This window comes from Chiroxiphia lanceolata, chromosome 12 (genome assembly GCF_009829145.1).
Source record: "Chiroxiphia lanceolata isolate bChiLan1 chromosome 12, bChiLan1.pri, whole genome shotgun sequence".
Taxonomy (NCBI): domain Eukaryota; kingdom Metazoa; phylum Chordata; class Aves; order Passeriformes; family Pipridae; genus Chiroxiphia; species Chiroxiphia lanceolata.
The window spans coordinates 4,868,008-4,940,096 of record NC_045648.1 but is presented as its reverse complement, the minus strand read 5'-3'; the positions used below and the strand labels follow the sequence as shown (position 1 = coordinate 4,940,096).

Genomic DNA, 72,089 nt, shown 5'->3' with positions numbered 1-72,089 from the left:
ATTTTAAGCACTTTCTGTTTCGAAAGCTTAAATGTCAGTGTAATTCCCCCAATGGTAATTTCTGTTGTGCTGTTCCAGGCTGGTACTTCAACAGAGCCTCTCCCAGTTTTCACACGATTCTCCCCATCTCTGCCTTTGATAGGTTTGAGTCCAATTCACTCTGCATTTGAAGTGGTTCCTGTTCCTTGACAATCGCTTTGAATGCTGTCAGGAGAGGTATGGTACTGCCTTTTGTGGGGCATTTCTGATGTCCTGCTTTCCCTGGTTCCCCCATCCTCTCCTCTCTCAAGTGCAGGATCACCTGGTTGCATCCAGACTTGCTGTTCAGAGCAATCTATAATGTAACCACCTAGAACAGAACATGACTTCTAACTTTTTCTTTTTCCCATGTTTTTTTCTTTAGAATGAACTTTGCAGCTGAGGATTATTGACAAATCTGTTTGAAAAAGATGCATGAAGAACATCCTTTCTGGTCCATCTTGTGGTAAAAAGCGGGTATTTCTTTGCTCATTTGAATGTCAGTGGATTATTTATGCTGGTGCAATGTTTTGAAGAGATAAAATACTCCCCACTGTGCTACATGCAAATCTCTGCAATGTAAACATAAATAGTTGTTGCACATGCATAATCAAAGACATTTTTTGTAATTATTGTTGGATAGTTCAGTCCTCTAATGGCATCGTCTGGTGTAAATCAGTGTAGCTCTACTGAAGCCTGCAAAGCCCCTACAGATCTGTACCAGATGGGGCTCAAACCCTTCACTCTAACTTTAGAAAAAAAAAAAAAAGAAAAAAATAGCCTAGTAGTCCTTGAAAATGAAGTTCTTTGTGCATTCATGGGAGGCTGGTAGAGCAAGAGTGGCAGGGACTTCTCTTGATCCGTATGTATGCCTCAGCCCTTATCTAGGGAGAACATTTCTGCGATGAGGGAAGGCACGAGGTTCTGTGCCAAGTTAGTTCTTGGCCCCTCTGCTCAGACTAGAGCAAAGATTTGCCAGATAATGTCATTTATAATGTGAACTCCTTTCTGCCGAGATTTGGACCAAGACCACCAGCTCTTTAGCACAGGCCAGCAGACGCTGCCAGATGCTAAGAATTTTCAGTCGTTCACAACCTGTGCTGCATTTTTAGATACCTAAAGGTGAAGGGCTTGAAATCTGATTTTCTGTCCCCAGAGCGATCTTGTTTCACTGTCATTCAGCATTATCTTTTCTCCAACATTGTACACAACACAAAGAACTTTCTAAAGCTACTTTGACACCTGATTCGACTCCAGCTGAAGACAACAACCTCAATCTCATCCTTCTGGTGTTCTGTAGAAAAACTGTGCCCTGAGTTAATATAAAATACAATATTCAGTAGCATCTATTTTCACAAATCTATTTAGACTGCATCATCCAAATAGTTGCTAGTTGAGACTGCCCATGCAGATTTTAATGCTATAAATGTACATTTATTTCCAAGTCATCAACAATATATTAACTGGCATACACAGTGTTTTATCCAACAGACACAAAGTTAAGTTTTCTTGCATAAAAAGAGGTGGAAAATTAGGAGTTTGCTCCCCCTCTGTTGAATGCTGATAGCAAAAATATCCACTAAATACTGAATATCACTTATTAATAATAAATTGGAGGAGAGAGTTTTGACGGAAGTGAAGAGTACACACATACACACACTATAAATGTATCCACCTTTCAAGCAACTAAGTTTGCATTACTATGATCAGCTCTTCAGGTTTACCTGTCAGATTTTTTTTCCCTGTTTTCTGCATTTTTGACAAGATCCTCCGAAAGAGTTGCTGTTATCCTTATATAGGCCTGATGTGGACATCAACTTTTTTGCAAGAAGCCTGAGCTACTGTTAGCAGCTCCCAAAGAGCTCAAAGTCCAATGTGGGTTTAATTTGTGGTGCCATGGCAGAACTGTCTAACAATATAAGTCTGTTGGACATGTCGTCTGGGCTGTCACGTTCAATTTGCACATGACCTCCTGGCCAAAAAATGGGAAAGAAGTGGTAGAATGTGGGACTGAAAGCTTATATTATTGCTTTGACAGCTTCACTCATCTAGAAGTAATGCAAAATGCAATTTATATTTATACTCTCTGACCTTCTGTACAGAGAGTGAAACTATCTAATGATGGGCCACGGTAGCGGAGAAAGAAACAGATCTCAATACAGCTGGAATTTGTCTACATTTTTTGCTTTTCAACCATTCAATTACAGTCAAAAGATAAATGAAACATGAAGAGTGCCTTGGTTAGGTACTGACACAATTATTTTATAGTGAGTAGGTTCTGGCTTTGAGCCTTGGCAAAGGTTGCCATGCACGCCTTGTTTCACTAGATACAGATAATCTGCCTGCTCCCACCGGACAAATCCCCTCTGCTTGGAGGTGTGTCATTATGCCCATCACAGGAGGGGAAGAAAGACACCAGCAACTCAGTACCACTCTCCCCGTGCATTTCAATATCCTTGAGAAAGGCTGATGCTCTAATCCTATTAACCACGATAAATCAAGTCAGGCCCAATTGTAAACGGGACACGACGCATTTTCGTGGAAAACGGGCAGACAGGAAGGATGCGCCACGTTCTTCTCGTCTGAGGAGCAGCACATGGGTTTGTATCTTCTCAGGGAAAGGAAATAAGTACATCAGCCTTTGATTCTGACAGGACTGCTGAAGTAACCACCAGGTAACACCTGAAGATCCTTAACAACACGGCTCAGAGCAGATATCACACTGCCACAGCTCAGCGTCCTTCAGAGGGCTTCGCTGCAGCCACGGCTGCTCAGAGCAGCATGATTTGGCTCAAAAATCCAGCCTCCAGCTGCATCTGTTTCTCCCTTCTCATTCAAAAGAGGCACACGAAGGAAAAGTTATTTGCAGGAATGAGCATTAAGAGAAGATAACAAGCACAGAAAACAAAGTATGGGTTTTGCACACCCCAGTGTATTTTAGAAAACTGTATCAGCTTGAATTCATCTCTTCACTCCATTGATCCATCCTGCCTTAAATAGGAGGTGATCCAAAGTCCATTACCTTAGTAGTGAGAGTTTCATAAACGGTTGTAAGCTGTGAAACAGGTTTAGAATTTAGATGTTCATATAAACCAGTCACTTGTTTTCTTTTCTATCATAATTGTTTAGTTCTTGTTTGCAGTGTTTCAGTGGATGTTTTTTGCTCTTGTACATTGAATTAATAAAAAAATGTTATTGGACAAAAATGTCAACTGATACCCAACTTTCTTCATGGAATTCCTTTTTTATAAGATACGTGATGACAATAATAAACAATGAAACTGGTGGTCACTATACAGTTAATATGTCAGAAAATAATAAAAATGCAGAACCAAGGCTATAAGAATGTCACGTTTCATAAATAAATACAATAAGATGACATAACTAAGACAAAACAGTTCAATGATGAGAGGCTGAGTGAAGACTAATTTACAGTTTATCTTTCTTTAGGGTTTGTTTCCCAGTGAGAAAGAGCAGTTTGTCCAAACTATTAACTATCATATTAAAAAATTCTTACTTCTGCACTTTTTGGAGCAGAATATAACTACATCTATTAACTTATAAGGAAATTTGGTATCTAGTTGATTTGTGTTGTTTCTTCCCCTGGTCCCTGCAGGCTGGTGAACACTCCAGGCTTCCCAGTGTGTAATGTTTCAGCCCATGGGTTTAAGTGATGGGCCACACATGAGGACTGAGATCTCTGGGGTGACTCTCCAGAGGCGAGGGGCAGGTCTGAGTGTGACCATGGCTGTGTGAGGGGCACTTTGCAGCGTGAACCTCACAGTTGGTGCACATGGTTAAATCAATACCCACCTCCCCCAGGGCTCCTCCAGCCAAAGAGCACTGCAGCCTGACCAGGAGGTCTGCTTCCTTTTTTTTCTTCTTTTTTTTTTTTTTTCCCCCAAGTGGACAGTTAGAATAAAAACATAAGTTAAAGCAACCAAAAAAACCTCCCTCAACACACCTATCAAAGTCCAAAAACTTGTCCAGGTCTGACTCCTGCTGGTGTCACCACAGGCAGGAGGAAGGGGATGAGGCCTTTGATTTGGGTGGGAGGGAGAGGAACGCCCCTGGGTAATTGCAAGGTTGCTTTTGCAACCTCTTGTCCAGCAGCTGGTGCAGGAAGCAGCATCTCCTCTCACATGCTTTGCAGATCTTTTCCAGCTGAGTCACTAAATCAGGAAAAAAATGGAGCAGTTGAGCTGGCACTTTAGAGGACTGATTCGGAGGGGGGGAGAAGGAAGAAATCCCCCTCCTTTGTCTGTACCTCTTTTTTTTCCCACCAAGCTGCTGGAGTGAAGCAGTTAATAGTGAATTTTTTTTTTCCATCATTTTTAATCCACAACCCTGCCCTGTACCTGCCCTTATAATCCCCTAGCATGTGCTGGTGACATCACATGGCCATCAGCTCCCAGCTCCATCCCTGTGACTGTCATTAACTGTTGCAAGCAAATGAAAAATGACTGGGAGACTCGGTGGCTCCCACCAGTGACCTTGGGTATTATTAGAATGACCTCGCTTTGGCTGGACCATAAAAAAAAAAAGAAAAACCTTTCTTGATATCATCACAGGGGCTGGGGCTGACTGAAGCTGTTTGCAGCGAGGAGAGGGGAAAAGAGCGGAGAAAACCATTAAGGAAAGCAAAGCAAATGTTATGCAAAGATGCAGTGGCCATAAATACTCGATCAGAGGTGTAGCCCCACCACCAGCCCTGCAGCCTGACCCCTTGCCAGGACACGCTGGGCAATGCCAGGGTGACAGTGCACCTTGATGGGAGTATTTTTAACCCACCTCTTGTTTGTTATTTGTTTGCTCGGACTTTAAAAGGAAATAAATCACATGTAACCACTTAAGGGCTCACTGACCTCTCACACCTTATATTCTGACATACTTTTGTGGTCCTATACACACCTCTGTAAACAGAGGAGGCAACAGACTGGGCAGGATGAACCCTTTTTTGTGTAGTATAACACATGGAGAACCTCTCTTGATGTATCTATGTACATATAACTGCAAACACACACACATATCCAGTATATGTTTATTAATGTGCATGTATTTATAAGCACAGATACATATGCATATGAAGGTGGACATAAAAAGAATAAATATTCATCTGATGTTGCCTTCTATATAATAAATAATTCTGTATCTATCTATCTATCTATATATAAAATCATATAGCAGTCATGTTTCTTCCAGAATGTTTTCTTCCAGTCATGTTTCTACTCTAAGGATATTGGCAATAGCAATAAAGAGCAAGAATAAAGAATAAAAACAAGAGAAAAATCAATAAGAATGAGAATGAGACTAAGAATAAGAATCATTCACATATCTGGGCTGGCCCACGGGGACATGAGGATGCTCTGCTGTTTAATGCCCTCCCTGGCAGGGACTTGCAGGCTCCGCCGGGGCAGAAGCCGCCCAGGACCCCCAGCCCTGGTCCCCTTGTGGTGCTGGGTGACCACGACAGGCTGCATTGCACTAGCCGGGGGTCTGGATGGGGACCGGCTGCCCCCGGGGTGCCTCGCTGTGAAATAGTTAAAGCCCTGGAGGCAGACAAAAGCGATCCTCCCGCCGCTGTCCTGCCTGGCTTCTCTGCTGTCAGCTGGAAATGGATCTGACGCCCTCTGGACTTTAACACCCGACGAAAAGGGCATTTTATTACAGGTTATGACAAGCTGCAGAGAGACTTGGAGAACTCAATAAGAAACAACAAGTGCAATTAAGAGGGAGGAGGGCGGATGCTCCAGATGTTTGGCAGATAGAGGGACGATGAGTTCAGACGAGACGTGTGAGCAGGGACAGAGACGCAGCGGCGGGAGCGCAGCGCATCCTCCGCCGGGGCCGGGGCTGCGCGGACCGGGGCGAGGGCTGCCCTGCAAAGCCCTCTACCAGCGCCATCTCCTCATCGGAAAACACGGAGCAGAGAGCACCAGACCTCCTGGGTTTTTTCCCTATTAAATCGGTGCTGTCTGAATGTCTAAAGAGCTTCTTCCCCCTTTGCGCCGCGCAGGACATGCTGTGCGACTGAGGCAGGAGGGACCAGCTGCAGGTGGCTTCCCCACCAAGTCCTCCACCTCTCTCCTATTTTGGGGCCAGGAGGGCATCTCTGCCTGTCTGCAGGGAGGTGGTATCGCCCCGTCGTGCCAGGTGGAGCGCGCAGGGAGCGGCGCTCCGCCGGGCCGCGCTCACCCCCCGGCTTTCGCATCCCAGTCCTTGGACCTGTCACGTATCTAGAAGGATGCCAAGGACTTTATGGAGTCTGTCAAGCACTCAGTACTTCTGTCTTTAGTGGCATCCTCATAGACAAACTTCGCAGGTGTTAAAAAAATATGCCGGAAAATAGTAATAATAATACTAATAAAAAAACCCCAGTAAGCTTAACAGCTGCTCAGGGACACTGTAAACCATCTGATTTTGCAGGATAGGGCTACCATCCTAATTCTCCCTGGCAGCTTTTCAAGTGCATTTCATCGCTGGTTGCCAATGGAGGATGGCTCTGTCTCTCCCTTCGAGCCCCGCTCGGCGCCTGCCGGGTGTCTCTGGGAGCGGTTTGGCACCGGGAAAATCAACTCCCAGCTCGGGAGCCGGGGTGGAAAAAAAAAAAAAAAAAAAAAAAAAAAAAAAAAAAAGAGGACTGGTGTCTGGGAAAAATAATAATAATAGTAAAACCAAGTTTTGAAGTGTCAGACTGTAAAATTCAGAGTTTCAGCCGGGATAATGTTATGCCTTCTGGCAGGTGAGCACTGCGCGGGGAGCCCCTCACCCTCCGCAGGGCAGGGAGACAAACGAAAATCGCAGACAGTTTGGGGACATGCGCGTGCTTTATGAGCCCAAGGGTGACCTCTGTGCCAGCCTGTCACCTCTGTGCAAACCATGAGGCGCACAGGGTTTCATAGGAAGGACCGAGGGCAGAAATCACAGCGCGAAGCACCTCTGCACCCCTTCGCCCCCAAAGGATGCACCCCCAGCCCTCTCCAGCCTGCCCCGCCGGGTGACTGTCAGCTTGTTATTTCTCTTTGGTTCATGGGTCTTGTTCCGGGTGTATATTTATTTTTGAAGTGTTGAAGCCCCAGTAACACGAGGGGTTTTTCTCGGAAGGAAAAACAAACCCTAACGAAATCCCAGAGCAATCTTCACCGCAAACCGGAGCTGCCTGTTTCTGGAAATGATGCTTGCAGAAAGGGTGAAAGTCATGAGCCTCTAACCAAAAATGTAACAAACCCTGGCCAGTATCACAAGGGCAAACTTCCCATGGGCCTCAGGGTTTGCTGTTATCCTTGCTTACACTGATAAGTCCTTTTGCTAAATCCCCCAAAGTTGCTTGGTCTTCCCTTTCATGTATAAAGTTACCGAAATCTGACAGATAAGACAGATTTACTGTTTCTGGATAAGACTTATAGCCACACATAAGAGACCACACTGCAAAAGATCAGTTAAAATGTGTTGCCGCTTCAGTGAAAGACTGTTGAAAAAAAAAGTGGTTTTACTTTAAACGATAGCATGAGGAAAATCATAATATAGTAAGAGGAGAAAAGAGGCAGCTCCCAGAAGAATAAAGACATTTTCTGCTCTGCTGTCACTTGTGTTTTCACCTGTATCTCTGCTTTCAAGAGCAGGCAGTGTGGCTCAGGGAGCCGCTTCTCTTCTCCTTTTCTTCTATTTTATTTCAAAATGCAGCTGACACCTTCACAGGTACACGACATTATCTGCACTCACACTAGAAGATAGGTCTGGAGAATGTGCTGGAAGAATGTGTCAAGGATGAGGCAAGAAAGTGAAAAATTAGAAAATCTTGGAAGTTTTTCTAAAAGCTACCTGAAAAGACAAATTAGCGGGGAGTCCTGGGATTTTAACATTTTTGTACTCTTTTTGGAGACCTTTAGCATTTCAGGAAGGATGACCAATTTCCTCAGAGTCAACTGTTTGTTTCTTCCACTTCAGCGACAAGGTTTTGCCTACATTTGCAGCCGCAGGTGTTTCGCTGCACTGTTGCCTTGGGGGAAGAAAGCCCAAAACCAACCTCCTCATCTCATCAATAAATTCCAGTTTTCCTTTGGTTATCCAAAACTATTTGAATTTGAGCTAGCAAGCCCCGAAACTTTTACAAAGCTGAATAGAGAAATATCCTGTGTGAAAGTGTGTTAGAACACAGGGAGACAAATCACAATGCAGTGGCTAAAATAAAAATTTAATAAAATAAAGTATGGGCTCTCGCTCAGGTTTATTTTTATTTTTATTTTTTTTTATTCTTTTAATGGTAGTAAAAGAATCGAAGGGACGAATAACAGCTTTAAAGTTAAATAGGAGAGGAGAATGGGGGATCATAGGAAGAGGAAAGCCAGGCAGGAATGCGGGTGCTGGAAACCAAGCGTTCCATGGCTAAATCTCTGGGAGATGGGCGAGCAGACACAACCCTGGAGCCAGGCAGCAGGATTTGCCCCTCTGCTAGAGGCAGAGAGGGCATCGCTCTTCTCTGGGTCCCCCCAGCCCTCGGATAATAAACTCAAGTGTCTGCATGTCTCAGCCCTGCCCATCTTCTTTAGCCAACTTGACAAAGTGGAAGAAATATGACATGTGAATTATTAAAGAGGAGGCAGTTGACTCCTAACCTCTGTTGCTTTTTCTCAGAACCCATTACCTGAGAATTTATCTTGCAGGAATTACAGTGTCTGAAAGCTTCGGGAGGAGCAGTGAGGAGGGAGGGGGGCGTTTGAATAAGAGTTTTGAAGAAATACCGCTGAAAAGCACCAGGTTTCACCTTAGCATTTGCACCACTCAAGAGGTGGATAACGTGTTAGAGAAAACAAGCCATTCCTCCTTAGAAGTGGATCAGTTCGCCACAGGGAGCCAGGGAATAAAATCCGAACTGAATTTAAAACGGCTATCACCACTTAAATACCTTTAAAAAGTAGAAAGGGGGAAATAGAGAGCTTTTCCGTGGTTAAAGTTTGTCCTTTAGCCCCGTTCTTAAAGTTAACGAGGGCTCTTGATAAATAATCTCCTCACCCGTCCTGGGTGAAGAGGGGCTCTGCAGTGTGTCTGCTCAGCCCTCGGCACCCAGAGACGGGATTTAGTTCCCTGTCAGGGATGCAGAGCCCGGAATCCCGGGGAAAAGGCACAACTCTCGGTACAGGCTCTAAAGTCTGGAAGATCCGACATAATCTTCCTTACAAAAGTTTCACAGTGCGATGGAACTGCCAGGTAACTCTCAGGCCGAGCAAAGTGGTGGCTATTTTTTTTTTCCCCCAGGAATTCGTATCAGAGGGACAGACTGAATGGCATGGACACGGATTTTTTTTTTTTTTTAATATTTATTTTATTTAAGAAAGGGAGGAAACCCACTTTGGGAGACAAGAAGAAGGGGGTGATTTTCCCGGTCCTTTGGGCATAGATTTGTATCTACCGCTGCCAAGCCTAAGGTAATAATTGAATCTCCCCCAAATCTTGGTGATAGAGCAGTCAGAAATGACTCCATCTGACAGCAGAGCCATGAGGCAAGTGATGGATACTATTGTCCAAGCCTGACCCTCCATTAACACCACCTATCAGCATCTGTATTCTGTCACCAATTCCCATGCCGGAGCCAAGAGGGGTGACTCTAATATTCTGAGCACATTGAAGGCTTCCATGCTGAGTTCAACCCTGCATCAACTAAATGGGTGGAGAGGATGACCTAAACCTTGCTCTCTCTATCTCCACTCGCCTTATTACCCCTCTCCAATCCCATTGTTTTGCAGGTGCCTGCAATTTGCTCCTTATCTCCTCACTGTTTATGAGGGCTCCTTTTTATTAATACAAAGGGAGAAATGTTATTAATATTAATTAACAAAATAAAAAATGAAGCAGTTTTGGGAATCCACCAAATGAATAATCTCATCCCCTAATTGGAGATGAAGTGGGGGGGGGGGGAGGAGGTGTAAGAGAAACAGATGACCTACTGGGTGACAGGCACAGGTTGGAAGGGTGACATTTTATTGTAAGCCTCCCTATGAAAGGAAGAAAAGGAAAGGACCAGTCAATTTAATGCAGGGACCAAGAGTGCAAGAGTGTTGCTAAGAGACAGAGATGCTGCTAAAGTTCTGTGAGAAGCTGTACCCTGACCTTATGCAAATGGAGGCTTCCAACTCTTTGTGGAAAGGCTGCAAATTCCACCCACTGTGTCACCAATACCTGGCATCGAGCCTTTTATTCAAATGTTCTCTAAAAACACACACGCAGAGGATGTGACAAAGCATGACACATTTAGGGCTGGAAGGGGGAGATGCGGAGAAGGGGGAGCAGAGAGGGGGAAGGACAGATCTCATGGTGGAAATGTCACCCATCCATACCTCCCAGAGCCTGTCATCTTCCCGAGCTGAGAGACGAACCTAAGGATTCCTAAATTACCTTAATCCAGATGTATTAAGAGTCATAAATAGCATCTATTTCTTGTGCGTGGGGGAAGCTTTGGGGAAACAGAGGAGCCACCACGATCTGCTAGCTAACAGATATCTAACCTACACCTGCAGCACCTATAGCTGGGCACGGACTTCCTTCTGGATTTGATTACTCCTCATGGTCAAAATTAGCCCAAGAAAAACTCTTGGTACAGCTTAGACAGGGCCCAGCCCTATGGGAAAGTGCTAAATCTGGGGGAGCAGGGAGGTGAAACGCTCCCAGTGAAGTTCAAACACAACCTTCACCAAAGATTCAAGGTGAAGAGTGACTCCACAGGGGTTTTTTCTCAATGCAATCAGCAGAGAGTAAATACCGGGGTAGATCAATACAGCCCACCTCCTGACGGAAAACAAGTCGGGTTTTTTTTAATGGAATGTGAGTTCCAGGCGGGCATCAGTGTAATTGAAGAGTTGTCTCGGGGAAAAAAATTCTATCAAACAGGTTATGCCAACTATCTTCCTAGTATATTAAACACCTGTAGATGCTGGATGCGGGCTCCCCAAAGCCCCCGGACGTTTCTCTCCCTGCACCCTCCTCACACACAAATGGCAAATTTGTATTTTCCCAGGAATGTGCAGGTTTGCGATGCAGAGAAAGGAAGGGCTGTTTGTGCTCGGAATGTTAAATAATAATAAATAAAAAAGAGCAGAATGACCTGGGCATCTCTCTCGAATGGGAGTGTGATAAAGTGCTCCAGGAGAGGCTCGTCCTGCCGGGCTGAGCTTTAACCGGTGGTTAAATTCGATACCTCTCTGTTTTCCACGCGATCTGGAAATTATCGGTTTACTTTCATTTCAGTTGATCCTCGGGGCACTTTTGGGACTCCGGCGGCCAATTTGCCTCTCACAGGAGATAGGATTTCTCTGTCCGCCCTGAGCAGCAACTGAAAAGTGACTCAGCTGCGGTCTGCGAAGTAAGCTGATGCCCGATTACTCATCTCTGAGACGCTCAGGGTTTTGCTTGGGCTTCAAACCGGCTCGAAAAGTCGAGCTGGGGAAAGCAGTCAAAAAACTTACAGCTCCTCTCTCACCACCGGACCCACCTGATTCCCCTCGGCCCCATCGCTCGCCGGGGAAAAGCTGCTCTGGGCATCTCCTGTCCTCAGGATGCCACAGACCAGATGGAAAACGTGACCCTTCACAAGTAGATGACTCAGCTCCGTGGGTGGAGGTGGCACTGAGAGGAACACGCTGCTTCCTGCGGTGCCACCCCTGCTCCGGGGCTGCTCCCAGCGCAGCCCCGCTCCACCCCGCGGCCCCCCGCGCAACCCTCCCCGCGGGGCCGGGGCTGCGGGTCCCCTGCGCCAGGTGGACACAGTAAATGAATTTTCCCGTGCCAATCGCCCGGTATATGTTTTTTAATAATAAGAATTTTCATAATGTGCACAATACTATTAATATTTCATATTAGCGGCGCGTGTATGGTGAACTTTGTAATGGGAAATTCAATCGCCGCTGTAAATATTAATAGAATATGAAATGAAGCCACAGCTTCCATGTAGCACTGACAGTAAAACGGAGTGAACATGTGGTGGCCCTGGGGCAAGATAGGCCTTTCCTCTTGTCTCTCTCGCTTTATTACATTAGCCCGAGCCTCTCCTTACAGTCCTGGGCTCAGAAGCTGAAGTTCACAGGTCAGCCATGACAAATGTCCTCACGTCTAGCCAAACAAGACCCCCTGGCCTTGCCATTACATCTGCCCAACAAGCCCCTGGAGAGTGCTTAAGGGTGGCTGGTGCAGGTAAAAGGGCTCTTTAGCGCAACTTTCCAAACAGATCAGAGGAGCGGAGGCGCCCTTAGCTACTCCAGGGCCGGCTGCAGGGACCCTGCCAGCCCCCCACCGCCCCCGGGGGGCACCGGCCCGAGCCTTCCTCCCGTGCTCCGCGCCCACGCGTGGTGCCCTGCCACGAGCTGTCCTTTCCTGGAGAATTCCTTCCACCCGAGGTGTCCCGACCGCACCCGCGAGGTTCGGGACATCCCCGCGACGCCCGTTCGCGACGGGTGAAGCGTTCCCCAGGGCGGACGGAGAGGACCGGGAGCCAAACGCCTTTTTGGCTTCTCAGCCCCATATATTTTGGCTGACATCAGCCCTGGATCTGCAGCTTCCTGGGCTTTGGGGCGTTTTCCCTCTCTTTCCCCTGTTTCCAGGATTTCTCCTGTATAAACATCACTTCCAGCCGCTTTTTTTTTTTTTTTCTTTCCAGCGGGCATTAATCTCCATTTGTTAGGGGAAACCTCGTCAGAATTCCCTTCTGCCTTTCCCCGTGGAGGTTTGGGCCGCCCAGTGATTTATGTTGTACCTCCCTGATGCTCGGTGCGGACTTTTCCCGTGCCTTGAGGGGCTTAAGGTGGGCTCGGAGGGGCTCGGGGAGCGGGGGAAGGGGTCTAACGCCGCACTGCTGCCGCCAGCCCCGCAAACGCGCCGAGGGCTTTGCAGCCCGCCGGGAGACCCGGCAGGATCAGGGCCTGCGAGGGGAGGGGGTGAGGTGGAGAACTGGGACAAGGCACCCAATTGGAATTAAAAAAAGGGGCACTTAAGTGAGTGGAAAGCGAGGAGGTAACAAATGGGCGATAATCCCAAAGCGCACTCGGGCGACGGCCCTTTTTATCTCAGTAGGTAAAACTTCTCTCACCTGAGACGGGGAAAACACACATTGCACCCCGAGAGTCCCCCTCCTTTCTACAAAAAACGCCCTATTCAAGCAAAAAGCCCCATGATCCGACCTTACCAACAACTTCTATTTCAACAAACACCCGAGAGAACTGATTTCTTTTAGGAAATTCTAATATTTTATTATTTCTTCCACAAAGTATTAAAAAAAATAATCTGAGCATCCTTGTCTCTCCTGCTTCTCCAGCCGCTCCAACTGTCCGGCAGCTGCGATAGATGCTGAGCTGGGAGGGAAGAACCCCCGGTCGTTTCCTCCTTGGAGGGGCTCGTCCCTAATTGCATGCCAAGAAGAAACAGTTCGGGAGCCTTTTAGCCACCCGGGTTGTGAAATCATGAATGGAAAGGAAATAAACCCTAATGCGCAGCCAGGAATCGGCTCCGGCCACTTCTACATTGACTTGTTCTTTTAACAGTTTCTGTATTTTTCCAGCATCGTGGCTCAGGTACTTTGTACAGTGTCTGTGGCTTCATTAAAAGCTTTCTATTATATCCCCCAGGAAAATGCAACTGTCACCTCTCCTTGCCTTTTAAGAAGAGTTGCACTTTCAAAGAATATTTTTCTCCCCTTTTACTAAAAGAAACAGCACTGAATTCAGGTTTTGTAAGTGTTAAATAACTTTCCCAGCGTGTATTAAAGGAAGATTGTATTTTATCAACAGCTGATTGATGCGGCCATGTGATCCTCTCGGTTTGTCTATAGTATCATATTTATTTAACCTGCTGGGGGACTGTGTTCAGGGGCCGCTTGCTCCCGCTGGCAAGAGCACACACATTACACACTACCCCAGGTATTCTGATTGATTGTTCCCACCCCACAGCCTTTGGATCATAATTTAACACAGCAGGTCCTACAGCACAGAGGAGGTTTTCGGGAAATACAGTGAGGGGGTTCTATGAGCCAATACCGAACAGCTACTAGGCTTTTCTGAACTAAAAATTTGATGTATGTATGGAGAGAGGTGGAGGAGCGCTTGCACAATCGTGATGCGAACGGTGGCACAAGCAAATGCCTTTAGCCCCTACATTTGATCCAAGCTCTTCATTTTTAACAGGTTCTTCCTGCAAATGAGCATTTTCAGGGACTTTCAGGGCACCTGCCATCATCCACGTCAAATGATCCATAGCGGCAGTCAGTCAATTATATTCAAGCATATTTAAAATACGGAGAGAGTCAGACGTCACTTTTCTCCTCACTTTCCCCAAATGAAACAGTTCAGAAAGTCTTTTGGCTGCCAGCTGCTGTTTGGCCCCAGAGAGGAGGTAAAACCAAAACACCCTCCACCGACTCCCCCTCCAAAAAACCCCCTCGAACAACCCAACCCCCCCCCAGTCCACAACATGCTCGCCCTGCAAATTGTTTAACACGCTCTGTGATGAATTAATTTGCGCGGGGAGATCTGGATCCCGGTGGCTGCTCCCCGCAGCGGGGCTGCTGGTCCCTTCCCGGGCAGCGGCGGTGCCAGAGCGGGGCGTCCCCCGGAGAGGTGCGGGATGCGGGTGGGGGTTGCGCCCCATCTAGGGCAGGTTTATTTAAGGTATTACTTTTTTCTTCACCGTGTTTATCCTGCGTGTAGCCACGCTTTACTGCGAAAAGTAACGTTTCCCAACTGTTTTTTAAAAGGAATTATTATCTTCATTTCCCCCCCCTTCCTCCAGCCGGGTCAGGGATGCGCTCCGGGTCAGGTCCCCGCCCCCCAGCCGTCTCTTCGTGCCTGTGAGTGACTTTTTTCCCCCTCTTCCCTGTCTGTGCCCTTTGGAATGGTGGGGAACTCACTCATTTACTCTCTGAAGGCTGCACCCTTGTCCCGCAGGAGCCCCTAAACCCTCACGCTGGGTGCGGGGCCGGGAGGCGCCGGCCCCGGGCGGGTACCCCGGGCACAGCCTGGCACCCGGCGGTGTTTACCCATGACTCAGGGCCAGGCGAGGGATGCAGGGGCTCACCAAGGTGAGGGAGATGGCAAAGGAGGTGCCAGGTAATAGATCGGCTCTGGTCCCGCGGGGCAAAGGCGTATTGACAGATCACGTTAATCAGTAATTCTTTTTATATATTTTTTTTTTTTCCTGGGTGCCGGTGACAAACAGCTCCGGTCTCCGGGCTCGTAACCCTTTCGTGGTCGAGGCCCCTCTCCCTGCCCACCCTCCCGCCACCCATGTGAGTTTGTCCCGCTCACTCCTTGGGAAATCCCCCCCGAGGGAGGCCGGATGGGTTTCTCAGGGCATTTCTCCTTTCCAGTTTAATTTTGCTCGGGGGAAATCCTGTCACTCAGGACTACCTGCGGTGAAACCTCTTCAGCTGGCCAAGAAAGGTGGTTTTATGGTCCAAATGTCTCTTTTGGAGGAGGGGACGGGAAAAGCTTTTACTCTCCAATAGAGACTTCCCACATTACCTGTTCTGTTGACAAAGTAAAGTAAATCCCGCTTAAAAACATGATTCCTAGGCTCTGCGAGAATGAGGCATATATGTTTTTAGGGCTTGTTAGTGCCAGGTCATATTGACTAATTCCTGAATAGTTGCCATTGTGCCGCGCTTGCTAAAGGAACCCGAGCAAACACCGCCCGAGAAAGGCTTGTGGTTCCCTTCCACCGCCGGCTGCAGGCTCGCAGCCAGCCTGTCCCTCCCCTGCCTAATCTCTTCCTTCTAAATTTGTTTAGGAAAGAAAAAAAAAATAGATAATTCCTGAGAAGGTGGAGAGGGAGAACGGATCAAACAGCACGGCGAGGGTCATGCACCTCCGAGGCGGTCCCGGGGCGAGCATCAGCCGGAGGGAGATGGAGCGCGCCCGGGGGTTCCCGTCGCTTTTCCCGCTGAGGGGCGGTTTCTCCCTGTCCAGGAACGGGATGAGGGATCCCTGCGTAGGCTGTGGAGCAGGGAAGGGCTGTTGCCTTTGGCAGGGTGCGGGGCAGGACCCGCGCCCTGCGCGCACCGCGCTGCGGGAGCGCCGGGGCCGGACCCGCCCCGACCCGCCGTTCCCCCTCCCCGGGGAGCTGTGGGAGGAAAACAACAACGTTTGTTCATTCCAAGCCTCGGCAAACAGCTAAACTAGTTTACACAGTTGGTTTTGACGAACGAATAAATTGTTTTCTTTAAGTACACCGTCCTAAGCAAGCACACACTTTAACTAGTTTTCCTAGGAGGGAGCTTTTTACTAGATTGCTTTTTCATTGCGTGGCTATCGAAATAAGATAATGACCAAAGAGGTGGAACCTAATCAGCCTTTTAGTTGAGTTTAAAGAGTCTAGAGGTAGTTTAAAGGTAGCTTTGGTCATGTTTGCTGGCCAGCTGCGATGTTTGCACTACCACGTTATGATGGGGAGAGTAATGTGTTTGATAGATAAGGGAAAGAGGCTAGCCAAAAAGCAAGGTCAGGTGTGATAAGGCTTGACACTTTTACTCATTTTTCACACACATAAAAGGAAACTTTAAAATATGAAGCGAAAAGAAGGAAAGACTCGACATGCTAACAGCTATCATAAAAACTGTACATTAACAAACCTTACTTCTTATTTAATTTGCCCAAAACCTTATCATAGTTTGGAACGTGTCATGCCTTTTAAAATGAAAACCCCAACTTCTATTTTGTCAGCAACTAGGTATGTTCTAAAAATAAACCCTCACTGTTCATGGGATAACCACACAATTCCTCTTCTCCTTTTTCATGTTTTATCTTCACTTTTTAAAGTAGTTAATAAAATAAGTTATAAGCTGAAGATAAGAGCTTGTGAGTGTAATCAATAGTGAAGGGAGGGCATAAGGTTTTGATAGAGACAGAAGTCCTGGGGGAAAAGATAAAAAAAAATCTCTCTGGAGTTAAAATCAGTCCAAAATAAAAACACCAGGAACTGATGAAGAAATATAAAGTCCAGTGTAACCAAACAATCAATGGCAAAACTCTCACAACCTTAAATAAGACCTGCTGTGACTTGAATGGTATTTTAGAAATACTGGTGTCCAGGAGCACAGCTCCATATTATTGATCCTACATTCTATGAAAATGAATTGATTTTTTGCCATATACACAAGAATTCTAAATCAGAACTTACTATATTTTTTCTTTCAGGAAACATTTCTGCCATCTTCAGTTGAAATCTAAGCTACATTTTGAAGATCAGTCCCTCAACATGTACCTTCCATTTCAGTCCCCATTCAACAAAAAGGTAGTAAGACAATATTTGCAGAGCCATCTAAAACCAATTTTCAAAGGCAAATTAGGCTAATGTACAGAGGCACTTACACACCCATGTCCAAAATGTGGCTTCTCAAAATGCCTGTGCAGCTGCTGGTCAAAATAAATCCAGAATTTGTAGGCACTGCAGCTTTTCTCCTTGAAGCCTGGCAAGCACCTAGAATTTGCCTCTGGGCAGGTCTAAGGTGCTCTGTCCCTTGGCAGGGCTGAACAGCTTGGTGTTTTCTGCTTTTTCTCTGAGCTCTTCACAAATGAGGCTGCTGTGCTTGCCCAGGGGGTCTCTAAAACAGAAAATGAACCAGGTGAAGAAAAAGGACTGACCTGCTGTCTCTTCCCTCCTGGGAGGTGTGCTTTTCCTAACCTTGCATCAGCCCTCTGGGGGGTTAGACTAGCCCCAAGGGGATGGTGATCTAAGCTCAGGGTCCTCCTCCATCCGAAAGGACATAAGCCCCTGCCCCATCTCTGCTGGGAGACGAAGAGAAATGGTTCACATTTTCACCAGTTCTTCCTGAAATGGCTCCATTCTGCAGAAAAACGGGGCCAGAAAGAACGCAAGCATGAGCGTGGCTCTGTATCTCCATGGTTAGAGCCAGCACCAGGGAAATAGAGGAGGAAATGTAGCTCTTTGGGGGACCTGTAAGTCTGGGATCCCCTGTGCTTTCAGGCACCTAAAGCACCGCTGCTGCAAATCCCAGCCCTCAAAACTCCCCAGTTTCTGATATCATTCCAGCTCATAAGGGAAGGAGATTGGATATTAAATGGTCCCTCGATTCCCACTCCATGCTGGGCACCAGGGCAGATCCCTGAGGACGGACTGGAAATTCACCCAGAGGAGCCTGATCTTGGCAGAGCTTTCCTGCAGAGCTCAGTGCAGTGCTGGGTTTAGAGGTCCCTGAGCAAACAAGAACTCACGTCCACGGCTGGTACTGTCACGCCAGCACAGCCCTGTGCCAGCAAACAGCTCCTAATCAGGTGGGGCTCAAATACCTGCATTGTTCCCAGCCAGTGCATTTGATGTGCACTCACACATCCAAGCATAGGCTAGGCTTGAACACACACCTAAGGCTTATGAGATTTAGGTGCCTGAACACCTACAACGCTTTGGAAAATCAGTCTGACACACCTGAGTCACTCAGGTATTTTTTATGATACTATTCTTAAGCACCTGCTTAACTGATGCCACAGGGGGGATCTCATAGACTTCATGGAGACACCTCATGTCTAAAATAGAATTGAGGGCTGTGCTGAACAGGAATGAGATCACTCACCCACTTGGGGATCATACCATGTCTTAACACGCCGCTGGATCATGGCCAAGGTGACGAAAGTGCAAAAAGCACACATGGGATAGAGAAGGTGAAAAGCAGTTTCTCAAGCTTAGCAATATTTTCAGCAATCCTGAAAATAACCCAGCTCAGTGTCTTGGCAAAATCCACTGCTGCACTTCCAGCAAGGACTCATGTAAAGATGGCAGAGGGTTTTCCACATCACTCCAGCTTGGGACAGATGTTTGTCTCCAGTGTGTCTCTCTGCCCCTGAGTCCCGCAGAAAAGTGACTTCCTTAGAGTAATGGGCAGGCAATGGTGGCTCCAGCTGGATTATATTTTCCATTTAAAAAAAAAAAAAAAAGAAACCTTAGGTTTCAGGAATTATTTTCTTCCTATAGGGACCACCTTGTACACTTTTTTTGGTCTCATTTTAATAATCTATATCAGTGTTGTTTTTTAGCTGATTTTAATGTCAACTGGGGATTAATGTGCATTAATTAAATTGACTGTATTTTCTTTAATGAGCACAAAAGGATTTTATGTTAATACTGATGATCCTAATAAGGATTCTGTCTACTTATCTGTGTTTTCTCAACATCCTGAAATATTTTATTAGGAAACAAATTAATTTAGTTACTATCACAGGGTAAAAAACAAAACCTATCAGGTGACTGCTGACTGGGTGTGATGATTAAGCTGTTAGAACTGCACTTAGCTGCAGGACTGTTCATTGCAATGCACTATTTTAAACTTAATTTATGCTTTTTTTATGTCTGGTTTGGCATCGATTGACCTTTCTGGATTGAAACACACTATTAAATGAGCACCTGAGTAGCCTTAAAAGAGATGCTGGAAGTGAAACTGGGTTAGGGCCCATACCCCTTGCCTTGGAGAGCTGCTAAGAAGTAGAAAACAGGGAATTAGCTGGGACCAGATGCTACAGAGTGATTACAAACAGGTAGACAGGTATTAATGTGCAACCCCCTTTCAGCTGTTCAGATTGGTAACGCAAATTAGTTTTTAACTTGCTAAAAACCTATAATATAATAACAATCATTCACAACAAATGAAAGAAATACATTTATTTGCATGCATGAATATATCTGTGTCAATATATTTTTATACATTCACAGCTGCTCGGAGCTTGAAAGACACTTGACTTGCTGAGCAAGCATTTAATAAAAAGCCCATGGAAATGTTAATTAATGGTATTTGGTACTAAATGCTCACTTTGATGCTAAAATGTTACGCTGTGCAGATTTAAAATTCATTCGGCATTTTTTGCCCTTGTTACCATCTGCAAATTTCCACCCCACACCCCATTCTCACATCAGGTTGCTGAAATAATTTGATAGTATTATAGCATATGCCAGTAATGAACACTAGGGATGGCTTCTGATCCCACTACACCTGTTTAACATCGTGGCTCTCAACTGCCTGATTCTTGTCAGTCGTTCGCCTCATTTCCTTCACTATCCCAACTCAAGCCACCCTTGGTTTTGCACAAGTGTGTAGGAAGAGGAAATGTCCTTCAAAGAACTCCCAAGAACTTCAGCAGCTGTCAGCTCTTAAATAAATCAGAGCAATTCCAATGAACTCAGAAAAAAAAAAATATTCTGCCGAACACAGTTGTTCAGGCACAAAATAGTTTGTGAGATCCAGCAGCAAGTAGAGGTGTAAGAAGTCTGACAGTGGCTTTAGGACATGCTGGAAGAGGGGATCTGAAGGCTTTCAGGGGCTAAAAGCCCTCTTTGCACACTTTGACCATGGAAAGGAGCTCTGTGAATCCTACCTGTGGTAATTCAGGTTTCCTAAACCCTGTGGTATTGGGAAATTCACTCAAGAAAGTGGTAAATATAAATTTCAGGGCTGATAATAAGGTAAATTGCAAACTCTTTGAAAATATCTATATGACTGAAAGAAAAAATTGCTTACATTTCAAAGACTTTAATTTTAACCTTTGTTTACAAAAATGTTACCTATCTGATTTACTAAACTACTTATCTTTTATTTACATTTGTCCTCAACAAGAACGTGCAAATGAAATCACAATAACAACTTAAACATATTTTAAAATAATTCCATTGGCTAAAATGTTAGAAAAAGGATTGATTTCTTAAACATACCAAAATAATTTTTTTTTAGATTAAAATTCTTGCTGGAAAAACTCACTGAAGTGTCATTTGTAAGGAGAGAATAACCCCTCTAAGAAATCCAGATACTCTATGAAATTCCAATGGATAGATGGCTGGGTAGATGTTTAGGCATTTTATTTCTTTATATTGTTTCTTTATGTTCAGTTCAAGTTTTCAAATGAATGTTTATACGGGGTTTTAATAACATTTCTGTTTACCTTGTGTCTTTCTTGACAAATTAACCTTTTTCAACAGTAACTATAAATTACATAATCACATTACAGCATTAATTAATTGAAGATATTAGTAGATGACCTATAATTAATATAAAATAATTACAGAAATTATTGTTAGTTTCGGCAATCTGGAGCTGAAACCCTATTTGTAATGTCTTATGCCAGTATTCCTCAGTGTGATTATAGTGCATGTTACAGTAAAATATCCCACTACCATTTTAACTGTGTGCACTGGAGAATTAATTCTTGTGCCAGATATCCCCAGCATGTCCAGGCATTGACTTTTACAGAATGGACTGGGGGCATAATTATGAGCAACACATTTTGCACAGGTCACCAAAGAGCTCCAAACTATAAAAATATAGAATATAAAAATATAAGTGACACCTTCTACCATTTTTTTTTTGTTGCTGTTGTCTCTGTAGGTTGTGAATTGTGCTGGCATCTGGTTGCTGTCCTCTAAGGCTGCACTTTTCCTTTCTACCTGGCAGCCTCTGCCACAATCCCTCTTGGTCCTTTTGGAGCATCTCAAATGCAGTAGAGCTGAGTGTCTAAATTTGCCTAAGGAAATTCAGCTGTAACTTGACAAATTGGCCAAAAAATTGGCCAAGGGGTTAATTCTCGTTTTAAAAAGTGTTTTGTGAGACAGTTAATGACCTATCCTAACTTATTAAAAAACTGGCCATAGAATGTAAGAATGCAGCAGATGTAGACTTGAGGGATTCTGTTTAGGTCTGCACTCTGGGCACTTTCTATATGTGAAAACTAGACCATAAATTGATTAAAATCCATCTTAATTCAATTATCTTTGGAATTGTTTTCTGTGTCTTCCTTTCCTATACATTCTTCCCCATTTAATAAAATGCATAACTCAATTTGCAGAATCTCAACCTTGCTCTGTCTCCAGAGGACAATTCTGAGTTCTCACTCCTAGAAACACAGTGAAACCTTCCCAAGGATCCTAAACCTTCCTAAAGAGTAAACCAGTCTTCCAACTCCAAACTCTGGTCCCTCTCCTTCCTTAATGAACTGGGAGATTCATTTACCCCGCAGTTTGAAGGTAAAACTTTTCATATTAGACTTTCACAAGAAACAGGCTCATTTGCAAATATTTAGCAGGGCTCTGCAGCCCTCCCCAGGGGCAGCTTGGGCAGAAATGTCAGCCTGAGAACTGTAGGACTTTCAGGAGAGTAAAACCACAAAGCTCTGAGCTGACTATAAATGTTACATTACATTTCATTATTGGTTTGGCACACACTATACAAGATGAATGTAGACATCTTTATCTGTGTGTTTGAATCTCTGTACACGCATCTGTCATGAGTGATATTTTTAAGGTTGCTGCCTTGGTTAGATGAAGACAATAACATTTATTTGTGCAGGGATTGCACTAAATATTGGCATGTGTATAAATGGAGGCTGTAGTCAGGAAATACAATCCGTAAAGATTTAGGGGATGTCGTTCAAAGCACACAAATCTATGCCTTGTTCATATGCATCTATAAATAGCTGTATAAGAAACTCGAGGCAGTGTCCAGTCTAGATCATGGCCTTATAAAAGCAGCTCCTGTGGAAGAGTCCACTTTACAATTTCCTCTGCTCTAACCACCTCCTTTCATTGCAAATTTAATGAGTGCTTTCAAGTGCACGACAAATACAAGATGAGAGAGTTTGGGGAAGCCTCCTTGTCGGGGAAAAGCAACACCTTGAATTAAAGGCATCAACTAGTTGAGCCTCTGCAGTCAAAGCTGTGTTTTCAGAACATAAAACTAATAGCATTCATTGAACTACTGAAATACTATAAAATAAAGGAGAAAAGTCCAGTAAACACAGCCCCTAAAAACTGCAAAGAGATGCTTGCTTTTGATCTGCAGGAGTATCCGCTTCTCTATATTTTGCAGGAATGATCACTCAGCTTAACCTGTGGGTGCTGCCTAAAGCAATATTTTAACAATTTGATATTTTTTAAAAATACCCTTGCAATTTCTTGGGACTTTCATAATTCATTTTTCCCTGTATTTTTTTTTTTGGTGTGTGTTCTTAAGCTAAAGAAAAATGGGATTTTTTCCCTCCTCTTGTTTTGTCCGTAAACTGATTTATGTTACACTGAGTAGTTGCATTACACACCCTTGTGTAAAACATGCTGAACACTAAAGAATAACTGACTATCTACCACTTGAAGATTAATCTTCTCTTTTTTTTGTCTATCTGAGACTACAGGGCACTCACAGCTGGAAAGGAGCATTCCAGCTACAGGTTTGTGTTTTTAATAGCATATGAAAGTTGTTGTCAGTTTTTTTTGCAGTAGAATTTATTTATCATCATCATCGCCAGAATAAATTGTTGTAATTCTACTGTACATTTCATCCCCAAACCTCAGAGTGCTTTACAGGCATTAATTATCCCAACCAAATTATGCAACATGTAAATGATGCACAGGGATAATTTAACAACTACTAAAAGGAGCTAACTGTGAGGCAGCTCCAGAGAGGTTGTAAATTAGTCGTATGGGCTATCTGAATGAGTTAGTTGTAGCCTGGGAGAGCTGAAAGGTACATTACCCAACCAAAACAGCAATGTGGCATTAGCAGACTGAGTATAATTATGATTTGGCCAAGTTTTTGGATCAAATTATCACATTATGCTGAGATTCACACTGAGATGGGTAAGAGCCCTCCTTCAGTGCCACGTGTGTGCTGGCATCTTTGTGTTCTCCATTCACTAGGGATGATGTGCATTGATGAAGTCTACAGAAGATAAATAATTTTTACCTAGACAGGCCAAACTTGTGGCTTTTGGTCCCAAAAAAATCAAGGAATAGAGAGGAGTTCTGTTAATTTGATTTTACTTTTAAAGAAAAAATGAAACTATTCCTCATAAACTGCATTTACAGTGCTGCTCTAAGTCTCATCCCAAAGACATTTCCAACACCACAGGCACTGCCACTGCTCTGCTGGAATGTGGGTCACCCTAACTCAGACTGGAAACACCAGTACTGAGCTATTATCTGGTGAGATGTGATGGGATCACACATCTAGGCAGTAAGGCTGAATGAATATAGAGATGCAAATATTTCTATTATCAATACAGGAACCAGGGGAGATGTTTCCAGCACGACTAGGCTCTTGGTGTGCTCCTCACCTCCAAGTGGAAGGAACTTAAAACTTTTATTTTGAATGCTTTATAGAAACCTTAATTAAGAAACAGAGAACATGTTAGTCTTGAGGGGAATGGTGCTATTTTAAAATTTTACTGAAGCTACACTTTATGGAATACTCATGGTTTTAAAACACATTTGCAATAATAATGTTAATTTTGCTCTTTTTTCCTAGGATTTATTAAAAGATAATTGCCATCACTCTTCCCATCAGCTACTCACCTCAGAACAGTGGCTGTCCCCGACATCAGTCAGATGTTGCCATGGGAAAGAGTAAGTTGTCTTAATTGCACATGTTGTCACTTAAAAACACCAGAGGGAAAAAAAAAAAAAGACAACCCACAACCAAAAGCAACGACCAGGGAACATCTACATGCGCTTCTAACAAAGGCTGGAATAAATATACAAGCAATGGAAACTATTGCCTTTCGTAAGATCAGCAAGTCAAATTTTCAAACAACAGTGCTAAGATGAGGTTTCGGGGTGCATGTCCTCAGCTACAGCAGCTCATTCCTGCTTATTTCAGGGATAAGACAAAGCCTTTCACCAGCTGAGGATGCTCAGATATCACTCGGATGCCACGTGAGTGCTCCATCCCCTGGGCTTTGAAGAGATGTGGAGTGGTGACCTGTACACACGCGTGGGTGTCACAGTGAGAGGTTTGTCAACAGGGTTCAAGGTCAATATGTATCAAAACACGGGGCCTGGCTAATTTATTGTCATTCATGCACTTGGAGTTAAGCAGCAAAGAAGGGGTTAACCATAAAGTATTTCACCTTGAACCTTGCACTCTCTTTATCTAGCACACCATAATAAAAGATCAAGAGTTCCTGCTTATTATCTTATTTTTCCTCCTTGTTCCACTAGGCTAGGGCCCAGACTAGTTATGGATTAACACTGTGATCAATAGTAAGCTTGCTGTCTCACTCTCGGCAGGGGAAAATGAACTCAAAATGCAGTCAAACTCTTATTGATCAAGGATATAGGTCTCACTTTCATTACCTCTGTCTCCTGATAACCCACATATAATGTGATGAGTTGCTAATCTCTCTGATTTTCAATGGACCCTTCACCCCTCCTGTCTGCACAGTAGAGCTTTTATTTTTGCTTCTTCTGTGTAATGCTTGTAGCATTAACTCTCACTCTATTACCATCATGCCTGGTCAATCAGGACTCAGAGAAGGACTTTTAAATAGAATTGGGTCAACTGTGTTATGATTCTATTTGGGTATCTCCAAGCAAGTGAGTTACCCTTCAATAATAAACTCTGAGAAGATTGGGTAGTTTGGACAACTCAAACCCATCTCAGGAGAAGATGTTTATGTGGATGCTTGAATTAAAAACATATGCTGTGCCATAGCTTTTAATTTCATTCTTCCATCCATTGTGGATAAAGACTTATTTCATGTCCATCTATCTCATCTGTCATTTTGGATACTCACAAAGAAATACTTATTAGTTCCTTTGAATAAACTTGGTTGGGTGTGCACAGGCGAGTGCATTTTGTATGCAAAGATAACATTTCCTCATATCCCCTGAAGCAAATATCTCAGCACCAAAAGAAAGGCAGAAAAGCACTTTATTGACTGGTACTGATAGCCAGAGACAGGCAGAGCATTTGGTCACCTTCTGCAAATTTTTAGTGAGCTCAGAAACCACCTTCCATTTGCAGTTTCCAAATGAAGAAATATCCTTCTGAAATACTATGGTTTGCCTGCTAAAAGGAAGGTTTGTATTGATTTTTCATTGAATTTTTAACCCAGTATTATAAAAATGTTTCCCTTTGATGGATTCTAAATTTTCTTCATTTATTTCCCATTGATATTAACAATGGTAATGATAAAACTGAATCAAAATTAAATTCTTATCAGAAGCTTGAAAGAAAGAGTAAGAAAACCTGGTTCTTAAAATAATGAAATTTGAAGGGATTTTGTTCTGATTTGGAGGAAAACAAGGCTTGAAATACCAGAATTCCCTGCAAGAGGAGATTCCCAGCATCAACTAACCCCGTTATCTTGAAAACAGATAATTTGCTGGTAATCTAAGTCACTGGATTAAAGTAATCAGAACTGTGTTAGAATGTGTTAATCAATGTCCCCAAGCAGTGCTTTTCCCAGTTAGTCTCAAACAAGTAGTCTATGTACTTCTATCAGGTAATTGAACCAGGTCCCCTTGCATACAGTGTCACAGGAATTCAAACAGCAGTTCTTGTAGATCCAGTCCTTGTAGATTCTACAAAGTCAGTCATTATTAGCATAATTATTTGTGTGATCTTCAATCAGGGATCTCATCACATTTTCTTAAACATAATATAGATTAAAAATGAGACGTTATTGATTGGTTCTGAAAGAGAAAGGTCTCGGGTTTCATGTGTACTGTTTGCCTTCAGTGGTGGTTTTCTTTATACACGAGATAACACTCATAACCTCGTAGCCATTGTGAACACTGAGCTTCCTTTTGAAGCTTACATCAATCATATAATTAAGACATCTTAGTACCACTTTCACAATCTAGCCAGATTGCGATCTGTGCTCCCTGGGCCTGTTTCTGAAACTTCAATTCATGTGCTTTCTTTTTTGTATGTGTGCATGTGTCACATAATTACCGCTCTTCTTTCTTTATGCTTCTTCCAGGTACTCTTTGCGGTTGGTCCAAATTTCTTTAGATTAGCCTTCCTGTTAGCTCTAAGTCCTTCCATTTTATTACAAAGAAAAATTAATTGGGTTCTAATAATGAGGTAGGCATGCGGGGCACTTACCAATGAAATACAATTGTTTGTGCATAATAGAATCTCTATGGTGGCATCTGCTTGAACAGCTAAATCAAAGACCAACCAAAATCGCTGGTTAGAGATAATTATCTTTGCTGTAAAACATGCTCAGATCTATATGGTAAGATAAAAGCTCACCCATGATATCACTAACTAATACCTTTTTTTGGGGGGGGGAGAGGCACCGATGCATTAGTTAAAAAAGCAAAACCACAGATCAAAATATTCAGATGCTCCAACGTTAAGCAGCTGATCTTTCATTTTATCATCTTAATAAAAAGGGGTCTGGGCTTCAAAGGGGTTGTTGACACTTCATGCTACCCTTACTGCTATGTCTCTCTTTTTTGTTTCTTCTCAGACATGTCTTCTGACACCCAACATTCTCTGCTAAATGTGACATATTGTCAATTTGTGTATTAGAGTTGAAGTTTCTTAAAAATTGCTCATTTATAGGTGTCGGACCTCCCCATATGATTTTCTTTACTACTTCAGTTCTGCATTGAATAGACAAGAATAGAAAATGATAAAGGCAGATGTGAGGAGGAAAATATATTTTACAGTGGAAAATATTTTTGTGGAAATGATGAAGGTGTCCATCATAAGGAAGAAAAGCTAGCTGAATTTTTGATGTATAAACCTGAGATACAGTCTTGCATGTGTCAAATGGATATGTCAGAAAAAGTGACAGTGGTATTTTTTCACTTTATGACCCAGCCTGATTCTTATCAAAGTCAAATCTGGCCCATAAAGATCATGGACATCAGATACTGGATAGACCTAATAAGGTAGGTTTAGTCTTACAGTCTCAAATGCATTTTATCATTGGAGACCTAAAGCACACTTAAAATGTTGCATACAAAGCAATGTAAGCCCAGGGTATAATTTGATAAGGCTGGCAAGGTCCCCACTATGGAGACAATTTATCTCTAGCAGAGGTTTGGTAGAATAGCTGTGGTGTAAACCAAAACAATTTAACCTTAAATACAGAGGTGGTTTGAGTTTAGTACTGTATTTGTGCTACTTTTTCAATCAAATCAAGGCCCAGGTTTTCCATTTAGTTATTATTCCCTCTTTCTCCAGAGAGACAAACAGGGATAGGCCATCACCATGTGAATTAATGAACTGCTGGCAATAATTACAATTATAGTTGACAGTCACACTGCAGTGCTCTACCTACTAGTCATGACACCAAGAACAATACCTGAGAGGAAGAATTAAATTCTCCAGAAAGGAAAGAATGGGTTAAAAAGCCATATGGAAATTTACACTGGGGATAATTTAAAGCAACTGCTAAGATTAAGGGAAAAAAAAAGTATAATCACAAAATGTCCACCAATTAAGCCTCAAGAAAATATCCTTTTTTTTTTTTTTTACTTTCGTGTTTCGAGATGCAGAGTTCACCCTAGAGCGCTGAATTTCCATTCATGAGCATAGTACATACATAATTAATGCAATCTGCTGTCTGTTATGACTAGAGATGACAGAAATTTATGTGACAGCTACCAAATATGTATATATTTGGTTGTTGCGTATATGGCTGTTAATAGGTTTGACTGTATCTGGCATTGATAATACGCCACCAGTGTGGTGAAGTTAAACCCATCCCACGTCTTCCAGGCCTGGTGTGTGGTAGGGCTATCCAATTTGAATAGCTCCTTTATGTTCTTTTTCAAACCAAACGTTTTTATTTTTGTCAATAAACTGTGTCATTTATTATAGTTAAGAAAACTCATGTTGTTTGAGGTCTTTATCAGAGTTCCTACAAATCAGGTTAATTGGTGATCAACAGAGCTTTTCTGCCTTTAATGAGCCCTGGTAGCCCAAGGCAAGGCCCAGCTCTTGATAAGGGACTTTCCCTTTCCTTATTCAGGACTCTTTGATCACTTTTTTTTAACTGGGAGAACAACCGCCGGGAATGTCATTGTTTTTTAATTGCCTGATTACCAAATGTTGGAGATAAAAGATAGATGTTCTCAATTAATAACATTTACATAGATTAGCATCACTAACAAGCCTCATTAGTAGCTGCTGACTTTTGTTTAGACTGCGTCCCATGTCAGTTGTGCTGTGATAGTGCACTGGTAACTACGTTCTCCATATTAAAATACATTTCTTTCTAACCTATTTCCATTAATCAACCTATATATATGATATTTTAAAGCACAAACAGGCTTCCATTAAAGTTAACTCTCACTTCTTGGAACATTCAGTGCAAAGTTGGACATATTGGGAGGCTTTGCAGCAAAAAAGGTTTGCCTTCAGGAAGGGGAGTCAGGCCTGAGGTACATTAATGTATTTAGAATAATAAACAAGCCAGCACAGCCAGTTGCTTGTGTTCCTCTGCAACTTGTTTTGCTGATTTAGTTATTAATTTTGAACTGTCAGATCATTAGCTTTTCCTGTGCCTCAATCTACTCATCCATGAACTGTGTACACTGATACATGTTCTTCTTAGAAGTGCTTTGAATGAGAGGCAGAAAATACACTGGTTGCACTCACAACATATTGAATAAATATCTGGAGTGAGAAAATAAATCTCTTTTACACCATTCTGTTGGTGCAAGTGTTATTCTTGAAATCTGACCTTCTCCTGAGGCTGTTCCTCAGCAAAGCATCTCGTCCTAATGATTAAATCATAGATGTCAAGATCCTTCAGGTTTGCACTCCTTGGTCCTCACCCTGAGATTGACTTTTCTGTTGGCCAATGCACAATGCAAGCACTGTCGGGGTGGCAGGAGAAACCTCCCTCTCCCCTTCCATCAAACCCTCCTCAAGTTGGCTGTGCTTTAAACACACTTGATTTTTGACAACAAAAATCTATTTGAGAACTTGTGCTTTTCTGCTTCAAGAACAAAACAAAACATACCAAGCGAAAGAAAGAAAACAGCAGAGGAGTACTGTTAAAAAAAAAAAAAGGCTTAACATGTATAGCTTGCCACAAGGGAAGGGAAAATGGTATTCTGACTGAACTGTCAATGAAATCAAGCTAAAAGCTGAAATATATATAGAATGTCAAATACTTTGGGAGATAGAGATATACTTCTGCATGTCTTTGTATGTGTGTGTACAACTGGAGATACAAACATGTATGGACTTGTGCAGATTAAAAAATGCTTCTATCTAGTATTTTGATCAATGGTCTTATTTTTTTGTATTTGCAACACCTATTGCACTGATACACACAAACCCAATATTTTTTTACTCCATCTGCTTGAAAATCTCTAGTGTCACGGCCTTTGCTTCAATGTTGAAGCTGATTTCAGGGTTGCACACAAAAAGTGAGCTCTATAGTTCAGTCAAGCAGCAACGGCAAAATGCTAAAGCAGAAGCTCTCGTGCTATCAGTGGATGGATTAAATAAATAAATCAATCAATAGTGAATGTAAACTTTTTTTTTTTAAATCTCTCTTTTCAGTAGAAAAACTAAGACACAGACTCTTCTATCCTTAGTCTTTAAGACAGAAATAGGTTTGTTGACTTCCACTAGAACCTGTGGTGTAAGATATTTCTCCCTTGTCAGCAAGGGATATCAGGATGTGAAATCAAACAGAACTCAGGAGGGATTAACATGTTTTGATTTGTCACATTTTTCAGCCTGTCATGTATGTTTAATTTTTATATTTTTTTAAAAGTGAGAAAATAACCCTGAGCTTTGTTTTATCGAGGCACACACTTCATAGGGCAACACAAAGCATGAAGCAGAAAACAAAGACAAGAAAGGTGTGGGAACAAGATATTCCATTTGTGGCTTTGCAGCAAAAGATGACAGAACTGTGATTACAGTATTTATTATAAAAAATACAGTACATGTACTTATTTTTTAATTATCTGTTTTAGAGGAGAAAAGGTAGTACTAAAATTTCTCATGTGCACAGTACCAAGACTGCTAAGCACCATCATGCAAGGTGTCAGAGCCCTAACATGACAGATGTGCTCAGAGAGTGAAATTCATCTTTGTTTATAGGGCCAATGTGGAGCCTGTGAACCACTTAAACCCCGTTATGGGGAGGGACACGGCCCACAAACCCACAGTGCTTGGGCCCTTGAAGGGCCATCGCTTCAGACTCGGGCTGGGTTCAACCACTTCCCCAAGGGAACTGCTTTTGTGCCATTCTCTGTCTCCTGGACTACCTGCTCCACAAACACAAGTTGTCATTATTTATATTTTAGTTCTTCTTTGCTTTTCCTTTTTAAACTTTCACCCTTTGTTTGTGACCAACAGAAAAGAAAAATAAGTACAGAGAAAGATGAGTCTAAATAAGAAAGTTGGGTCTTTTTCTATCCTTACTTTTCGAGACCAGGTAATTCCAGCATTCTGCTCCTCCAAATTCTTTGATTCATGTTCAGCCAACCAGAATATTTTCCCTCTTGACAAGGTATAATTTCGGTGGAGCTGTGTTTTGTCTCTGTATGATGCACTTCATATTTTTCATGATTTTGCATCCCTCACACAAGACTCTGTCAATTAAAATGATAGCTACTTATGTGGGACAATAAGTGACTATGAGGGAAGGGATTTGTGGAGGCAATTTACAACCTCTAATTCAGCTCCAGGGATGCGCTCCAGCACAGCCACCCTGCAATGGCTGTGCCAGGTAATTTGCTGGAACACTCCACTGAGGCATCAGCCTGTTGATTGCCTGATGTGTAAGAGGCCTCAGACTGGGTCATATTCGACAATTAGTTTTAGTAAAAAAATCAGGAATATTTCTTTCAACATTCGTTTCAAACTAGATTACATGCTCCCATATTGCAAGGGTTAAAACATGCAGAAAGAGGGAAGCTTAAATAGAACACTAAAAAAAATTAAATCACTGTTTTGGTTGAAACAAAACATCACAGATTTACCTAAGATCATGTTGTTTGTTGCATTGCAATAAACCTTTACATCTGTCCTTAAGTGCTGACGTAAATCCTATTTAGAACTTGATGTTCAGCTGCAGAAGAAAAACCCCCAAACAACTATTTATCACCTAGATCTAATCCTGACCACATTTTCTCCTTAGCTAGTAGAATATTCTAAAAAGAAACAGATGGTTTTAACCATCTTTCCAATACCAAAATATAAAACTGGTTTAATTAGTGTGTAAGCAGTCATGGCCACGCACTGCATGTGCAGCTCCCCGCAGTATCTCCTCTCCTCCGTCACTGAAATCCTCCCATTCCCATTACTCTTATAAACCTTTAGCCCAGCTCTTCGATTGACATAAATCAGAGAAGCTCCACTGAGCTGGATGGAGTTGTGCCAATTTGTGGAACTTGAGGTTCCATGCTCGTGTCCTTATTTCCCTCCATGCCCCCAAAATGTGTTAAGAAAATCAGAGAATACAGAGGGAATTCCAAATGTGGTAGCATTGATTCATGGTTTGGCCCTTTCACCAAATGTAAATACACTAGAATGTTGGTTTGGGTTTTTTTCCTGAACACTGTTCTCATTTACATATGCACTTTTAAATAAAACAGGGCATTTGCTAATGAAATGGTGCAATTAGAAGCACATTATTACAGGATCTACAGAAAGAAGACCAGTGAAGATGACCAATTTTAGAAAAATAGCTTTTTCACTGCAGAGAAAACAATTTTTGCAATTGCTTTTTTTTTTTCCCTCTTCAGTATTTTATCCTTTTCTGATTTCTAGGGAAATTATAATTTTTCTTTTTTTTTTTTTTTTTTTTTTTAAACCAAAACAACCTGTTCCTATTTAAACCACATGACGGTTCAGGGCAGCTTAGTGGGTAAGGCAGCCAGAGATCACCGACAGGACCTCAGCTTGAACCAACTCCAGGTTACAACCTAATTGGCTTCTTTGTCTGAGCTCAGTGTCTCCAGGTCGGGCCATGGATCACTGCCAAGGCATTAGGGAAACTTGCAGCCGAGTTGAGTGGCCTGGAGATAGGCAACTTCACTTACAAGCTCTGCCTGTCCCGACCCTGATCCTTCCCTTGCACGAATATCCTCTGCCTGGTTAAAAGAAGAAAGAAAATCCACGCTCTCCCCAGATCAAAGCCGTTATTTGTCTTTGCTTTGCAAGGCAGCCGCGCAAGGAAAAGGAATAAAAAGGTGGTTCGGGTTGTTTGTCCGCTTTTAATTTGAATATGGAGCAGAACTCTGGGAAAAAGTAATAGAAGTTGAACCAAATAGCTGGAAAAACAGTGTTTGTGTAGTGGCTTTGAGGCAATTGGACCCATGTGATCAAAGATTCACGATTTCTAGAAAAGAAGTAAAAGAATAGGTCTAAGAAGTGGGACAAATCCAGAGCCAAGCCATTAGCAAAACTGGAGGAGATTTTTCTTATGATACAATTAAAACAAATAGACAAACAAAAAAGGAATCATAGAATCATTAAGGTTGGAAAAGACCTCTAAGATGTCCAAGCATTAACTTGAGGTAATTCATTAATTCTTCAGTGTAAATTTTGCTATGGTTGGACTACATCAGTGATGGAACTGGTTTTAATGGAGCATAAAATCCCAATGTTAACACCAGAGGACTGACATGAGGAGACCAAACAGGTGTCAGAAGGGAGGGACCTACACTAGGGAATGTATTCTTGAGAAATCAGATTTTTTAAATTAAGCCCCCTGAAGAATCTCTCTTGCTTTATTCATTGTTTCTCCTGAATGAATAGTTATCCAATGAGGTCTTTCCATGTTTCTTCATGCAAGGACCCTCTTAAAAATCTTCTATTAGTTTTGGTGGCTGTACATTAAATAAGTATATTCATCTCTTCAGCAAATTGATATATAACTTAAGCCTGATTATAATTTGGATTTATTGGACCCATTTGATATTTTTTTTTCCTTAAAACATTTGGTGAGAACTATTTTTAATAAAAAATATGTTCCTATGAGGTTGGCAGTCATAAAACACTTTATTTTCTGCAGAAGTGCAAAACATAACTACCAACCAATCTCTTGAAATTTTAAAATTCTATTCTCAAAGAATGATTTTAAAGAAGATTCTGGAGCTTTATATTTGGGTGGGAAAAAAAGTGCGAAAGAATGTTAGTGATTTATTTTTCCATCTTTTTTTTTTTATTATTTTTTTGCTGTTTCTGAATTTTTAAGTATTTCATGGCTTTTGGAAAGTGGCCAAAAGAAAGAGGAGGCTGTCATTTAGTCAAAATCTAATTTTTCTAAGTTGGAGGAAAAGAATAAAGTTTATTGAGTAGACAAATAAAATAGAGAGGAACAAGAAAGTAACTGAGTGGAGCCACTTCTGTCCCTGCAAATAAACAAAACGAAACCCACCAAATAAAAACAAAACAAAAAAGCCAAACTGCAAATCATGTTGTTTCAAATGCTTTGAAAAGCAAACAAAAACCAAAAAGGGGAGGAGACATTTTGGGGGGTATTTTTACAGTATTAAATTGCAGAATTTGAATTAGGGTGACAAGTCTTTTGGAGAAGAAATGTAAAATTAAGCTATGAACAGGGTTCCCATTCCATGCTTTTCACAAATGCTCTTTTCCTCCCCTCCAGCAATCTTTCCTTGCACCTCTCTTGCTTTGTACTGCTTCCAGTGACAGTGATGTTCAGTTTTACAGGGTCAGATGTGCCCTAATTTAACTGGCTTTTGCTGTGACATGGAGCAAGACTCCACCATTTCATGCCCTGGGGCAGCCCCTGTCACAGAGCAGTTTCTGGGAGAGGTTTGGGACAGGTGAAATGGATATGTAGCTCCCGGTGGTAGGTCTAGTTGTCATCCCAAAGATTGGCACAGCAGGAAATGAATGTCAATAATAATTTTTGGCAGCCTCGGCATCACGTGCAAGTGGTATCTGCTAGATCTCAGCCCTGATCTCTGCACCAGCTGAGAGGGGAGTTAGATTCTGTAAATCCCTGTTTTTCCTAGGAACTGAAAATGAAGAAAATCCTCACATTGGTGACTGTGAGCGAGGAACGCCTGCCGTGACTCTGTTCCAGAAGACTCCTCATGGAAGACACCAACAGGACAATTCAAGTCAAAACTTGACTAACAGGTGCTTCTTACAGCCTTTAATCCCATTATCAGCCAGGTTTGGCAGAGAAGGGGAACATGTCATTTCAGCCCTGTGCCCTTGGCACAGCAACAGTGTCACAGCACTGCCAGGTGCCCGTGCCACGGGCTAAGAGTCATCTGTCATCGATTCCCCTGGAATCAGACAGAAATTATCTTTTGTTGCTTTTTGAATCTGTGGTTTATTAAAATCAGTCACGCTTCTGGGCTGGGAATTTTCTGAGTTCTGTTAGGAATATTTTTTTTTTTTTGAGTCATTTTGCATCATTTGCAATTTCTGATGCATTCAAATACTACATTAGGTCCCCAGAGCAAAACCTCTCTGTCAATACACCTCATCTGACAGCAATTGTGGGATGGAGCTTTGAAACTCAAGCACTAGTTTTAAATGCTGGAAAAAGCTGCCCAAGAGATAAGAAAAGAGGAGGCAACTGGTAGTCCTCTTAAAAGTGCTTCATGTCACCCTGAGAATCTCTTGAATATCTTATAAGAGAAAAAAAAAAAACATGGCATGAATCAATTCAAATTAAATACTATAGAAGATATTTTCTAGATAAATCAGAATGTCTCATATAAATTTGAGCTGCACACCTCAAATTAATTTTTCCATTGTGTCTTTTTCAGTATATGAGTGGGTATAAAATGCTCCATAGACACTCCTGTCATCTTTCCCTATCACATTGCAAATATGTTTGTACATGAGATTTACTGCCTTTTCCTACAATGAAAATAAATAGCGAATGTTCTTTTCTACTCACCATGTTATATGTTTCAGAAACTTCCAGAAATAAGTCAGAGCAGCAATATTTATATAGTTAGGCCTGGCATATTTGTGTATATTAGGTAAACATGGTTATTTGGAACCAAGCTGTGCCTGTATGGTTTCTTCACGCTGTTTTGTTGTCTAGAGGCACAACGAGGCCAATTTTTTAGAAGAAAAATGTGCCATATAATTGCCACTGTGTGATGCATTCAGCTAAAATTATGGAAGGAAAGAATCTCGGTTCTCCCTTTGATGCACTGTGCTGCTGTTCCACTCTGGCTTTTACGAGCTTTCCGATGCAACTGTCCTGTTCAGTAGGAGAAAATACCGGAATTACACACACAAGTGCACACACGTAAACACACACACGCATACTGATAAGGTTTGTCCAACCCCTGACTTGAGCACACAGCTCAAAAATTGCCACAGAGAAAAGGATATATTTGTTTGAAGGGGAAGAAAGGCTACGCTGCTAAGAAAGGTGCGAGCTGACACGGTAAATAAAAGCAACACAAGTGAAGGCACAGTTGGAGCAGGAGATGCTTGGGAGATTATGTTTAAGGTGAGGAGTGGAAGATGTAAGGCACCTCCTCCTTGCTCTGTGTTCATCCTAATCTGGCAAACGGAAAAATGAGGGACCAAGCTCATTTGAGACCAATGCCGTGCAGTCCCAAGTTTTCATCTATTGCCATTAGAAATGTGGGAAAACGAAAAGACTGTATTACTGGTGCATTAAATCACTCGATAGCTCCACGCAATGTTCTGTGGCACCAGGATGATACTTTAAAAGGGTGCAATTACATTCTCTGTACGACAAAGATGGCCCTTCGGAAAACACCGAGCCTGACTTTTTTTTTGACATTGTCACAACAGAAACGCAATAACAAGTGCCTCTGCCCACTGCCTGTAGATAGTTTATTTATGCAAGAAGAAAATAGGAGGAATGCTCAGATATTTATGTTTTAACATGAAAGAAAATTCAGGTTCAGGCCAGCACACAGGAATTATTGCTGAAAATCTGTTTGTCATGGAGAGGTTATCTCTGCAATGCTGCCAAAAGCAGTAAAACATCGTGTTACCTGTGATGTGATTACCATCAGAGAGAAGGGATGGAGTCACCTTGGTCACACCAGTATTTCTGTAAAAACACTCTGTGCATTTGTGGTGGGTTTGCTTCTCTCTTTTTCTGATTTCACCATTCTCCCTTGCAGACCAGATGCTGGGAAATGCATTCAACATATCTATAGTCTTCCCAAAAATGGCACTGTAGTTCCACTACATGCATTTTGTTCCCACAGGATGTTTTACACCTGTGGACTAAAAATTAAGAAACTGTGTGTAAACCTGGAATTTAAACTTCATTGAGTTTTTGACATTTTGTTTCTTCCTGCTTTTGGATGAAAATGCAGAATTTCAAATCCTTTAAAAATGGGGTGCCTTGAAAATGTTTACCTCTGAAGGCATCAACATCACCATTTTACAACAAATGCTGAAACAAAACTTTATTGAAAGCATCATTTAAATATTTTGTGGTTTAGAACAGAATATCCCTTTAATTCAATATATTTGAAAATTCCTGGTTGAAAATGTAACATTTTTCTTTCATAATTTTTGAAAATTTTTATGCAGATATGTTGATAGGGCACCTCATTAAAGTGCTAAAGGAAAAGAAATCTCTGCATGTGGCATCATATACCAGAGGAAATGTAATTTAAAACCAAAATATTAACATTTAATCAGAACAGTGAAGCCAAAGTGAAACAGGAAAATCTGACAGATGATACATAAATAAGAATAAAATGAAGTACGATTCCATTTTATAATCAGCCATCAGCACTGTAGACAGAGCTGGTAAAACTCACAAGCTGGTTCAGCTGAAATGAAATGACACTCTTCACATAATTTTTCCCCTGAAATTGTGCAGTAAGTTATATGAATTTAATTTCATATGAAAATGCAATTCCCCTGAGTGCAGAATTCAACTCAGAGCACATTCTCTTCTCTTGTCACAAGACATGAAGACATGAAAGACCATCAGGCTGGTTTCAACAGCTTGAAATTTCTCCCGATGGCTCAACTCTGGCCACAAAGAAATATATCAATACACCTCTCTAATGAAAAAAACACACTTCAGTAAACAGATGTGGGTTTTTTCCCTTTCCTTCTTTAATTACCTGCAATTTTCCAAATGTGTGAAACGATAGCAGCTTCCACTCCTTGCCATTGGACAGAAGGGGTAGGCATGTCTTAATTTTGTAGGGGGAATGGTTTGACCTGAGCAGTTTCACAACCCACTCTAGATTAGCCACATCAAGGAAAACTTATGCTCAAATTATTTTTCATATTTGAAGAGACAAGGTTTATGATACCTCTTGTTCACAGGTGGTCAGTTCAAGGACTCATTAAAAGTTAGACAAGTTTCCTATTGATAAATATGTGGGAATTCTAGTCAAACTGTCTTAAGAAGTCACAGCCATTAAAGAACATGTGCAGCATTAAAGGGAAATAACAAATTATTATTTAATGAGATGACTCCTCTTGCTATTGTTGCTTTATTTTCAAGTAACACTGAAATGGGCTCCCTGGTGTTTGTAGTTTCTGGCTATCTTTTTTTCCCTCCTCATTATTAATTCCTTTTTCTCCATGCTAATCAGCCAAAGCACCGTGTGTTTGGAAGACTGATTTTCATACTTCATTCCCTTTGGATTTAAGGGTTACTTGTTGGCCCAGCCAAAAAACTCCAGCAGCAGGTAAAGTCAAGGGCAGTCCTCGTGACCACCGTGACACACACACACTCACACGCAGAGTTTATGCGACTGCTACACCTCCGGGTTAGGGTTCATTGAGGATTTCCATAAATCCAATGGGTAATGTGCCAAATAAGATTAGACAAGACTTCACATTATTGTACAATCCAATGAAATATCTGCTAAGCTCCTTCTGGTGGCGACGGGGAGCAGGTAGCTAATATTAGCAGGTGTTTGTCTCAGAGGCAAAGAGAAGGCAGGAGCACCTGCTTATGCCTGTGCTGAGGGTGGGAGCAGCTATTGTAACTTCACCTGTGGCAAAGTCTTCAGTAAAAATGCAATTTTTAAGAGCTGAAATTCTGATCATTGCCACATTGTGTCAAATTCCTTTCTCTACCTTTGATTACATTATGTTTAATCTCACCCTGTTTTGTATTCCCAAACGTATCTTGATTCAAAATTCTGTTTAAATTTATCTAGCTGTACTTTCATATGCTACCTAATTCCTGACACTGTACTTTCACATGCAGAACTGCATTAATAAATGGAGCAGGTGGATTTTTACATCTGATCTGTGGCTGTTTTATCTATACACACATTTTTCTTTCAAACCTTGACCTGCAAGAAAGCAAGAAGGAAGAGTCAATTTTGATACCTACATCCTGGCACTCAGACAATAATCATTCAATATGTTTGTATTTGAGAATAAAGGAAAATGATTTTTTTCTTTTTTTGTTCCATGAGGTAATAGCAGAGGAAGCCTTAAAGAGGCAAGTGCATTTGCATTCTGTATTTGTCTCCTTCACAAATGTGGTTAACTAATTGCCTCTCCTTTCATCAGTTATCAATCCTTTGTCCCTGAACACAAGCAGAATCAGATTCTGATGCCATCACTGAACTTGATGAGCTCCTGACTCTATTAGTCATCCTCTTGAACTCCATGGTCCAGATTCTCAAATGGTAGAAATCAGCACAGCCCATTCCCATAATCGAAAAAAGCTGACCTAAGGAGATAATCTGTGGAATAAAGTCCTACGCGGTGAGAGTAAGGAAATTGGAATCATAATGTTCTAAAATCTTATGAAAAATCCTTATCCGTAAAGCTTTAAAGAAGTAAGGTGGGAATAAATACTTTTGAAACCATCAGCTGTGTTATTCCTAGATAACATGGTTTGATGAAACATGATCTGTAGTTCTGCTCTGAGGTAGAATGGATATATAATATATATTATATATAATATGCTGATGTTTATGAAATGACTTCAAAGAATTTAACCTGTTTAAAGATTGCCCAATATATTCATTATTCATAATTGTTGGATACATGTGAATAATCCTAAATGTTACTCTGGATCTGTAAAATGTGAATGTTGCATACTGAGACTCCTGGAACTGAGATATATGGCAGGTGCAAATAAATGATACTGTTACAGCAGCCTGTCTAGATGGGCCTTATCTTTATAAACTGCCATGTTTGCATAAAAATGGGTTTCGCTTCATAGAAGAAAAAAACCTGACTTCACGCTGCCCACTGGCTGGTAGCTTGTAACTGTACCAGAAATACAGCTGTAGTAATGCTTCCAAAAAGTTGAATGGAGCAGGCTGAGTACAAGATCCTGTCTACAAGTGACCAAAACATTGGAGTCACAATAAAGGAACAGTGCCCAAATCTTAATCCTCTGATGTTGACACGGAGGAATGATGAATTTCCACAGTTGGTGTGCAAAAGTGATGTCCTTAACCATGGCCTTGGCAATCTCTCAGACCTCAGAGTAAATTAATGCAGTCTACAGCTGTTCTAAATTTTGTCAAATCAAAAAACATTAAAAAAAAAAAAAAAGAAGAAGAAGAAGAAAAAAGCATGTATCCCATTTCTGGCATGATTCTCATTTGCTTGTTCTCCTCCTGGCTCACTGCCATTTGCCTTCCAGTGACTCAGTTATAACAAGGAGGCATGGAAAACATCTCTCATCTCTAGTTCTCCCAGACCTTTAGTAGCACAGTGGTTGGGGAACATATGCAGAAAGTGAGAGATTGGATTTTAGTCTCTGCAGGCTCAGGAAGAAACAGAGATCAGATCTCCCTTAGGAAGCAGATGGCCAGAATATGGCCATGGCTAGTGATCTTCAGCTTCTACGTAGGGTACAGAGCTTCTTGCAAGCAGCAAAGACACAGCAGTGCTCACTCAAGTTACAGTCATGTGTCCCTGGGGAGTCCATCCCCTCATGTTTATAACTTACAGAGTATATACTATGCAATTCAACTTTGTTGACTTCTCTGGAAACACAGTTAATCCAGCATTGAGTGTTTGTAAAACATCAACCTGACGGGCGGTGAAGAAACGCTACAAAAATAGAGTTCTGCTCTTAACTTCCAAAAGTACCACCCTATCAGTGAAAGTGGGAAAGGTCTGCCAAGGTAACGCATCCCACACCGGCCAGAGATGAAGGTTCATGAGAGATAGGATGAACTTTAAAAAACACTTTTAATCTTTGGCCTTTAAGCAGCATAGCCAACAACAGGTTCACATCAGGGTAGTGGCATTAGCCAAGACAAGTTTACAAATCCCTGAGTGTGCTTCCATCATCCTGAGCTTGAGATATCTGTCAGTCCATAGCAGATGCTGCTGTTGCTGTGCATGTGTCATGTTACTGAAACCCCTAGATAATGATTACGACCGATTATACAAGATGCCATGTTCCTTAATCATATCACTTACATTTCTGCTGAACGGCAGTGACAAGGTTTTGAAAGGAGAAGATCACAGCTGTCCAATAAAAAAAAAAATCAGATAAACCAGACAGTGTTTGCAGACAGAAGATTATGCTAACCTGAAAAGTAGCTTTAGTGTTGTTGATTTTTGCACTCTCCCTAACTGAGCTGAACCCTCATTCATCCTCTCTGTTTGGCTTCGCATCTGAAATGGAGGTGATTGATGCATGAGCAGGTATATTTCAAATTTTTTTTGTGTGTGTATGTTACTTAAAATTTTCTGTTCTCCTAGTGAGCATCTGAGTGGTTGTTTATTTTTTTTCCACTTTTTTTCCCTTCCCTCAACAAGATTGCAGGTCTCAGAGTAGCAGGAACTGAATACCAGTTCCGATGCAGACAGCTGGAGTGAGAAAATCCCCTCCTTGCCCTAGAGGTAACCCCAGCTCTAAGCTGAAGACATTCCCCTCCTTTATATGCTGGCTCATTTTGGAGTCTCACTTGTGCAGAGGCTGCCAACTGTCCTGAATTAAATGCAGTGCATTTTGATATGAGTAACTGCCTACTAATGACTGAGCAAAACCAGTGTATTCACTTAAGTAAAGAGTTCAAGCAGGGTCCCAGGAACGAAGAGTCGTGTGCCCCACTAACAAAGCTATCTAGTTCAGTGCACAATCTGAACTATACAAAAGAAAGAACCTTCTACTTTTAAGTAGTTATAATGCTGTACTAGAGCACTTAGAGTTTTTGGTGGAAAAGTCAGATGTAATTACTGTTTGACACAAAGGGATTTTTTTCTTTCCTAGCTCTGCCGACGTTCTATTTTAAATAATTAAAAGTATAATTTAAAACTTAAATTGATCATTTCAATAGACCTGATCCTGTCCTCAGAGGGAGCCACTTGTGTCATTGTTAAACTGTTGATCAGCCCAGTGTCACTGTTCCTCCTTCATCAGAACATGTACCATCAGATCTATAATTCTTTTTTGCTTATGATGGCAGAGCTCCAACATGGGTGTAGTTTGACCCAGGTTAAGCAGATTTAGCTAAATGCATAAATTGTTCACATTCTGTCATGTGAAAGATATAGGCCTTCAGCCAACGTTGGGAATACAACTGATAGCTCACCCAATGAAGAAAGTAGTGTATATATACAAATTTTCATAGATTCATAGATTACTTTCTTCAACTCCTACCTGTCCAAAGGAGGCATATGGATTAAAACAATGTCTTTGATTTTTATAAAAGTTTAGATGATTCTGTATCCTGATGTTAACACTCATGGAAAGCAGATTTCAAGGATATACAACTCACTGAAAGTGGGCTCCTTTTGGTTTTTCTGGTCCATTTCCACAAATAAAATCACATGAAGAATAAACCCATAAGCCAAATAATAAGTCAAAAGGTTTTCATGGTATAAACCACAGACCCAACAGGATGCCAGTGTCCTGCAGACCAGGTTTATTCCTCTGGATTCCTTGTACCATAACACAGAATCTGGTTTCCAGCGCATTCCTGTCCATTGGTAGCTTTGGTAGAACTGTCCTTTCAGACATGTCCTCCAACATCTGTACTATCTTTTCAGACTAGTTTTCATCAGTGTGCAAGGGAATGATACTTGGAATGATATTTCCACATGGCATAATTTGCAGAAAACAGAACTGAGCCCTGAAAGTACCATTAATTTGTGCCTTAAACTGTATTTTTAAACTATTAGTTGTTAAACTAACAGTATGATGGGTTTCAGTCTCCAGGATTTTCTGTTCCATAGAAGATATTAAGGAACTTCTTCTTCCAAATCATAATGTAGATATCTAATTTAAATAATAAACCCATGTTTAACCTGTGATAACGGTTGAACTCAATGATGTTAGAGGTTTTTCCCAACTTAAACAATTTTATGATTCTATAAACATTAAAACAGTCCCTCTCAAAACCAGTGTTTCACATGATGAAGATTTGCTCCTTTCCCCTCAGCTCTGTATGCTGGACTTCACTAAAAATCACAAATATGTGTATAAATTAAGATATATAGCCCTGTGATTTCTGGAGGTAAGGGGGTAAGTTATACCCTTCTAAACAAAGTAAGATGGTTGCCTGGTGTTTGCCTAAACCTCCTCAGATGACATCTATGGCCCATATGTGACCACATGTGGTATAAATAAAATGGAAGTATAAAAGAGAAAGAGATAAACATATAATTAAAAACAGCATAACAAACACTTGTGCTCATTCATTTTAATGACTGTATGCTCCAGTTTACAGAGCAGTTGCAGACCCACGCCGTAATAGCTGTGTTGACCACATGCCATAAAATACATCAGGGTAGGCTGGGTCCAAATTATTCAATACTTGTAATAAATCCATCCCATTAACTGGATAAATATGCACAAGCAACAACTCCGGTGATAACGCTGGAAAGTGGCATGTTGTTATTTAGCAGGAATGTTAGCTAGGGGGACCTGATAAATAGTAATACCATCGCCTTTTATTAAGAAACAAACAAACAAAAAAGATTAGTTTTGCTTTTAAGATCTCATAACTGTGTCTTTCCTTCCGTTATCTGTAACTTGAAGTGAAAAAAGAGACTGTGGCCTTGAAAGCTTCAATTCTGATTACTTTTTTGTAAGCCTAATAAAGGCATCAGTCATACCATGTATTTGTGAAAATGAAATCTTCATATATTGAAGGTCAATTTTAGTTGAACTAATATAATCACTAAAAGTCAAGGTTCCTTTACCATTAAAATTGTCCATGCTCTGAGTCTTTTGATATTCTATGCTTAACCTTGAATCATGCTGTGTATGTTGTATGCAGGGAGGATAGTGAATTCACGTTACAGTATAATGACTGAGTCATCTTGGCCTTGATTTTCAGCTGGGCAAAGAAGATATCCAAGAAATATAAGACTTCTTTAAAATTATTTGAAATTAATACACTCTTGAAGTACTTCCTCTCACCTCAGAATAAGCAGCAGGTCACCTAAAGTCTACAAACAGCTTTTCGTTACAGTTTTATGAAATATTTATTATCACTCCTGAATATATTCCTTAAAGTTGAAAGATGGTTACACATAACTAGAGCAAGTATTGATATCGAGAAACGCTTTGAGGTTCGCACAGAAGAAATCACACGATAATTAAATATTTACTGCAGCCTGTGATTAAAATGCTCCCAACCACTGCAGGCTGGCCCTTCCCTGTGCACAGCCCTGCCTCACCGTGCCAAAGCTGTCCCACTGGGCTGACCAGGAGGAGGATTTGGGCAGCAGCTCACTACTCACAGTTTGAGCAGGAGAAGTGCCTGCCCTGCTTCTGCCATGTCAGCTGAGAGAAGGGTGAACCGAGGGTGCCGTGGGCTGCTTTGAGAGCAAAGCTTGTCAGAAGATCCACTGGCTAAGCAGCTCATAGGTGATTTCTTCAGGAGAAATCATTCCCCTCAGGGAAAGGGAGTGGAAGAGCATTAAAAATTTGTATTATCCTGTAAAGGTGCAAGATATTTGGCTGGAATCTGGGTGCCATGGTTGCAAATTAGAATTCCCTTTGGACAGAGAATGCCTAAACTTGAGCTTAACTCTACCTAATGGTCAAACTGATGAAATGCTCACATGTCTTCAAGCACATACTTCATGACCTCTGGAGTACTGTGAAAAGGAATAATGTTGTTCCACTGTTTGGGATCCTTACTTACACCACAGAAAAGCCACACTCTTACCTCTGTCCCATCTAGCCCATGATGCCCTGAAGGAAACACAGAGCAGAAAAGATTGAGAAGTTGCTCCCTGAAAGATGATGAATCCTGTGTTCAGTTTTAGGCCTCTCACTGCAAGACAGACACTGAGGATCTGGAGAAGGGAATGGAGCTGGGGAAGGGTCTGGAGGACAAGTCTGATGAGGAGCAGCTGCAGGAGCCGAGGGGGCTCAGCCTGCAGAAAAGAAGGCTCAGGGGGGACATTCTCATCCTCTACAACTACCTGAAAGGATGTTGTAGCCAGGTGGGGTCAGTCTCTTCTCCCAGCTAAGAAGTGACAGGACAAGAGGAACTGGTCTCAAGTTGCACCAGGGGAGGCTTAGGCTGGATATTAGGATTTCTTCCCTGAAAGAGTTGTTAAGCACTGAGACAGGCTGCCCAGGGAAGTGGTGGAATCACTGGAAGGATTTGATTTGTTCCAAAAACTTTCCCTCTCTCTACCTCTTCCTTTTCAGTACAACTATCACACAGTAGTAACCTGATCATTTGCAGTGAGGAATGAAAAGGCAAATCACCGTGACACTGCCAACCCCGGATCAGGGCAGGGTCAGGCTGGATGGAAGCTGTGTGTGAAGGACATTGACCTGAAAGCACTGGCAGGGCAGAGATCTTCACAAGCATGAGTGCCACCTGATTTTTAAAAGAGAGGTTTAATTAAAGAACACATTCAAATCAGTTGGCTCAGAGATGTGTTAAAAGCATCACACACAAAACTGCCAAAAGTACGAAGCAGGGCAGGTTTACAGCAGTGCCACTCTGCTCAGGATGGAGTTCTGATTTTGATCTGTGTAAATGAGGTTAGACCGAGGCCTGCATCTTATCTCTCGGGAACTGGATATCTGGAGATGACATAAAAATATATATTTTGTGTTCTGAAAGCAGTCCTGCACCAAGAGAGAACTTGAGAGATTTATGTGCTGAAAGATCTAAAGAAAAGTTGTACAATGGGAAGTGAAAACTAAATACAAAAGAAATCATGGATGTATAGGCTGAAATGGTCATTCTATTCATGATCATTCTGTTACAGCAGAAGTAATTTTTAGCCTGTGGATTCCTTAATTTCTCTTCCCCCAAAACCCAGTCCTGTTCCTCCTGAGAAAATTATTAACTACAAGCAAAGGATATGTTGATTTTAGTACTGATTATCCAGTTCTAAATTTTAACTTTCTTTTCAAAGTGTCAAGTTTATTGGAAGGTCAGAAGAATATGTAATTGCAAATCCTAGGCCAGCAAAGAAAACCTTCTGATGCAGGACTGAGATTTGGTCCTGGCCACAGAAAACAAACTTTTTAAAACCCTGTTTCAAACTGGTTCAAACTGATTATTATTATTTTTTCCCCAGGATATCTGCACTCTAGAAGAGGCAGTGTCAGCAGTCTATAAATAGACCAGGACAGTATAAACTTTTGAACTGTGAAATCTCAGGGATGTAATCTTCCTGCTAAACAGAGGCTTACAGAAGATATTAAATGCTCTGATGGGACCATCGCCAGTGTTTGAATTGTCTGTGAGAGGAAGGGAAATTCTGAGTTATTGTTAGCACTGTGCACTGGTGTGGTAGTGAGGGTTGGTTCAGAATCCATTGTCCTGGTTGAATAAGCTGGTTTGGTTGCTTTCCTGCGTGCATGTTTGGGCATAAACATATTGCAGCCAAACTTACCAGCATTAGAAGTCTAACAAAGAGCCTTTGGGTCATGAACAATTAATTTAGCAGACATTTAGATGTTATGACACACTCCTTAAGCAAAGGATTTATTGGAAGAAGCAGCCTGTATTGCTGTTTGCATCACATTTTTGTGGAGCAAGCTAATTTTCATCAGTGGAGAGTGTTCCATGGGAAATAGAACCAGTAAAAGCTTACAGCTGTTTCTCTGGTATTGTCGAGTTCCTGCCTGTCACACTTCGAGCACAAGCAGGACAGTGCTACCTTTTACACAAGAAGTAGCTGAAAAGCAACATCACTTCCCAATATAACAATTATGCTATAAATTAATATTTGTGTCATGGCTAAATCCTCACAGCAGTTATGCTGTATAGAGAGGTTGCTTTTCAGCGATGCCAGTGTGCAGTCTGGGCACTTTGTAGGAAGGGGGAATGGAGACCTCTCAGTCCACATTGGGCTCCAGGAATGTATAAAATGAAAAGGCACATGTAACATCTTTTTTTTTCTGGTAGCACCTGCGTGTGTTTGGAGAGTTTTAGGCATTAATATTCTCAAGCAACCATCATGGCCACGAATTGGACAATGAACACATAGACCCCCTGACTCCAGCAGCTGGGAGTGCCCACAGCAAGGTTCTGCAGGGTGGTGGAAGTCCTCCCCAACAAGGCTATTACCAATTAGGAACACCCCCTGCCTGCTTCCACAGCTGCCATTTGGGTGGGTGTGGAGGTTTTTAGCCATGGCCCCACCCTGCCCTGCCATAAAAGAGGTGTAATGAGTTGCATAGGGGTTGTTGTGGTGCTCCCTCATAGAGTTGTAGACAGCTGTGGGTCATCAGCAGGAGCTTGTTAGGGCTGGGTTGCTCAACTCCTCCCACCATTCTCCAACAAGCATTTTGGAGGAGACCTTCCTGCAAGATTTGGTTCCCTCCGTGGAAAGATACAGCAGATGTGTGAGTAACCCAGACTTTGTTATAATCTCTGATATGTCTTGGTTCTGGGAGGGGCTGAATATGTCAGGGTGGTTGCTGGCTGCTCCGGGGAGGGCAACCTGGGGTTGCTGAGTGTTTTCCCAAAGCCAGCAGCAGCTCTGGGTGCTCCTTTCCTTGAGACAGTTGTTTTTGGCTGTGGAAATGACTTGTAGTGAGTGGTGGTGGGAGTTTAAACCCTGATGGCTGGCACCCAGATGTTGGAGATGGGGTTTTTGGTGGTCCTGGTGAGGCAGAGACAACACAGCTCTGTGGTTTCAAGCTGGCTGTGTCTGAACAGTGATTTATTTGCTCTCTTGCATAAGCATTTGGGTTGTGTTTTCTGTTGGACTCCTTGAGCCTGATGCTGTGGGTTGTGGTGGTGTTTGCAGTGGCCTTGTGGCTCACCCTGTCAGTGAGCACATCTATCACCCACATGGGTTGTGGGTTATAATGTTCATGAGTGTCTTGGGAGAGGGTTTTTTTGGGGCAGATTATAAAGTTCTACCTTTGCAAGCTGAAGGTTTGTGATGAAAGCTGCAATAAGGGTCTCTACCTCATTGTGTGGGTGGACCAAGCAAGGACTTCTGTCTGGTACACAGGTGTCCTTGGGGTGATGGCTTTTCTTGGTGGGCTACAAGTGGAAAACAAGCTAGATGTGACACCATCATACCTGAACTTCAGCTTTGGAAATTAGCAGGGGCTTTACAGTCCACTGAAATACGGCCCCAAGCACTGAACACTATTCTCCCCAGTGAATTTTCTATGTAAATTGCTAGAGACAGAGGTTTCACTTACTTTACTTCTGTAGCTAGACTAACATATTGATTTTTTTTGCCATCTTTCTTTTTAAACCTGAAGGAGAAATTCAAATAAAACCTAATTATGTCCCTCTGTTTCTGAACAGTTTTGGAAATTGCAGAGCAATCAATATTAAGTACACTTTACACCAATTTAGAGCCCTATTCTGTCCAGACATGTGCTTTATAGAGCTCTGATTTTTGAGTAATTTAGGCTGAAAAGTAGGGTAATGTGGATTTTCCAATTAGCTTATGTTAAGTCAGTGTTCTTCCACCTGAATATTTTTAATAGCTTGGTTTTTAAAAGCATGGGTGTATATATCCAAAGTAGGTGAATAAAAAGGAAGATAATCTTTTCAGAGGGATGAAAGACAAGTGGATTAATGCAGAGTTTGAGATTTTGTGAGAAATTCAGGCACGCAGGCTGGTGCTGCAGAGAGAGCTTCTACTTGTGAAACTGTCACTTGTTAATTAAGTTAATGTCTACGGTGCTCTGAAAATGTAAAGCAGTATGTAAGTGCTAAGTATTATTATTAATGATGCCAATTTTGACAGGTTTACTGGAATAGGCTTTGCAGTACAATATAAGCTAATGTTCTAATGCTTTACTCATTTACAATGGAACTGTTACAAATAAGAAAGTGGGAATAGAAGGCCAGCAAAGGCCAGCAGACTAGATGGAGTCTCATTTAGTTTTCTCTCTAAGCACTGACTGGGAATAAGGTTAAAGATAATGTGGAGCTGTCTTGCCATCTTCTCAAACTCTTTGGGGAAAACATCACGTGTATGATGGGCTGCACCAGCTTATTGTGACTTCCAGTTGTCCTTTTAGGAGATCTCTTGGACCTCCAGAGCTGTAACACAGTGTGTTGTAGCCACATGGCCAGTGTGTCCTGCCTGTCACCTACAGACTCATTCCTGTCACAGACTACAAAAGGGGAATGGGGTAAGGTGTCAGCCCTGGGTACCCTGAGTACTTTCTTCTCTAAGGGAAATCCCCAGTGGCCAGTTAATTGGGTTTGTGGCCCTTGCCTTTCTAAAGGGGTTGCAGAAGGAAATAGGTGGTTCTGATGTTGGCTGTATTTCTATTAGGTGTATTGCCTGCATAGGTGCAGAAAGCCGGTCAGTAATACATATAAAAGCACATATTAAAAAAAGTGAATAAATTAACTTTCACATTTCGTTGAGTCATAGTAGTTTGCATGTCATTTGGGTAGGGAAGCATAGCTGCACACAGGTATCTGACCCAGTAAATAGAATAGTGTCCTCAATGTCTTGGGCATGTTTCCTGTAATAACTGTAGGCATTGCTTTTTCTCTGAGCAAAGCTGTGAAACGTGACCTGTAAAGGGAACAGTCTGATCTTCAGATGTTTTTCTTCGATGCTCTTTAAATTATTTTTTCATTGCCAGTCTTAATTCTCTCCTGTCTCAATGGCTTTTCAGTGAGGAAAACATTGTGCAGTACACAACAAATCGTATAGAAATCAGAACTGGGGTGTCTTCGTGCAGATGTCTCTTTTCAGGTCTTCCCTTTCAAACCTTAAGTAATTTCACAAAAAATCAAGTCCAGTAGATATCCTACTGGCATGGTCAGAGTGGTCTGTTTAGCTTAATTGCTGCAGGAAAAACTGATGGATTCTTTAGCAGTTTGGCTGGGTTCTGCTAATGTGTCGGGAGTGCATGTGCACACACACCTACACTCAGCGGTTCCAGCCATATGAGACCAGGCACTCCACTGCCTAATTAAATTCATTTACTGGCTGGCAGACACTCCACCTTTCAGTGCCATGTGGATCCTGGTTGTGCTGGAAGAACTTTAGGGCCAGTTGTTTTGTTGTCTGTTAGAGACTAAATTGTTGTATCCTCATTTAATATGAACTTTGGTATCGTGCCGCATTAGTCAAACACTGCAGGCAGTATTGGAACAGGGATGATGTGGTTGCTTTGGGGGCCTGGGAAATTATCCCTTTGAAAAGTAACAGCAGCAAGGGAGATGAACTCTAATAAAAACCTATTTTTTTGCCTCTTTCTGTGTCTTCAGTCAGTTGCCTTAGAGTTGGACTTCATCAGAGGCTGTTGGGAACCAGCCAGGACTTAGTCCTTCTTATACATCCACAAAAGTGAAAAGTAATATTTTTTCTTTTTAATATTGGTCAATGATGTAGTGTTATGAGAATATTGCATTTTTTACAAGATGAATTGGGGATCTGAGTAGGAACGGCTGCCTGGAATCAATGCTTTCATTTGTCAAAGTGTCTAGAATAATAACTATCCTCTGCAGGCAGGTAAGAAGGACTGGTGCCTTGGGTGGGAAGGTCTATCAGTTTACTCCATTTTCTTGTCCTTCGACCACCAGTCAGGTGTTAATCACTGTGTAAAGTAGTCTTGAAACATCTTAGGGGGCAGCCTTGAACTGCTGCTACTGAGCCCACAAAGAGGGGTTTCTGCCTTGCCTTCTCTGAGGTGACTCATCTCTTGATGTCCAGGTGTCTACTGAGCCAGATGGTTTCCTATTTACAGAATAGCAGTGCTGGGATTTGTAAACTAAGTAGGTTCACACTATTGAGACTCTGCAGCCTATTCCCTACGCAGGAAAGGAAGCAAAGCAACACAACAGAACTAAAAGTAAGAATAGGCTCCAGTGGTTGCTGGTGCTTGAATATGGAAGGAGAGACTTAAAAATCTAGGGTCAATGGCTGGATGTTGATACTGGAGCTATATTAAATATCAGTTGTATTGAGATCTGAGTCTTTCAAGACAACCTTAAAAATAATAACCTTAAAAATGTAACAAAGACAAGCTTCTTGCTCTTTTCTAAAGTGTAGTAATAGGCTGTAATTCTAAAGCGGGTATATGGGCATTGCTGTGGTTACAGAATATGGTGCAGCTTGTACATCAACCCTGTCATGAAAGCACAATAGTCAGAATATAGAGTCCTTAGGCATCACTGTCTATTATAAATCAATTAGAATAATTCATGCTATAGATTTCCCAATGCTGCAAAGCCTCTTATTCAGTAGAGTATAAACATATATCACATCTTAGTTTTTTTTTTTTTTTGCCTTCTTGGCATGAGTCAGTGAATTCTGCAAGAGAAGAACAATGCATTGTACAGACAATTCCCTAAAAACCTTCATAAATAGGAGGTGGAATGGAAAGATGTTACTTAGCTCCAGGATTGTTTTAACAGCTCTAGTCACACCTTCGTTATTAAGTTTGGAGCATGTTGTGTAGGAGCCAACAATAAGCCTGTGTGTGGAGCATACAGGGGCTGTGTCTGGAATCAGGCTGAAAATGCAAATAGGAGTTTCTTTCCTGGTTTGGTTTCTCAACACAAGTTAGAGCAGCTTGCACCAACTGGTAAAGGCTGCAAAGGGCCATTTTACCAGCTGGGAGGTGCAAGGGTGTAATAATGCTGCTGGCTCCTTGCCTGTGCCAGCCACAGGGAGGAGAGTGGCAGAGAAGCCAATGGCTGTCTCAGTGCCGCTGAAGAGGAGAGATTTTTTTCCACAAACCAGGCTTAAAGACAGCTTGTACCACTTGGGAGTGGGGCATTATGGATCTAAAGTATCCAAAGTCCTGCCAGTCCCACACATTTATGCTGTGACTTCCTGTATACTTCATATCACTATTAAACTAAAATTTCCAGGACCTCCCATTAAATTCAACGGATTTAAATTGTGAAGCACCGGTTAATGCACAGTTCTCCAGGTTCTGATAAATGGCCTTGGGGAGTGAAGGAGTTAACTGACCATCATCAATTACAGCATCAGAGGGGGTGATTAGGACTGAAATTGCAGGGAGGTTTTTAATTTAGCCGAGTAGAGGAGACTCCCCCAGCTTAGCCAGGCTCATCAGATCATATACGTCTTACAGCCTCATCCGCTTACCATGCGCTGCCACTCAGGGCTATTGTGCATGGAGAGGGCACTGAGCAGACACCATGATATCATATTATTCCCTTGTCCAGAAATCCACCTGAGACTCACTGACACTTTGCCTGCCACACAAGTGCCTCGCGTGCAAAATTCTCAAAGAGCCCCAAATCAGGAATCAATCAGCGAATTATGTAGAGGAAGAAATGGCCCAGTTTTAAAGCTTAATATGAGCTAATTTGTCTTTTTTTTTTATTTTCCTGGTGAAGTAGCTAGGACTGCTTCTGGGGTAGAAGTGCATACAGGCATATGTGTTAGGATCAGGTAGGAATCAGTTGGATACTTGTATTTTGCTTGGCTCAATAGGTATTCAACACAAATGAGGTGCACGGAGTGTAATGTACAGACAGCTTTAATTTCTCTGGTGTGTTCTCCTGGTTAAATTGGTTTACCTGGGACACTTTGGTCATTGCCTTGGAAAAGAGCATCAGGCTTCACCCCACGAAGAACTGTGGAAGGGAGGGGAAAGGACTAGCCTTGACAGGGAGTTGCAGTCATGGGCTCCTGGAGGGATGAACTGTCTCTGCCTGCTGGGACATTCTTGGTCACCCTAAGGCTGCTCCCTTCCTGGGGTTGGGGGTCCCAGCTCCACCCAGGGACTGGCCATTGTCACTGGCTTGGCACATGCTGCTTGGCAGGGCTGTAAAGTGCAGGAGGGGAGAAAAAGAAAAAACATCCCCAACATGTACTGAACCCCATGTTTTTTGTGTGCTTTTATTTTATTTCTGGTTTCTGCCAATCTTACCATTTTCCTTGAGTGTTTTGCCTCTGGCTTTTAGGATTTTTGTAGGAGAAACTGCAAGTGGACACTGTTATAGGGGCAGACTTCATGTTCTTAGGGTGGAAAGGAGGACAGCAGTAATCCAGCCAGAAAATGTCCAAGATGGGCCTGACCCAAAATTCAGAGGTAGTTGGGCTTTGGTGATGTAAAGATAAGTTTTGAGCTACTTTTGCATTCCTGAGTCTTGAAACAAGCCCCTCTCCTCCATTAGAAACTTGAGAATAACAAGAATTGAGATCAGGCTGATACTGGCGCGGTGTTAGCAATGCAGAGGCAGTGGGAAGCAGCAGCTCTGTGTGCTCCTTCCCTTGGGTTTTGTTGCTTGTAATGTTGTAGAGCTCCTGCCACCGAGGCTGGAGTTTTCTATATGATCATGTAATTAAAGATTGACTCATAGTGTGCAGGCATATGGAGGCTAAAACAGTTGCCCATGAAGCTTTCGGCAGCATTTTGCGTGGCGTTTGACAAACCATTTTTATTTTGATTTTTGTTAATATGGCACTTTGTGCAATCACGGAGACACTTAGCATAGAACATCAGTCACCTGTGTAATCCTAATGAACTCATGTAAATGGAAATAAGGGGCTTCTGAAGAGTATTAACAATGAGGTGCCATGATGCTGGAGGAGACTTGGCAACCCTCTCAGCCCACCCCTGATTTTGAAATGTGAGAGCATAGCTTTTCCCATTGCTGAGGGAGAATAATCAGACCTAGTCCTTGAAATGGTCTGTAGTGAAGCAATAGATATTTTAACTCCAGGGTTATCACCGAGTGAACCCTACTCCTTACTCAGGCAAATTCCCATTGATTTCAGAGGAATTATGCCTGAATACAGAGAAGTACAGGGCTTGAGTGTAAGCCTTGGTGTGACCTTTTTCTGTTGTTTCCTCTCCAGCTCTCAGTGGCTGTGAAATGTTGTGTTACTAATACAATAATTTGGATATATTGATTACTGTCAGTTCCCCCTGTGCGGTAAAATCCATATTATTCATATAGGGCAACTGGAAAGGAAAATCTACCTTCTCAACCTGAGAGCAGCCTGTGGAGCCACATTGCTTTGCTTTTGGTGTGCTTTGAGCAGTGTCTGTGTATCGTTGTTTCCCTTTGCAGTGCTCTTTGCAAAGGTGGAAAGGAGATCCTTGGTCAGGCAGGTAGAATTCAGGGCTCCTCAAGCCCTTTTGACCAGGTCTGAGTTATCCATTGTAGGATCTGCTGTGGAAATTTTATAACTAGAGGATCTAAAAGCATTTTCCATTTTAGAGGTGAAGCCCAAATTTTCTGGGAATGGCTATAAAACTAGGGCTTATTGCAAAAGTTGTTAAAGACCCTGAAGTAGAAATTAGAGATGTGCAGTGAGTGTTTTCTGGACACTTGGACCATTTCTTCTTTCCTCTTGCACATAAACTCATATTTTGTAAGAAAACGGGACTGCTTTTTTCCAGTGGACTGTTGGAGATCTTGTGGGTCCTCTGCACTTCCTAATGCTCACAGGAGGCTTTTTAGACCCCCAGTAGAGAAGCCATAATGTTGCTGGGACTTCCCAAGGAGCCTCAGCAAGTGGATCTTTGACAGGTCCATGCCAAAAGTTGCTGCTGGCTGTTTTTCACCTGTCTGCTTTCATTGTGGTCTTGCTGACCTGTGAGCTACATGTCACAGCTCTGGTGTGATGCGTGTGGCAGCTGCTTGTCCAGACCCATCAGAGTTTGTATTTCAGGCTAAAAGTCTGTCTGTGCCACTGTTGAGTTGGTGGCAGTTGCACCATGGGCTAAAGCTGGCAGGGACATCTCTGTGTGGGGGCTGTTATTGAGCATTTGGGGAAAGCATCCTGGTCAAAGTAGGCACCAATACTCCTGCAGAGGGGCAGGAAAGAAAGAAGCCTCAGTGTGCCCAAAACTACTCAAAAGGGAGTTTCTATAAGTGCAGCCTCTCAGAGATTTGCTTCCTACAGAGCCTTAATGTACAATGAAAAGCAGGGCTCTAACCCTAGAACAGACACATCTTCTCATGCTGTTCAATGTCAGTGATGTTCAGGCAGTGATATCAGTTATTATTATTAATCCAAAAATAGATTATAGAAGAAAAAAAATGAAACCGATCTCTGAAAATTCAAGTAATTTTGGCAGCAAGTCAAGTTTAATTTGATAATAGCTCAAATTAAGAGGAAAGAAATTCTTTGAGCCTGTTGAGGATCCTGGTCTGAGCCCTACTGAATTCAGGCAGACTGTTACAAAGATTTTGGTCAGATTGCAGGACTGGAACATAATTAGTATTTTTCTTTTGTGGGAAAGGAAAAGATCTGGGTTTGTGCATCTTAGTTTGCTGAATTGATTAACACTTGCATTTTCTAGTACCAGCATTTAAAATATCTACTACATTTTTCATCTTTTCTAATTTATCTTATTAGGAAAAATGGACAAATTACAAATATGTAAATATATAATGTTTATACTTTAATATAAGCTGTATGCTGCATTCAGTAACGAATACTGTTGACTATAGTAATTAAGTATGATTCCAGGTCCAAATAGTTATTTACTTGTCAATATTAGTGAATCTAGTTCATCTAAAACTCCAAGCAGTTTTCTGTTTACCATATAAACAGTAATTGCCTGTTTAAGTATTTGCTAAAATATTGTTTAAGTCTAAAATCAAGATTGCAAGTGGATTTCAATAACCAAGTTAATTTACTTTAATTTTGGAATTCTCTCTCTGCATGGGAAGAGAAATATGAAAAGTAATTTCATCTCTGTATAGTTGATTTAATTGTACGTACTTTTGATGGATTAAGTTTCCAGTTAATTGTGGAAAATGCAACAACAATATTATAAAAAGAGGCTTAAAATAAAACAATTGCTGTCTGCTTTCCATGCTATTTTAAAAACGTGTTTAACATTATTAATTTTACAATGGTAATTTATAAATATTAGTTACATCTTCTCACTCAACCCCCCTCCCCAAATAGATGGTTTTAATCATACTTATTGATATTATCTACATAATTATTTTTCATTATGCAAATATGTCTCAGTTGTGGTGTAATAACGTGATGGAAACAGTTTCCAGTGCTTTAAAACACTTGCTTAACTAAATCCAGGAGACAATGGAAAACTGGAGTGAAAACCAGAAAAAAATGGGCTAAGATTTTTTTTTTTAAACTTTATATCTGTAATATTTAACACTGAAGGTTCAGGTGGTTTCAAAATACGCTATGAAAAAATGAATGAGCAGCAATGACACTTTAAGTTTTTTAAATAATGATCTTTGGTCACGTTACTTTGTATCCTTAGTTAAAACTGACACTAGATTAAAATCTGACTGATTTCTAGTAAACAACATGATTTGTTAGTCTTTTTCTGTATGTGTAAAAAATGTAAATAACCAGCTTCTCATTCACGTATATTTCTCAAACTTTCTGCGGGTGCCTTTTCCCAGGGAGGAGCAATATCCCATGCTAGACCATTCTGAAAAGTTTATTTGAAAGTATAATTAATGGCATATTAAAATAAAAATAGACATTAAAAAATGAAGAGGTTTCATTTTAAAGCTTCTTCTGTTTGGAATTTAAATACTGTGAAGAGAAATACGATCATGGGGGTTGCTCGGGGCAAAATTGCAGCGCCAGATCGAAGTTTCTTGACTTTTTAGGGTAACTATGATTGTGAGATTAAAATAATGTAGGCAGTGCTTTCTTTTGTCAAAATAAAGTATTACAATTTCTAGCAGTTGATAGCTTGTGATTTGTTCTTGTGGTTTTTTTTTTTTTTTTGTGTAGATAGTTAAATAAGTAAATGAGATAGTTTTTTTTTTTTAAAGGATTCTATTGAGTTTAGTGGAGTTTTAGCTTTAAAACAAAGTAAACGGTTATTACTCTTGGTGGAAAAAAAAAACCAGGGTTGTTTGAAATAATAATTTATTGGATGTATGTTCTCTGTGGATTTTTCATATAAAAAGTTACTTTAGTGCTTTGTTTTATTAAAGAAATGTATTCACATATGTAAAACTCCCGAAGTGTAAGTGTTGCTTCAGCCTTTATTGCAGCGTCACTGTCTGCAGCTACAATTTCAGCCCTAAGCTTAACTTTTTTTTTGCAAAGTATGTGGTTTTCATTAAACCTGTAATTAGTATAATTAATAATTATTCCCTAATTGAAACGCAGGTTAACAAACTTCCATATGTAAAAGTAAAGGGGGGGAAAAAATGTCATTCATTCACACTGGGCTTTATAAGCCTATAAAACTCTTCAAAGGACTTCAAGATATCAAGCAATCTTTTATTCAGCTAAACCTACCCCCCACCTTCCCTCTTACACACACTTAAATACGCAGTATGCTCACAGCTTGGAAAAAAGCAAGAAAAGCCTTAATGGATCACTGATTCTAACCAAAGAGGTAGGTATGTATTCCATATAAATGGTTTCAAAACCGTTTTGGTGTTAGTATTAATAATTTTCATCAAATGCAAACAAGCGTCTGGGTGCTATAGAAAGCGAAGCTTTCAACTGTGCATTTATTAACACAGCTTTTATTTCAAGCTCAAAACGCTTAAAACAATTACACTGGAGCAACTGTGTAATTTACTCCTTTCTTTACCACACAGGTACAGTCTTGTAGACAGAGGCTAATAAAGATTTAAGGGTAAAGCAGAGAGTTAAGGTCCAAATTTTGTTCCTCTTTACACCCGTGAGTAATTAACCCATTTGAATAGACTATGAGACAAATAACATAAGGAGAAGTGTTCACATGTGCAGAGGTTGCAGTGCCCAGTTCGATTTAGATACTTTACAGCTGATGTAATAAATCAAAGAATAGAATAATTATTTCTCAATTTACCATGACACAGATATCTTGTCATCACCCTGGTTCTGTGCACCTTTAAGAAGTGGTGAATGTTAAAAATCTATTTAACCACATCAGTGAAACAGAGCTAACACAGCAGGAAATATTAGTCTTTTTTTTTTTTAGTATAAAATCACTTGTCAAGATATTTGCTTGTATTAGAAACCAAATATTTTCAGTCTGGAACTGAATATTTTGTATGTAGGACATTGCTATTTATTTTTAAATGGTTACATATTTAAATAATTTAAAGTATTTTGCTGCTGGGGATATTTTATTTTCTTAAAAGAAACACTAGATAAGTCTTATATTTAGCTATGTGCTTCATGAGCTGTGCATTTATCTGAAGTGTTTACATCTCTTTTGCGGAACTTGCTCAAAATATTTATTTATATCAGAAAAATATGAAGGGAAGGCATAGACAGCCCCAAAGAATGCTTTTCCTGCAACCGTTTGGATCTAATGGAGTTATTTATTTAGGAATATTTATTCAGTAATTTTTGTCTGCATTTAAAAAGCACAACACTGAGCTAAAATTGAACATTACAGTAAACTAAACACGAAAGTCTTCTCTTAATATCAAACTTCAAAATGCAATTAAAGTAGTAACAAGTCATGGAGAAATTACTGCTGTGCAGTTCCGCGGTAGGCACTGAAATATTATAAGCTTTGCTTTTATAATGCTGCCTTTCAAAAATCTGTTATCTGTAGTTATCTTAAAATTGGAGTGCTTTCTAGAACACCCAATTTAAAGTTTCTCAGGAGAATATACTGTTTCAATCAGATAGTTTTATAGAGTACACGTTAACAAAAATCCTTACAATTCCCTGATATCTTTGTCCTTTTTTTAAATGGAAGAGAGAATGCGGCGGATAATGACTTATGCTTGAATGCAGTTCGGTGTATTTTGTGTGTTTTATTGATAAACATATGCATCTACGTATATAAACACAGGCAGAGGTATGTGTTTATTTGTTACTGAGTTAAACAAAAGCTGTTAGAGTTCCCTCAGCAAGATTTAGCAAGTTTGTCCTACTTGCATATTACCGACAAATATCAAACCCAGCTCAAATAGTAATCAAATGCTCAGGATGACTGAAACAGCATCTTTTCCTGACTTAATCTGTCTAAACAGGTAAGGATATTAAAAAAAAAAAATCTGGAGACCTTGGTGTACCTTCAGCTTCCTTGCTGATGCCTGTCAACTTTTTAAAACAATTTTTAAGCTGGGTTTGGGAAGGTGGAGAGAGAGTAAAAACTCCTTTCAATTCTGGATGATCAGTGAGAACTGTGACATGGTGGTCAAGCTTCTCTTATCTCTTAAGGGTGTCCTTCATAGTTCAAAAATATGTTCAAACACTCAAATGTATTTGAGGTGCACGCTGGTGGTAGGGGGGAGTCATATCTCTGCTGGTATTGAAGTTTTTCAGAGCTACTTACAGGTGATACCTACTTTTATAACCAAATCCATATACTGCATTACAAACCTGGGACCAAAATATATATTTATTGCCTCTACAGTGTGTCCACATAGATAGCAACTAATAAAAATACTTCCTTTTTTTATTTCTTGATCTTACTGGAAAAGTTTGTATTATGTGTTTGTTACGAACACTCAAAACTTGTTTCACAGGATGGAAAATATCTAATAATTAGAAAATAGGTAACATGGTCTATTCATACTACTTACAAAAGTGTTCTCTAAAAATCAGTACAGTAAACTTGCTTCTTCATTATCTGACTAGTAGAGTGTTCTGTCCAAATAGGATTTCATCTACACTGGGTAGGTCACCCAGGAGAGTGAGAGACCTGTTAGTTAACTACTACGTTTTGCTTTGATTCTTAACCTGTGGTAATAACAAAATATGCTTAACTACTGGTTTTTTCATATGAAAATAGCACAAATGCATTTGAATGCATCTCTTGATTTTTTTTTTCTCACCTGAACTGTAAAATTTTTAATTTAAGGGTATAAGATTAATCTATTAATTATTATTTGTAGCTGGAAACATTCAAACAGTGACAAAATCTCTGAATACCCAGAATAAGGCATTCTTCTGTCCTCTTTTAACTGGTTCTGTTTCCCTAATTTCTTTCATGAAGTAGTTATACTAGACTAGGTCAGTCTGACAAAAGTATTTTACGAAGTAATTTAACTGTATTTTCGTGGCACTACAGAGATCTCATAAAGGGCTGAATCTTGGAGCATCTTTCCTTGTAGGGAAATTAAGGTCAATATGTGTGAATTTACTCTTGTGCCAGAGTTGGAATGCGTAGGTAGGATACATATGCACATATTTCAAGTACTGGAAAATAAATCAATGTAAAATAGCAATTATTTAAGGTAGGGCATAGTCTTGGCATATATCTAGGCAGCATTTAGCATCTGTGGGCATTATTGTAGCAGAATAGTAATACTGGAAATTAGCTCGGATTAGTTTCAGTGGTAAAGCTGATTTTTGAGTATAAACTACGAGTTTGAGCCCTAAACCTGTATATTCCAGCATGCAGTGCCCAATTTTCACCTCGTGTGCAGACAAAATGTTTCTGCTTTAGTTGGCAAAACACTCATTTATCCAAGAAGACGCAGCCTACATCAAAAACATTCTGATTGCTCGACAGCTTTTAGCACTTAACACATCTCTAAGCATGTACTGGAAAACTACTTGGGAGGAGATGTATGTACATGCATCTCACCCCAAAACACCCTAGAAACTGATTAATCTGTTTTGTTAATCAAAGATTTCATCTTCACATTATAGCACAGCCAGATTAGTGAAGCTGTGATGGTGGGACACAGGATAATTTGCTAAGTAAAGTCAAAATTAATGACAAATAAAATCAGTTTCCCTTTGTGGTTATTTCCAGCCAGCTGCATCCAAATATAAAAGAACTATCAAAGGGAGATACCCATTAATTATTAACTCAGAACAACTTCAGAAAGCACTTCTTAAACCTCCATTGACATCATCCTGACAGGCTCCTAATCTCAGAAAGTTGTTGGTAAGAGTTGCATTAGACTCAGCATGCCACCAATTCTGACTTGAACAACTGCAACTAGAGATGCACTGCAGCAGAGATAGGAGCACATGGGACAAACTACTGCCTCTTAAGACATCTGTGAGTAACATTTACAGCACAACATGCTGTATAATTCCCTGCGTAGCTCTACCTCTGCTGTCAGCATAATAGAGTTGTCAACAGTCTAATTGCAAGATGCAATATGTAGGGGGGGTCATCCAAAAAAAAGGAATCTCAGTGGAAAGTAACACAAATCAGCTGTCATTATTATAAAGCTGGACCAACCTTTGGCTAAACCATTTAAACCTCTAGATTAATCCCTAGATTTATCTATATAGATTGGATCAAACTCCAAGTTTGACTGCAGATGAAAGAGAAACTTCAAAACGAGGGCTATCATTTATGCCCATTAGATAATGCATTCAGCTAATGATCTGCAACATACATTAGCCTGGAAACAGTGTTTTTAAGGCTTAACTGTTGCATCTTTTTTCTTTTCACTTTGACCTTTATTTGCAGCTTTTCTTTCTTAAAACATTTTTCTCAGAAGGTGAAAATACTTTTTTTTTTTTTTAAACAGAAGATTCTTTTTGTTTCTGCCTTTCCCTTTCTGCCAACATATATGATTAAATATCTACTTTAGAAGTTAACTTGGAGCTTATTTGATTATGTGGCAACAGTAGATCTCTTTATTGCAAAGTGTATATGCTAAATCAAACAGTTGAATTCCTTTGAATAATTTTTTAGAATTTTATGCCACTAATAAAAAAAAACAAGTAGCAAAGCTGCCAAACAATTAAAACCAACCAGTGCTGGAAAAATAGTAATACAGTGAATTGGGTTGGTTTTTATAATGATCATCTGAAGTTACATGTGTATATATATACTTATGTATGTTAAAAAATTGACATAATGAGACTATTCCAACTCCACTGTTTCTTTTTTGTTTTAAAAAAACCAAACAAACTCAGACAAAGCTATCCAGCCCTCTCCTCCCCCCTGCTGAACAGGACAGGCTAGTAGTTTTTATTCTTTATAAAAAAAAGATACTAGCCATTCTTTCATCTTATGGGGAGACATTTAAATTTAGAATAATTACAAGACAACAATAAGCAGCTCTGAGCATGAATGACAAAATGCAGCTCAAGTTGATGTTTTAATGCAGTTTTCCCCTCTCATCAGTGATATTAACCCTTCTGACTACTTCACTATTCTTCCTTGTTTTCCAGACCATAATATGAACGATAGATTATCAGAATATTACCAATTTATAAACATGGATGAATGAACACTGAGTTCAAGTATATATTTTGATATACTACCTCAAATTTCAAGACTATTTCTTTCTGTGTGTGTTATAGGCCTTGCGTGTGCTAGGCAACGGATCTTTTAGAATAGCTCCTGGTTGGATGTAAAGACGTGAAAAGCAAGATTACTGGCATATCTCAATCAAAATAATTAGAGTTTTAAGCAAACTAGATTCAATATAATTTCCTCTTTTAAAAAATGGTTTCCTACCTTTGCTGGCCTGTTTCATCTCTTTCATTAAAGATGCAACTTTTACTGATGCTTCTGCTCATCCTATGTTTTCATCAGTGTGAAACCTAAAATGCTCTTTGCCTAAAGTGTAGGTTAATATAATAGCTACTTGAAGCAGGAAACCTCTGCTATGTGTCTATAGTTGTCTTTATTTGGGCCTGTGCAGCATTTTGTTTGTCCTCTAGCCTTTTACGGCAGCTGGACCCTGACCTTCAAGTTCTTAAAAAGAGAGGGGGGGGGGGAAGTATTCTTTTCAGATTCCAAGTTCCTCCCTTTTTACCCTCCCACTGACACCGTCCCATTCAATACTAGAGATAACTTTATTCATCTATACATCATTGTATCAAATTCAATAGGCAAACTGCTTCAACATGCTTCAGAGCTGGACAGGGCAGTAATGTCTTCATTTTTTCTTAATGCAATGAGTTTCTTATCGCAGTCCTTTCAAGCACAAAACAAACACTGTAACAAAAAATGATCTCCAAGTTTTTCCCACCCTGCTATTTCACCATGGGCTTATTTCTTTGTTCCATCTTTTAGTGGACAGCTACAGATACAAAGCTGTAAAATTGATTACATGCATACCCACCTAACAGGAGTTAAAAAGGGAATTGGGGGGGAATCTTTTATAATTAGATACTGTATTGAGAAGATTTACTTGGGGCTCACACCAAGAGCGTGGAAGTAATTTGTTCCTGAATCGGCTCTCATCCTTTAAACAGGATACCAAAATTAAGTCTCATCTAGAAAAGCCAGTAGAAATGTCATGTCAACTGCAAATCTAGCTGATCACTATCTGGAAAAGACGGATCTTTTTCCCAGCTGTAGTCAGTGTGAATTTGATACACCTAATATTACAAAACTCTGTCTATCATTAACTGCCAAGCTTGACTTTAAGCTAATGACACCAGCTTCATGGATGTTAATAGAGCCCCAGCAGCCAGGAGTCCAGCTTTTCCTAGTTATTCTGAGTCCTGCTCACCTGCAGATGAGTTTAAAGGAAGGGAATTGAATGCTTGTCCCACATGTTCGTGTTGTAGTGTGGTTTAAGCTTGTTAGCTGAGCTCAAAAAAAATATGCTACGAACATACTGATAAGAGGGATAGATCAGTATTTTAATGAACCACTTCAAAGGTTTTGTAGTGCCTTTTTATTGTAGCATGAAATATGTAATATTAGGATACCCAAATCAAGCTCATGTCTCATTGACATCTTTGTCTTTTAAATGGAAACTAAGGCTGGAGGGGAGAAAGTTGGTTAAAATACAGAACTTCTGAAGTGCTTAAACCAGCTAATGGTACTAGATCTCATTTTAGATTCCAGGGATGAAAAAGAAAGAAATAAAAAAATCAGACTTACATCCCTGACTGGGTGTTTTCCACTATAGGCCCTACATGTTTATGTAGAGGGTATTGCGAACGTTTGGAGGGATTTGGGAGTTTCAAAAGGAAGAAGTTTATACATTAGTGCTGCAAGTTGCAAAACACTGTTGATATTCAAATGTTTATTGTGTAAAATCTGGGATAAGCTTCAGCATGAGAGCTCCTTTAAGTGCCTACAACTATTGCTAATTCCCCTCAGCATTGAGGCTTGCACAAAGGCCTTAATCCAATTCCACTTTTTTTTTTTTTCAGAAAGCCTATGCTATTTTCTCTCGCATAAACTAACAACACTATCCCATCACACTGCAGAATGGGTCAAAGAAAAAGGGCCCTGTGTTTATACTTCACCAACACTTTGTGTTTCTTGGCCAAGTATGGCAAGAAACTTTAAGTGGGTCCCCCAGGCCCCACGCCATCTTTAGAAAGAAAAATAAGCCTTCGGAGATTGAAAACACACTATTTTAGGCACTAAAAAACCTATGAAATGTCAACTGTTCTTTCAGTCACTATCCCTGAAAAGAAATCGATCACTCCAGCCTTGTTCTTCCAGCTCTGATTTAAACTATGAAACACAGGAATTGCTTTGATATAACAGTGTATTCTACCTAGCATGTAAAATGCTTGAAGATATTTTAAGAGTGTTCTCAGATAGTAGAATAAAATGTGTATACACAAATATTAGTACAGCAAGAGTACCTACTCATCAAAATGACTTAAAGCAGCAAGTTCCATCAGGGAAATTCTATAAGTTCTCTATGTTTACTTTTATGAAGTGCAAAAGAAACTGTCTTGCTTTATGAAGGATATTTGTAGGCTTCATCCATAATCTGTTCTGTACAGGAGATCCCAGTCCAGCTCCAAGTGGTCAGGTATTGCCTGTATATAAACCTTCACTTATTTCTGACAATGCCAGCAGTGTTGCCAAGGTTTAAACAACAACAAAGACTGAGCTGCTTTGAGGCTTGACCTTCCACTAGCAGGAGGGGAGAAGCTGGTCTGGTTCCCATCTGATCATCTATGAAACCCTACAATAAAAATTCTCCTATAACTAGTGGGGATGTGAAAATGCCAGAGCATAAATCAACCTTTAAAAAGGATAAAAAAACCCCCAAAAACCCACAAAAACAAGAGGGGGGTTTGGTTCCAGCAAAAGTTAAAACTTATTTTATAAGCAGTGCTAATTAGTTTTTAGCACGAGAACCCAGCCTAAACCCTATAGCACCAGTTGTGCTAATTCTAATTTAGACAGCATTGATTACAGTCTCCAGAATAAGCCCATAGTTACCTTGTCCCTGAAGGAGTAAGTAGAATTGAGCTTGGAAGGGGAATCACTGACTGAAGGCTTTGACAAGGTGGAAGTTATTCTGCCATCACAAGGACTTTGCTCTTGAATGTGTCTTTTAGTGGCTCAGCTAAATCTTCCCGTGTCTTTTCGCTCCTCTCTGATTACATTTATGCAGCAACTACAGGAGGGACTGTGTTACACTCAAATGAGTTTTGGATGCTTTGTCGTAAATTATATTTAATACACTCAGTTTTCCTGTGGGTTTTGCTTCTCCAGAGAGCCTTAGTATGTTCCAAGGAGCTGTTTCCCCCCTGCTTCTTTCAGGATTTGTCTCCCTCCAGGGCACTCAGGAGGGGAGGGGAAGGACCTGCTGCCCTCATGGCCTTGCACTGCCACCTAGAGCCATGTGCTGCCCAGCCCTGAGCAGTGCCCAGCTCCCATTTTCCCCAGGGTGGGTTAGAGCAGTGGAAGATTCCCACAGATGTGATGAGCAGTCTATAAAGTTTGTGTAGGTCCGTGTTCTGCACAGGAGGGAGTCTGAAGCAGAGCATTTCAGCATATGCATGAGTTGCCCCTGAACTCAAATGAACTTAATCCACTGTTTCAGCAGATAAGGTGATGGAAAGTGATGATGGCTGCTTTGAGGCACTGTTTCTTTGCAAATACTGAAAAAAACATGTTTTCAAGGGTAGTTTATTTCCTCCAGCACTTTTTCTGAAGTAGTTCACATATTTCCATGGGCTCCTCTCTCCTGACTGGCTCTTAGCCTTTTGGATCATACTGTACCTGTTAGCACACATGGATTAGCTGAGTGCTGAAATCACACTTGGAGGGTTTGGCTTCTTTCTGAATGGCATGGAAGGCTACAGCTGTAAGAGGGTTTTATGTGTTGAGGTTAAAATTATCCTGCATATGTAGCTAACACAAGACTTAAGTATCACTTAGTTCCTGTTTAATTTAGTTTGAGCTTTGTGGCAGGGCACAGCCACTGGAACTTGGCCCTAAAAGACACTTTTCTGGAGCATCCTCTTTTATTTTATCCTTCATGAAAAACATACCTGTGGAAAAAAACCTCTGGTGTGCTCCTGTGAAGGACATGCATTCAAGTTAGAACCTCAAACATTTCAGAATAGGCTCCAAAATTCTTCTTGAGATTTTAATTTTGCTATGCTACAGAAGTTAAATTAAACACATACATTTTATATCCACAAACACATGAAGAAAAGCTCATTTTGCCCCAGGAAATAGAAAATCTGGGATTTTTTTTTTATAGGATCATCAAATGACTAAATCTTTCTAGTGAGAGATTAATTTCTTCTGCATTGTGCTGTGTGCAGTACTTATTGTGGAGAATTTATAAGAGTTGATATTTTAGTTGACTGACAAGTCTCTCGATGTATTTAACAACTTTAATTATACTTGTCATTTTCAAAATGAGTGAAGAAATGTACAAAACCAACAGAAATATGTCAGTTGGTTATTAGTTACAGCAAAGTCTCTCTTTTATCTCTCTTCTCTCGGGTGGAAACCATCCTTTCTATTAAATGGGAGTCAGTTCAAAAACTTGAGACCCATCACTGTCTTCAGGGTTTTTAATTACTCCTCTGCCTTTTTCTCTTTCTTTTGGATTGTCGCTGTGTTAGATGACTTCTGTGTTTTTAGATTTCCTCCTTGCCTTGCTGTCAGCACATAGTGTCTTTCCTTTATCATGTCATACAATTCAGATCCCCGATTGTCTCGTTTTTGGTGCCGCACTCGCTCAGCAAACATGTCCTTTGTGAGGGGGAACGCGCCTTGTCACCATGGGAAAATGAGGGGAGAAATTAGTGGTGGTACTGGGAGCAGAGAAGCAGAGTTCAGGAAGTATGCAGGAACTGGTGGGTGGGTTTTTTGCTAGCCAAAAAATGACCCCCAGGCCCCACTAGTACGTGCTGAAGTGAATGTCTTGCTATTTTATAAATTAACTCGCTTTGAAGGCTCCATTTTCCTTTCCTCTCTATTTGTGGTTCAGTTTTTCTTGCATGTGCAGGTTCTTTCTGTTGTCAGTCCTCTCCTTCACTGAAAGGTTTCCGTGAAATGCAGATGTCTTAAAGGGTTTCCTTTTGGCTTGGCATGGTGCTTGGAGGTTCCTTCTGTGAGCACTGGAGGTTTGAATCCAGTATCAAAGGGTTTAAAGCTAATGATTTTAAGTATGGTTGAATTTTACTGCTCCTCTGGTGGGCTAAAACCTTCAGCAACTCTTTGACCTCTTCCCAGTCAATCCAATTCCATCTAATACTCTGTGACTAATATGGTGGATATTTAATCTACTTTGCTGCTGAAATTACTTTTAGAGTCACTTTTTTCCTTAAATCTTCCTCTTTAGAGAAATTGCTGATCGTAAGCTCTAAATATGTTGCACGCTACCACATAGGTTTTTGAAGAAAAAGCTTTTCTTTTAGTAAAAGGAAATTAAGAGATGTAATTTCTTTTTATAACATAAATGAAATGAGGGGATATAATTATATTACGAAAGTAAAAACCAGGTTAAAATGAAAAATTGACAGAAACCTCTCTGCTGATGCTGGTAATAGAGATATCATGATGAATAGCCACACCTTAGCCAAATATTTCCTGTAATATAATTAAGCTTTGAAGATAAAATTAAAGGAAGCTCCAAAGGACACTATTCTCCCTCTTTAGACAGTACTTACTGAGTTAAAATTTGGAATGTGGATCTTTTCCTGTAAGTAGTATCAAGTAACTGTGCTGAGTTTTGCTTATACCATATTTTTTTTCCTTAAAAAGTGACCAAACTGAATAGTTGAGGCCATGGTTACAAATTCACCATGGTGCCTATGATACTTGGCTGCTTTTCCCTGTTTTCATCTGTTAAGACATCCAGCTTGCAAGGACTCTGCACTGTGCAAACATGAGCAAAGGGGATTTGCTTATCTGATTTATGTGAGGACCCACCAAATTGGGTCATGGATAATGATCTCTACATCCACAATCCTGTGCCTTATAATTTAGTCATGGGCATAGGCCCATTGAATACAATGGGCTTGAGTAATCTGAATTTAATGGAATTATTTATATGCCTGAAATTGAGTGTTTAGGCAAGTTTTTGCAGGATTGTGGCATTAACCTTTTCCATATGTAACCTCTTTAAATAAGTGTACCATTGCATCAGTGGAAGTGATACAGAGTTCGAGCCTCAACTTTCTGTCTGAATCCAGAACAGGTTGATATAATAGCAAGGGTTATATGAAATGAGATTGTGGTCACAGTCTAACTACCAAGAAAGATGTACTTACTGTTCCTGTAAAAGTTGAGGCTTCCACTGCCAAGAGGGAATGGAAGGAAGAATGTGAATTCTCTTGCCTGTCCGTAATACCAAGAATATTATTGGTGCAATAACATGATGCTAAATTAAGGGTGGAAGTGAGAACACACCTTTGAACTGTTCAAAGAGTGAATCTCAAAGCAACCTGACCATAGGAGCAATGGTGGAAACAGAGAAGATGAACCCTCAAGCCAGGCAGTTCTAGCTGCAGGTTGATCAGCCCATGAAAAGGAATGTGTGTGGTCTGCAGGAGCTGGGAACCAGACTTGGTGATCTAGCTCACTTTTCCTAAAAAGTTACATCAGGGGAGTTGATGCATTAAAGCAGCAGTGATGGAAAGAATTGTGCTCTACTACTCTTGCAAGTCAGTGAAGGACTTCAGTCTTCAGAGCTGCCCATATGGCAAATTTCACATGCGCTAAAATTAAGAGAGGGGTGAGGTGACCCAACCCACATGTAACAAACATCCGTCCCGCTTCGGATGGAAGTGTGTGCTGAGGGAGTTGGCGGAGAGCCTGGGGCGTTCTGTGATACAGCCTTTCTTAAATAGGGCCCCGGGCTCACAGGAGCAGAAGCCAAACCTGTGATGTCTTTAGAGCGTGTTCTGTACTGGGAATACCTGAGATCTGTGGATTTCCTTGAGGAAAAAACCCCCAGTAATAGCATTTAGCTGCTGACATGAGTACTGACTGCTGCTGGAGAGCATGAAGGTATAACACAGTCTCACCCTACAGGGCAAGAAGAAATGGTTGGTGTTGAGATGTACACTGTGAGGGGTTTTTTTGGTGGGTCTTTAACTAGATATCTGCCCTGCAGGCCACTGCCATTAAAGGCAGAGCTCTGACCTTGTGTCTGTAACATCGTGGAATCATAGAATGGCGTGGGTTGAAAAGGACCTTAAAGATCACCTAGCTCTAACCCTCTGCCATGGGGAGTGACACCTTCCACTAGACCAGGTTGCTCCAAGCCCTGTCCAACCTGGCCTTGAACACTTCCAGGGATGGAGCATCCACCACTCGCTTGAGACAGTAGTAATTGAAGATAGTTCAGCACTTGAGATGCCGTAGAAATACAGGGTTGCTTTTTCACCTTTTTTACATATGGTTGATGCCTTGGGCATAAATTGCATATAAAAATGCAAAAATACGTAGCTATGTTTATACCCCTCCTCTTTTTGCCTCATGAATAGAACTGTAATTGAGGGAACACAAATGATGTATTAAATTTCTTGAACACATGGATAAAATAAGCCGATGTGAAAACCACCATGTGCAGTTAATTTATAGACAAATATATTTGGAGCAGGTACAAACAAAGGTGTAAAGTACTATGTTTTAACAGATTTTCATGCCATATGCATTTACTTTTACTGCCTGAAGGAAAAAAAACGATTGAACTAGATAGCTTAAAAAAAAAGTTAAAATACCTTTTGAAATTTATCTTTTTTTAAATTACAGGAACATTACTCTTCATGGCTTATTAGTATGTTTAACTGGTTTAACTACTTTAGATTATTTTAATAAATTTATGGTTTTTTACCATTTGTTTCATTAAGGAAAGCAAATTCAGAACAAAAAAAAACCCTGAACTTTGACATTCTTTCTTGTATTTATTACATATGTTTTGAAATTACCTAATTTTAGCAATTCACATGAAAACAGTGGTCACATCTCGTCATTTGAAATTAAGTCTGACAGCTCAGAAGTTAAACCAGTTTAGCTTGTTTTAACAGCTACACTTCAGTGATTCTGGGTTATTAAACTCTTTGGGAAACCTTCCACACTTTATTAGGGAAAGGAAATTTATATAGTGGAAAGAAGAAAAATATATGTAATTGCCAACATATACATAGTGACTCTGGTAATAACATCACTTTATATAGATTGTTAGTATCTAGTGCAGAACTGTACATATATATGGTTTTGTGGGAAGGAAGTTATATTGGCATGACAAACAGCTTCCCTTAAAACAATCCTCAAGGCAAACATGAGGGGCTTTTCCATAGCTCTTTTGGGAAGCTAAATTCAGTGAAGTGAATTTAATCCACAGCATGACTTATTCAGACAGAACTCTTTACTCCAACATTTATATAAAATTTGGTCAAGCTTGCAACCAAATCTGAACATTAGGTTTATCCACCACTTGGATCCCGTGGTGAAGCTGTGGGAGAAGATTCAGAGAGAGGTTCATCCCATCTCCTGTCACAGCTCCTGTCTCACAGTGTCACCTTTGGAGGCCGTAAACATGTTTGTTCAGCAGGATGTGATGTATCTGTAAGGACCTTGACTCTGTTCAGGGATCACAAAAGCATCTTGCTTGCCAGATAAAAACCATCAGGTATTTCATGTCCTACAGTGGCTCCAAGCCGGCTCAGATCTCAAACTGAAGCACTTAAAGGCAGGGTATGGAAGCAAGGAGCCTTGAAGGCATGGTGGACTTGGAAAACAATTGTAGGCTGGGTGGCTGAGATGAGCAGGACAGAGCCTGAAGTCGCATTTAATGTTTCATTAAGTTGTAGAGACACTTACAGGCTCTGCTGCTGCAGAGTTGAACAAACAGTGGTGGTTCCACTGGCCATGGAGGGTCCAGACCTGGGGGTGTGGGACAGGATGAAGTGGTTTAAAGGTTCTGCTGTAACCTCTTGTATGTGCTGGGTACAAAGACTCAGGGAGCAGCTCGGTATGTCCTGAATACCCAATCTAATACCTTCTTCCCACATCAGTGTTTCTACATCGAAGTCAGGCTAAGTCTGAAATTTTGTGGGCAATCTATTTAAATTGAGGACTTTTTAGCTCTCTTGCTACACAGCAGATTTCCCAAACTTTGGCTATTTCTTTTAAATATTTTAGGGAAACTATCTTAATTTTCTATATCCAGTATTTTGATAATGACTAAATCACTGCTACATATATTGCTTGTTCTCCCTTCTTACCTTTTTATCCCTGTTTATACATCCAAGAATTACAAGCAAATTTTAGTCACAGCTGGTGATCCACTATGACTCTTATCTGCTTTGAAAATTTGTGAATATAGCCCTGTTCTATTTCCTTCTGGTTTGTTGATGTATACACTCTGCAGTAGTGGATCAAGACAAACTGTGTAAGGCACATCTTCACAGGAATGCTGTTTTTTGACTGATTTCCTGTTAACAACGTGTTGAAAGCCATCACCCAGTTTTTAATGCCTTTAACATATGCACAATTGGTTTTAATAAAAATATCCTGTAATACTGATTGTGTCTGTGCATTATCACCAAAGCTTGAAACTCAAAATAACTGTGTCAAAACTGTTTGCCAAGGCTTATTTTCAGTATGTTCTCTGGCTAGCGTAAGGCCAGCACCCCTGCCCTGAAGGAAATGTTTAGAGGGCTGGGAAAATATTTAAAACTGACAATAACTGCTAATATTGGCTGGTAAAAGATAAGTAGGAACATATTTTGCTGTGTTTCATAGTCTAGGTAGATACCAAGGTTTCAGGAAGCATTCAGACAGATGCTTAGTTGTCTTCGTTATCCTTCATGAGTTATTAGTCTTAGATTTTAACGAAGTGCAGTACTTAAGTGTTGATAATTTCAGGTCAGGCTACCTGCAAAGGTGTAAGGAGCATGTTCAGAAAACCCAAGGTCATGCATGGCCACTGTTGCACTGCACTAACTGATGCTGCCCTCCTGCTCAGTCAAGGTAATCTGTGAGCTAAATGACAGTAAT

At 40.9% G+C, this 72,089-nt stretch overlaps 1 long non-coding RNA gene across 1 annotated transcript; it reads right to left on the bottom strand.

Moving 5' to 3' along the window:
* Positions 1 to 15,247: 15,247 nt before the first annotated feature.
* LOC116792883 lies at positions 15,248 to 62,531 on the bottom strand. Its single transcript, XR_004359292.1, has 4 exons — positions 62,370 to 62,531; positions 36,721 to 36,958; positions 17,364 to 17,596; positions 15,248 to 16,116 (listed from the first exon to the last, which is right to left on the bottom strand). It is a non-coding gene; the product is annotated as an uncharacterized LOC116792883 (long non-coding RNA).
* Positions 62,532 to 72,089: the final 9,558 nt, after the last annotated feature.